The sequence below is a fragment of the Echeneis naucrates genome, chromosome 10 (genome assembly GCF_900963305.1).
Source record: "Echeneis naucrates chromosome 10, fEcheNa1.1, whole genome shotgun sequence".
NCBI lineage: Eukaryota > Metazoa > Chordata > Actinopteri > Carangiformes > Echeneidae > Echeneis > Echeneis naucrates.
Window position 1 is genome coordinate 3,192,190 of NC_042520.1, and position 72,089 is coordinate 3,264,278.

The 72,089-nt window shown below is 43.0% G+C and overlaps 1 protein-coding gene across 1 annotated transcript; it reads left to right on the forward strand.

The window, feature by feature from the left end:
• Window positions 1–15,330: 15,330 nt before the first annotated feature.
• Window positions 15,331–48,005, forward strand: ankrd50 (ankyrin repeat domain 50). Its single transcript, XM_029512154.1, has 5 exons — window positions 15,331–15,366; window positions 16,819–18,015; window positions 29,609–29,841; window positions 43,094–46,629; window positions 46,959–48,005. Exons 2-4 carry the CDS (start codon window positions 17,510–17,512, stop codon window positions 46,624–46,626), a joined length of 4,272 nt encoding a protein of 1,423 aa, XP_029368014.1. The 5' UTR covers window positions 15,331–15,366; window positions 16,819–17,509; the 3' UTR covers window positions 46,627–46,629; window positions 46,959–48,005.
• The last annotated feature ends 24,084 nt before the right edge of the window (window positions 48,006–72,089 follow it).

A 72,089-nucleotide genomic window follows, 5' to 3' on the forward strand; every position in this document is an offset into this window, starting at 1 on the left:
GAATTAGTGAGCTAGAGTCGCGGCTCCGCACATTAGCTAGCTCAGCTGATGCTATAAAGCTAAGTCTGTTTGACCTTAGCTTGGCTCGTTGACGCTGGTAACCATGGTAACTAGCGGTCCAGGCTGAACACGTTCAAACATCACAACACAGGACTTTTAGGAGTTTCATCACACTGACTATACAGCTTACAGCGTCTACACGCCATTCACCGGAGAGAGGGACAAACACGCAACACAACATGCTACGTGCTGACTACGTCACACATTACCCACAAGGCCACCCCCTCAAAGGGGAACGCTCAGGCCAGATAATATTCAAGTAAAGTATATATCCTCAAAAACGGTGCTTACGTAAATTTACTTCGTTACTGTCGGCGTCTGTGTTTCTTCAGGAATTCAGTGCCTGTTGTCTTGCTGCTGCGCTTCGAGGTAAACAGTTTGTAATTTTTCTTGTTACAGGAGCGCAGAAAGTTTGGGAGGGATTGAATCAATTTGTCTGACGGGCGTCACAACGGCGCCACCAGGCTGCTCCGTTTCACCTTCTCCCACAAAGGCTTGAGGTTTTTGTGGGAAAGAGGTGATCTAGCAACGCACCGCAGGAGCAAAAATCCTCTGCAGACCAGACTGTCTCATTTACAGTGGCGGCGAAAGGCCACGCCTTTGACGACCATTTCCTGTGACAGCTCTGTCCCATAAACCTGTTCACCAACTGGATTCGTGTGGCACGTTGGTGCTGTCTACGCAGCCCGGTGTTGTGACCGTGTGTGGGAGGAAAAAGGAAATGATTTTGGAAATAAAATGGTGTTCAAAAAATATAACGACATGGTGTGAAAACTGTGAAGACAAAAAAAGATGTTATTAAAGTTGCAATTTTCACTTATGCTGGGAATATGATGGAAAAAAAACCAAACAAACATTGCTGAAAGCATAAAAAAAAAGAAAAGAAAATAGGACAGGAGGGAGTGAAATATGTTAGTGTTGGTTTTGATAAACGTTTTACAATTTTGAGTTTGGATTTTGAAAGAGAACTGCCTCTAAACGCGAGCTTTCAGCGTGCAGTGATGTAGCATTCAAAGTTCAAGCCTCTTCTGTATGATATTAGCACATATTGATAGTTTATTTCATAACGCAGGGTGACTAAAGATCTTGAAAAGCTGATTTTTTTCTTCTTCTTCTTGGTAACCTTTCAAAAACTTCATGGCTGACCTGGAACAACATTTTCTAATTTTAGCTACAAGTTCAGGCCTTTGAATGGAATGGAAAGGGATTAATCTCACTTTTCCAGCTGTCTGTGTTGCATATTTGCTTCAGATTGGTCGGCTCATTATGTAAATGGGGTAAAATGGTTTAGTTCCCTCTTTCTGCGCTCATTTCCATGTATTTACATTTGCAGTCAAAGCATTAAGATGATCCTCTTAAGTTATTTACGATGTGTGGAACAGTATGGCCTTAAAACACCGAGATTACCACAATTCCAGCCAACGACCTGTGAAACGTGTGGCCCATAACAATAAGAGAGATGTTACGACACACGGCAGTGACTCAGAATAATTTCATATGTTTCAAATTAGAGACTTGGGGGACAGAAAGCGCATCTGTGATTAGTTTTCATCCACCTTCATTCTCACACTCTGTGGCCGAGGTGGAAAGAAACATATTTTGAATTTCACACATTTAGACTCAGATTTTGACCAAAGAGTTCATTCTTTAATCCGACTTCTTTTTACTGCAGCAGATCTCGACGATGCTCCTCCTACAGTTAAATTTGTATAATAAGGCATTTTACTGCATCTGACTTCGGCTGCCCCTCCCAAAGCTTTACGCAAGTCGACACCTCCTGCGAGGCGGCGGCCATTAAGTCAACAAATTAATCCAAGTGGAAAAGAGAGGAGAAAAGTTAGAGAGCGCAGCGACCTCTGAACTTCTGGGCCAGTGAACACTTGAGTGAGTGTGTGTGTGTGACTGTGTGTGACAGTGAGGGGTTAACCAAAGAATGCATGAAGTCTGGTGGTACCTCGGGATAATTGAGCCATTTGTTGCAAGGTCACTGCAGAGCGAACCCCCCCCCCCCCCCAAAAAAAAAACCCTGCTATCAGCAGACTTGACCAGTGTTGTCGTCTATGACAGAGAGCTTTGGTGCAGCCACGGACATAAAAAACACATCAGCAATGTGCAAAAGTTTTTAAATTAATCAGCAGACCAAATATTTCCTTGTGGAAAAAACAAGTGGGGTTATTGATTTACTTAGCATTTTAAATTTAATTATTCCTTTTAGAATGAGGTGATTTATATAGCATGCACCTAATCTCACTGTTTCTGCTTTATTTTCTCTTTTCGACTTCATGAGAGTGGAAAGGTGCATTTAATTTCCAATATTCAGTTAACTCCTACGCTGATCGTAGCGAAATGGTTAAAATAACGATTGTGCTATATTTCTCTTCGGTTCAAAGCTCAGTTCAGACGGCTTCTTCACGTCCAAAGAGGAAGTACAGCCAACAGGAGCGCCTGGTCAACCGTCGCTCTAATTGACTTTACGGCCGCCGCAAACACAAATTGCAGCCTCAGTTGAGTGTGTGTCCTTTAAACGACCGGTATCACGGTCGTAAAATCAAGCAACGGAGCAAAGCGCAGCAGGAAATGCTGAGCGGAGGTCAACAAACATTTAGAAACTGGCACCAAAAGAAAAGTTTTATTTGTTTCATTGCACAGAGTCCCTTTTAATTAAAAGATTTCTGCCCACAAAGTTTGGCATTATCGTATTTTAGAGCAGAGCAGCGGCTTTCATAGCAATTCGGTATCTGTTTGCAATTACACAAAGCAACCAGTTCTGGTACACTGCTCGCAATTTTTGCTTTTTATTTGATGGAAAGCAAAACAATTGAATAGTTAAAGAACACCACTACATTTAACTCATATGTTTGGGTAATTAGTTGTTGGAGTATTTTTTCCAACTGTATATTTTTGGTGTATCTAAAGTTATGCGGCAGCAGCTGGTCACTGCATGGCTCTTTATTTCATATCTGACAGTATGTGTATCCCACCTTTGACCTTTTCTTTCTGAAATGTATGTTGAATTTACGAGCACAAGTGCTCAACTTTTCATCTCGTCAATCACTTTAAAGAGCTTTCGTTGTCGTTGTCAATATACGGCTGATTAATTGAATCTGTCCACAGCTTAAACGTAAATCTAATACTGACATGTTCTTGGTTCTGTTTTCTTCTTTACTAAATCCTTGAGCTGCTGTGAATGTTGGACCACATTCACACCGACTGTGTGCAGGTCAGGTCAGTGCACTGCCGTCGACCTTCAGGACTGTTTAACCATTCATGGACAATTGATTTTTTCATCCGTCATTCTCGCTGAATGCAACCTGTTAAAGTTGATGCGCAGTGGGTTTGTAAGCAGGAAGGGACAGACGAGCTGCCCCAAAGCAGAGTCTAGATGGAAGAATTTCCAATTTGCAAAATAATATCACAGTCGTTAAAGGAATAACATCATGAACGCATTGGTTCACGCTCGGCTTGTCTCCAAACTTTGATCAGACCTTCCACATCCACCGCCAGAGGTGAGATTTTAAAAAAGTCCTGCTGCCCACATACAAAGAGCCATTTCCATTTCCCAGAGGGCTTAGAGGGTCAAACATTTGGGCCACAGACTGAAAAGCATTTTGGAATTTGGAAAAAAACGGCTGTAACCTGCTCTGTGGCGGTTACGTAACAGGAACACAACAGGCTGGTATTTTTAAAAGTCAGCCGTGCTGACAGGTGGAGGAACAAACATCGCACGCCTTCTCCTTCGGCAGATTTCTCATTAAAGATGCACCGAACTCCGTGAACTGTTTTACAGTGATCCTGTCGCCTTGTCCTAGATTTCTGGAGATGGCGTGCCGCTGTAAGACGCCTTTCACTGTTGTTTTAGAATCAATTATTCAGAGGAGCTATGAATTTACAATGAATGCTTTCGGTTGAGTTTGAAAACAGGAAGCTGGAGTGATACCGTAACCTCACAGCTTCTGAGCCGCTTGTCTTAATTTTTGTTCGTTGATGAAGATGACCGACTAACACTTTAAATTAATTCATTCCTTAATTTATTGAATTAATTGTAGCATTTTGAAGTAGTTTACACGCAGATAACCGTCATAAATGAACCTGTATTGTCCGATAATGCCGTTATGATGATGTTAAGAAGGAAAGTTGGAAACTGTCGCACTTCTTCTTTGGTTGGTTACGATCTGGCTGATTGTTTGACTGCTGGAGTTTCTTTCTGAATTTTAATTTGTTGTTTGTTGTTGTTTTTTTTTAAGTGCAAAAACATGATTGAAGTTGTAATAATTTAGAATTACCCCAAAACTTCAACCCATGAGAACTAAGAGTCAGTATCTAAGAGCTCTTAAAGGTCCCATATTGTAGAAAGTGAGGGATCCAAGTCTTTCAGTTCAGTAAATGGAGGTGTTGAATAAATACTGAGAAATTATCAAAATGTTCAATCCAATGTCAGGGCTTCTGTGACTTTGTGACATCACACACACAAAAAAAAACAAACAGCATGGCCCATCCTAATTTGCTAAATTTCATTTTTCGTATTCACTTGTCTCCCTTCTGATTGGCTGACCTCCCTGTTGTAGCCAGAACGCCACAGAGACACCAGACATATGAGAAAACTACGCTGAGATAATATTTGGGACTAAAAGTGAGAAATACGTCAAACTTAAAGTAAAACACCAGAAAAGAGTAACGTCTTGCACCTTGAAAACGATAAATCTGAGGAAATCCCATCTTTTATTTCCTGGAATCTGGATTAACAGGACAAACTGAGAAATTAAGGGATGTGGAGGTATCGCTGACGGTGACGGAGCCTCTGCGTTAATGCAGTGAACACTATAGTTTGGATGTCAAGCTGTGCCATGACTCCACACACAGACACACACATTCTCTCCAGGGACATAAATATTTCATTGTTGTCGTTAGTTCCAGTCTGCTGAGCCGGACAAACCCACAGCAAAGGAGCAAATACCAGTTTCTAGAAAAAGAGGGATGTGAGTTCATGACCTATATACACAATTTAAAGTCCATAAAAGCAAAGGGGATCTAAAGGGAAGTCTTCTGTGGTCAAATCCAAATTTAGGAAATTAATTAAAAGCTCACTAGTCTCAGCTACGTCAGCCTAATTCCGTTATTTAAATGTGTTTGTCCCTGAAGGAGTTAATATTTACACTGTTGGATTCAAAACAAAGTCAGATAAATAAATAAATAAATAAATAAATAAAGCTGATTTAATCTTCCGATTTAATTTATCATCTTACAACATGTATCTACACCACAGCGCAGATACGAGTCCCCTGAAGTCAGAGATGTTACAGCTCTGATTTATGGTTTATGGAGTTCAGTGTTTCTACTTTTCCCAGTGCAATTTTATTTGATTTATACAAATTTTCACAATAAAGCAACAAACCCAGCTCTTTCATTCCGAATATATACAGCTGCAGCACGAAGCCAGGACCAAATGTACTGTATCAACACCAGAGAGTGGGTGGAGACCAAAACAGAGCTTATATTAGAGTCATATTAATGTTGTGTTGACAGCAGCCAAAAATTAGCTACCACAGCCTTAGGTTTAATAAACTACAACTGCTAAACTCAAAATGTGTGAGCATGTTTGAATTTTGCTAACAATAGCAAAGTATTGTACTACCGGCTTATCTGCTTAAAGGCACCATTATGTTTGTGAGGAAGTGAGAGAGACTGATTCATATCTGAGCTGGGATGTGCTATTAGTCTGAAACTCTCATTTAGCTTAATAAAGGAACAAGATAGCTTGTACGTATGTGCAGTTAACAATAGTTGCCCACTAAGAGGTGGAAAGCGATGCCATTGTTAAGTTCTTGAGTTAGCATGCTAACCTGCTAGCCCTGGCCCTAAACTGCCCCTTTGATGAAGGTTGATTTCTTTTGGTTGAGAGGTGTTTGAAGACATGAGAGCGACAGTCAGAAGGAGCCAAACAAAATGCTTTGTACACCCGAACGTGCCACGCCGACCTCCTCTGCCCTCCAGTAACCCCAGATCTGCTGAGTGAGTGACCTCTGACCTCCATCTAAACAACCGACCTCTTTGTCCTCACGAAGATGCTGGATTTTCAAAACGGCTCAAAAATGCAACTCCTCTCCAAAATATCCCGCGCCCATCCCTGAAAGTGTGAGATCTCAGAACATCCAAAAACCTTATTGTTCCAATTTTCTCAGGCTGGTAAATACGTTTGATTTATCTGCCTTAAATCATTAAAGTGCTGAAAGAGCTCTTATTCATTCCATAGAATCCAGTTTTGGCAGGCACAATCCAAAATAACATCCTGCTATTCATTATCAGTTAAGTGCATCTAGGATATATGAGAGTATGTCACATATATTAACTAAAATATGAGAAAAAATGAAGCACGTGATTGATGAATGCAATTTGTTAAAGTATCATAAGCTAATTGAAAAGGATTCAAACCGCCCTTTAAAAAGGCACGACGGTTTAATTTAGCTCTTTTTTTTTTTTTATGAGTGGACATATCCCGTTTCCCGTTTAAAGTAAATACCAAAATATACTGCTGATGTATTTATCAGCAGGTCCGTCTCTCTCTCCCATCGGTGGGAGGCTTTTCTGAGAAACACAACATAATTTTCTGCTTCCAAACGCTGTGCAGCTCAGCAGCCTTGAAACTGCCAAGCTTGCTCCCTCGTGTTGCGAGGGGTCAATCGTCTGAATCATGCAGTTTTGCCCGTCAACTGCCTGTGTATGATCCTGGGAGGACTTGTCTGATCTGACGGGAAAGCAAATAAAATCTTTATTTACTCCAAAGGGCCCTGGGCTCGCAAGCCGTCAGGGGGCAAGCAGCATTTTCTGAAAACTGATGTGAAACTAAAGCAGGAGAAGATATATTTAAAAAATATATAAACGTTTGTTGTCGAAACACCACGGGTATACTTATAATGTTCATAATTATTATTATACTTAATTGTTATAATTCTGATAATGAGAGAAGTGAAATAACCTCAAATTTCACTTTGTATTCACAGAGATAAATACTAAAAGAAAAAAAAAAAAATGTAATTCTGCATTAAATGACTATCCATGTTTAAACTACACATTATTACTTTTGCATAATTTGCAGAGAATTGAGTCGAGAATCTCCAGTTATGGTTGGTACCTTTAAATCTTTACTCCCTTTTAAGGTAAACACCACTGTTGGCATGCAAATGTCAACTTTACTGTCAATTTCTGCTGTATACAGCAGACACACACACTTTCGTGGACCAAGCAGTCCAAGCACAAGGACGCTGGGTTAAAGTTGAGAAAAACTTTGAGGAGAAAGGTGTTGATAGAGTCAAGAAATGAAGATAATCAAATGAATAGACTTAAACAGCTCGACCAAACGGACCTCTGCAGAAAAATAACAACAATACAAAACGTGAACATCCTGAAATGAGGCATGAGAGGAACTTATATGCTAAAGGAGTGAACCAACAAACATACGCAGGAGGTAAGACTTAAAAAAACACTATGACTCAACACAAACTAGCCAGGCTCAGGCTCCACCCCCCCCCCCTCCAATTCTTGGCCAAACTCAAGACAACGAAAGAGGAATTAGTAACTTAATCAAACCGAAATGGAATATGCCAACAAGGGAGTGTCGAAGTGATATTAAAGTAAATTCCAGATCAAACTCGTTCTGTTGGTTGTATTGAAGCAATAGCACATTCAAGTGTGTGTGTCTAACATCACACGCAGGGAAAAGCCCACAGTGCAGACAAAATACGAAGAAGTGTAAATACACTCAAGTCTAAAACACAAAAACACAATGCCATTGTGACGGTGGTGCTAGCAAGCTAGCAGCAAGCAGGCCCAGCGTGCTGTTAACGTCTCATCTGATTTATTTTTGCACTTCTGCACACACACACACACACACACACACATTGTCGTATATAATGCACAACGCTGGCAGTAGAGTTGCCCCCCTCCTGTGATTGTAAATAGGCGTTTACAGGCCTGCAGCTTCAGGTTCTCTGATTGCCAATTACATTTTACTCAGAGGGAGAGAGAGTGATGTGCCGCAGCTTCAGTTATCATGGTCAGCATCCTCATTGTTTATTATTACCACGTTATCATTCCGGGTGGTGAAATATTGATTTTTCTTGTCATTGTGTAGAAGTCGCTCCTGTCCTCTGTGACTATGACACCGTGTTTGTTCTGCAGGGACGTGCGCCGACATTTTGAGAACCTCACTTCATTGTCGGCGTCGGCATGCTACGACTGGAGAAGCACACACTCGTCTCATTTGTATGCACTTGCACACTTGCACACACACATGCACTGACCTTGTGTAACCCTTGATGTTGAACAGCAAACATTTTTGGCTTGTTGGAGCAACGAACACGCAGGTGTCGTTATACTTTTATTTATTAAGAGCGTTAATTGCAACTGCATTGCACATGTGGATGAGCTAATTCCAGGTCTGCTGGAAAAATAAATAGAGCTGTTAAATTTGCTAAAACTGTTTCCCTTCCGCATTTCTTAGTAACAGTCTGTGATGTTTCCAGTGTTGTGAGTTCTTCTCCTTAACGCTCCAAAGTTCGAGATAGCACTTACTACTTTTTGGTATATTTGATCTACTCGGATTTATGAAATAAATGTAATAATTATTTGCCAACCTAAAGCTTTAGTGTTTTATCTCGCTTGAAAGCTGCTTTTGGGGGTTAAAAAGCGTATGAATGAATAAATAGAAACATCAATATAAGTCTATTTGCGGGAGAATTTTTAGGTTAATTTGATCAATTTAAACAAATACACTATATACTGTTTATATATTTATGGATTTCCTTTGTAACTTGTTTTGATTTATAAGACAATTATTTGTTGTCTCGAGCATGGTCGGTGTGCTTTGTCTTTTTTTTTTTCTAAAAGCATATTTATAACTCATTTTACTTCAAGTAAAACATCAAATATTTTGATAAAACAGCAGTGTCTTCATGGCGTCATCTCAAACTTTTCTTTAATTGTCCCTGTCAATGTTTCCATTGTGAACAATAAAACAAAAAAGACCCAATATGAACCTTTATTTATTTATTAGTCATATCTAACTAGCTAATTAGCTTTTTGTCGAAAGCGAATATGAGCTCCAAGATATGATATAATATTACATGGTTTCCATGGGCACAGATTCTGCTGCAGGACTAATATGAGGATAATGACATTTCCTAAATCCGAGGGAACATTACAAAGCTTCATTGCATTTCAAAAACAGCAACCACAAAACTGAAAACGAATTTCACCTCTCCAGTCTCCTTAAAGCTAAACAGCTGATTAATGTGAACCAATTAACTAAAATCCCCCTTAGTTTGTGCCTCAGTTTCAGTCAAATATGCAAGAACAGCCACAGAAACTGCCATCCTCGCTTATTACGCCGCTTCGGAGCGGCAGCCAAACTCAGAAAGAAGAAGAGACACAGAACAGGGGATAGATGGACCGATCCAACTGAATTTTCTAAAGCAAAGCCGGTGTTCTCAAGCCAAACCCCAATCACCCAAAAGTGCGTCATCACACTCATAATAACACGGTGGAGAATATTTCTGAATATTCACAAAAGGGGGAATAATCACGACGAGTCATACTGGTCCAGCCTCCCGAGGACTGTAGCTTGGACCGGTTGGTATTTAGTCGGCAGGAAAACAAAAGAAATGGCTGTAATTATGTGATTACGGCAGATTGGTGAGCACGGATGAGAAAAAATATACACATTAAGCTCAGTGTGAAAAAAAAAAAAAAAAAAGGAATTAACAGCAACATGAGTTTTTCTTTGGGGACAAGGAAACTTGTAACTTGGCTCCCGCCGATCCTGGAACGGCAGGAAAATTGGAAAGTCCTCCTCGTTTCTTAGCTGCGCGCTCTCCAAAAACTGGCCGCATAACATGTATTTGTCCGTGTTTGGTGTGGTCAAAAAATGTGTCTGTACTACTGTAGGAAGGATTTATTCCTATTTAAGAAACAAAAGTCCAGATCAAAGTGACACATCTGCCAAACTGCCACCACGTCTAAACATTATAATCGTGTCAGCATGATGTCATTTTCGTCCAAAAAATACATTGGTAAAGATAAAACTCGCAACTGTCGCACAATCTTATGCTCACAGCTAAATGAATGTGGCCCATAACTGTCCCACATACTTATTTTACTTTGGCCCAGCACACACGCTGGGTACCACAGCCTGAATGTGGCCTTTTGTGCATTGTGATTATCAGATTTTACTTCCACTTCTGAACCCTTTCTGGAGCACGTGCGAGCACAATGTTATGGCTTTCTGCCAGTAACCAAAGAAGAAGAGCCAATATCTGCCCAGATGTAGCAGCAGATGGACCAAACCTCGAGCCAAGTTTGTCACACGTTGGTCGAGAAGTTTCATCCGGCTCAAAAGCCTGAAACAAATTCCTCTCCAAACCGTTTGTCCTTCCCCTCGACGGAAAACGTGACTAGGTCAAGGAATGATGTGCAGGTAGAAATCAACCGCACGTCGTGTTCTACAAACTCACTAATATCTGACACGATGAGAGCTAATGCTAATGATTCAGCCACTTAGCATCACATTAAAAACGCTGTCAGGCAAAATGGAAACCTGATGTTGTTCTGACTGAAGAAAACATACTTTCTAAATGCTCTCTAATAGTGAATATGTGGTTAATAATTACATCGACACAGTTTTTACTCCTCCTGGAGTTTGTGCTATTTGTCGCTTAAAATCAGAGTTTGCTCACATTAAATAGGTGGGTCATGTTGTAGACTCCAACACTGGCAGCTCTGAAGGTCGAGAAACTTTAAAGGAAATAACTTATAATGATTTGGCCTCTTATTTGACCAAATGGTGTGTGTTTATGCCTCTTTTTAAAATGTTTACCGTTTGTGCGGTGTTCACCGGACATCCATGGAAACTGTGGTTGGAGGGAGAACGGCACGTCAGAGGTTGTGTTTCTTGGTCAGAAAGAGGAAATTCTGATGCGTGTAACCGCACGCTCTGTCCCAAACAACAACGTTTGGATCTAACATCTCCACAGGAGGTTTAATGACGTCTAGAAAATAACAATCAGACATGAGTGAATGCGAACAACAAACGCACAAGCTGAACCTGCACATATGTATTAATGCCCCCCCCTTTGTACTGATTTAGTCTTCAAGTATTTTTTCATGACTCTGTAACTGAATACTTTTGAATTTTGGACTGTTATTTGGTAAAACAAACTATTTATACCTGGTACTTAAAGAGAAAAATGGAGAGGATAATTATTTACCCGGAGCATCAAAGCTCCTGTCTTTATTCTGTTTATTTGTTGGGGAGCACACATTAGCAGATGAAGTTTCATTTAAGGTCAAATCAGCGTTTTGGGATCAGCCCGGAGAGCAAAAAGAGATGTATGGCTTTGTTTATCTCGCCTCTGCTTCCACATGGAGCACCTCCAGCCCCCCCAAACCTCCCACACACACTCAGATGGATCCAACACAGATCAACAAAAAAATGAACAAACAGGTGACCTCTGCGTGTTTACAGTTGGGAAAACACTCGAAGTGTCTGAGAAAAATGGCCCTGAGAGCACAGTAGGCAGATGTGAAAGCGAAGAGTCTGAAAAGGGAACACAAAACTCCAACAAGGTACAGAGTACAAAATCTACAGGCTACACAGCAAAGATCCAAAATGTTGATCCAAACAGGCAGCTAAAGACAATGTGTGGATTCAGGAATACAGTACGTGGTGAGGAGCGGAGGAGGGAAAGACGGCAGAGTTAGAACGAGCACGCACACAAAAGACGAACAAGCCTGAAACCAGAAACCACGAAAACGAAGCTCATTAAAACGAGTCCCCGATGTAATCTGCAGGTTTGTTACAGAGCTGATGGTGGATGGCTGGTAAGTTTTGAGCAAAATGTTTTGTTTCCTCTCAATTCCACATTTTTAGTATCTCAATGGAGGGCTGGTTTTGCTCTTTGATAAATAAAAAAAAAGAAAGCCACCATATTCCAACAGGGACTTCCAGGTTATTCGCTGAGCTCATGACTCACACTGCGTTTATGGGACCTCCCTTATAGAGCTTCCCATATCAGATTTTAAGATGGCATTTTTATTGAAACTATGATGTACATCTGTGGACTGTATCTCACAGCCAGATTAATATTTAAGCCCCACAGGAGGAAAAAAAAAAAAAAACATTGGCTCTAAGAAATAAATATCATGCGAAAATTAAGAAGCAATAATTAACAAGCCTGCCTGTCGTGAGTAGAACTAAGATGTTTTTTCACTGAAACATTTTAGATATGGGCAACATGCATTTCTTAAGAAGCGTTTCATACCTCAGCTAGTTTAAAAAACTCTCATTAACTTTCAAATTCCATCCTCTTATATAAAAATTGACAATAAGTACATTTATGTGCAACAAATTGATGAATAGCCCCTCGTTGTTTGAAAATCCACTATTAGTCACGATGAATAGCTGTTATTGGATTCTGAATAATTGTTTTTGTGACACTAGGACTGAAATGGCGCTGCGTTTCTTCGTGTTCCCCTTCTGCAGATGCACCCTGACCTGCTCGTGTAAGCCATCGTCATATTTCCCACCGAGTCACTCTGCTTCATCCATCATTGTCATCAGACCTCTCAGTTAGAAAATGCTCTTGCCCTGTAAGTGAAGGTGTCGTTGAATAATCATCCACCTCTCAGAATCTCAATCTGTGTCCTTGAACAGCCTCCATCTCTCGTCTGAGGTTGCTGATCTTGTCCTCTGTCTGTTGTTTTTTTCTGCTTCCACACCGATTACATTTCCCCCCTCGCTTTGACTTGAAGCACACCAAAGCTCCAACAATGACCTCTGCGATATCTTAACTATAACCTGACGTTCACCTCAGATAAGCCCTCTCCCCAAACACGAGAGTTCAGTTTTAAAACGGAAACCGACTTCAGCACAAGACTGAATTATTCTCATGTGTGCACAGACGGCATCGGCAAGCGAGACACTTTCAGCTGCTACAAACCTGCTGCAGCTTCACCTCAAAGATGGAGTCCCTCAAGTGATTCTCCAGGGAGTGATAAATGCGTTGTAAGATCAGCAGCCTCCAGTTGGATCAAAAGACATCAACCCAAGATACCCGAGTTGCATCTCTGCTGGAGGGAAGAGAGAAAACAAACTTTTCGGAAATCTCCACGTTTCTGCTGTTTCGTTTTCAAAAGAGTCTGATGTAATTAAATTAGTTTCTTTCCCCAGCTCTGAGCGAGTTCAGCCATCTCAGAATTCGTGATTCAATCTTAAAATCCGATGTTGCAGGGCGCAGGGGTTTGTGATGCAATTTGCATTGCTGTGACACAATTGGGGGGCGATGGGAATAGAGGACATGACATGGGAGAGCATCTCAAAACACAGAGCATGTTTTATTTACGAATTATCAGCCTTCATCTTCGGGCAGCGAGGCAGTCGAACGCCTCCTCAAATTATAGTTAAAAGTAAGATCTGAATCCAAATCACACAACTGCCTGCTGTTACAGTGACAACATCTGGTGTGACAGCTGTGAAGTTTAAAAACACATCACAGTTAGCGGTTTGAAAATGGAAGCCCCCTCCCCCCAAGTCGTTTTTAATTTCGTATTATTCATTATGTATTACATTGAATTATGTTCAATTATTTTCTGATGGATTCACTAAAGTTAGCTTAGATTATCTAACTGTGAAAGTACTGAGTGGCTCGAGTTCCCATAAAGGCCTTTGCAGTATGACGAAGATGATTCTGCATTTTTGCTAAAAAAAAACAAACCCTAAAATAACAGAAAAAGTGGTGAAAGCTTCATCACAGCTGAAGTGGTAACTTTACAGACACAAGAAATCACTGATTAAGAGCAGGTTCACGCTCAGCTGTCCTGTGTTGTACTGTCAATCTGCTGGACATTAAAGCTGTCAGTGCTTCCTAAAAGGAAAAACCGAAGAGGGAGCGAGTTGTTGCATGTCATGCCAGCTCCAACACATGCTCCATCCAACCCAACAAAGTCCACACGTTCGCACAGATTTGAGGCGCAAGCGACAAATTCAACTTTTGGTTTAGTGCCTTTCTTTTCAGACTTCAGCGTCAGCGGCCACGTTTTGTTGTAGGTTTTGACAAACTGGTGGCAGGGAAATCTTTTCCATTCAAATGTTTATTTCCATGGCTGGATTTTAGAGTAGTCGTTGAGACCGTGGAGGTACAAGGTCAAGGAGGAGAGAGAGGAGCCCGATGAGACCAACAACATTTTAATCAATTCACTTTACCAAGATAACCAAGTTTGATGCACAAGTGCTAAAAAAAAAAAGACAAAAAAACAAAAAAAACAAAAAACAAATGTCTTTTTTTTTTTTTTCAGAAATGTCTGAAAAAAACGTTTTTCTTTGAAACCCAAAAGTCTATGTTAAACCTACCAATCCTATCATATCATATCTCTTATGTTGGAACATGTCAGGACATATTTTATATGATTTTGCATCATGTTCATGCATCTTCTTGAACCATACATCATGCAATATATCATATCATATATTTTATGTTACAAAACATATCATGTTTCATATAATTGTGTCATGTCTGCTCATCATATTACACCATGTATCATGTAAAATAATATATCATATCATATATTGTGTAATGTAATAAATCATATTCAAACCGAAGAAACTTAAAACACCAAGTAAAAAAAGCTGTGTATCAAATAAAGGTTAGGATGATAAATATGAAATTATTAGACTTTAAAACAAAGATAAAATATTTAGTTTTCTTCAGCTGTGGCTGATAAAGGTGGGCTTTAAAAGTAACGCTGTTAAACAAAGTGGAGTTCTACATATATATATATATATATATATATATATATATATATATATATATATTATAATGGCGACAACAGAGATAAAACTCCAAGTCCCACAAGGCCTTGCGCCGCTAGGTCACCGGCGTGCGCGTGTGTGCGCCCCGCATGCAGTCTGGAGAGAAATGCGGAGCGTTTGGAGGCGGAGAGTCAGTCGGCTTCACCGTGGAGCGGCGTCGGGCAGCAGGAGGAGCCGCCGCCGGCAGAGAGGACCGATCCGGGGAGGAGACATGACCGTCGACCCGACGCGCAAAATCCGCGCTTCGAACCGCACCGGAGGAAGAACCGGCCGCCCGGTCCGCCGCCCTCCGCCCGGCTTTTAAAACGCGGACCGAGAAGAGGAGGGTGTTGACTACGGACACACCAACAACAACCCCCCCCCCCTTTCATTACCAACACCAGCTCTCCAAAAAAAAAAAAAAAAAAAAAAAAAAAAAAAAAAAAAACAGCAAGAGGAATCAGAAAGAGGTGAGAGGAAAAGAAAGCCCGGGTCCTTCTTCTTCTTCTTCTTCTTCTTCTTCTTCTTCTTTATCAGAATATATTATCATTAGGAGAGGCGGCTCGCAGAAATCCGGTTCGGAGAGACGCTCCACAATTCGGTTTTTAATTGAAGTTTAAAGGAGACAGTTTTTGTTTTAAGCGCAACAACCGGTCGACGTTTGACGCGTATTTATTTCTGCTGAAAGCACCAAACTGTCGGCTCGTCCGGTCTGCTGTGTGTGTGTGTGTGTGTGTGTGTGTGTGTGTGTGTGGGGGGGGGTCTTTTCTTTAACAACAACAACAATAACAACAACAAAAAAAGCCTCCGTGGGTGTAAATTGTATCCCGGCTGACATGGGTGAGGTTTGTCTGCTCATACAAAAGACTTACGCCGCCTCTTCAGTCAGCCGGAGTGACTCCGTAGTCGTTTGGCTCCGGCTCTGGATTATTTGTCGCCTTCCTGCCTCGAAACACAACTGACCCCCTTTTTCTCTCTCTGTGTGTCTGTCTCCTCTTTAAAAAAAAAAAAAGAAAAAAGAAATGTGTGTGACATGTGATTCGCAGAGCTTTGTGTTGCAGGCAGGTAGCGCCCCAGAAAGGCTCAGGAAGGTGGAGATGGCAAAAAAAAAAAAAAAAAAAGAAAGACATGTTATTTGGCAACGTTACAAACTATCCAGCAAGATTGTGTGTATCTTGTGTGTTTGCATGTGATGTGTGTGTTTTGCTGGCTTGAGAGGCTGCGGAGTGTTTGCATTAGCTCTGGAATGGGGAAATAATTCTGCCAAAAAAGCCAGAGAAGCTCACATGTTGTGTCTTTTCCATCATCTCCGGATCAAACTCTGCAACCCTTTAAATAAATAAATAAATGACATGACAAATTTGCTGTAGTTTGGGGGGGGGGGGGGGGCTCCTCCACTTCCACCCATGTACCCGACTCCTTGTGAGAGCAGGAAAAGAGGGTCCTCTTATTTTGGACTTTTTCCTCCCTCCCACCCCCCCAACAGTCCAGGACGGATGTGGACTGTTTGGGATTTAAAGCCACATAGGAAGGAAAGGGGGGGGGGGGGGGGGGGGGTCAGTGGAGAGACTAGAGAAACTGGACGAACTCCTGCCAAGAATTTAGTTGCAGGGCAGGCAGGCGGGCCGGTCGTGATTGTAAGGGGGGGGGGGTGTGGAGGATGAAAGCACTGAAAATCAGCTTGCCCACCTCCTGTAGCTGCAGGAGAAGAGTTAAATATCTGATAGACTGACCTGCACAATAAGTGCCGTCACACTGTTGCGTCTCCGCCTTCACCTCTGCTCCCCCGGCCGCAAATTTTTGCATTAACAAACCCTCCTTTTAAGTAATTAAGATGCATAATTGTGCGTTAGCAGAAAGCGTGGCCTTGTGTTTGAGTTCGTGTCCTAATTTGGCCTTTGTTTCTGTCTCTTGTTTTCCAGGGAAGGAGCCAGACGTAGCATGTTATTGGAGAAACTGACTCTGCGCTGGCAGTCTCTTTCATGCTAATGTAATGGAAACGGGCTTTGGTCACCCCCGGTAGCATCTGAAATGCATCAGCGGAAATATATCAGCAGCTCCCATGGCTAATTGTATCAAGCGGTGGCGGCTCGAGTTTGCCAGTGGATGCACTCAAGAGCCGGGTGCCCTGCCATGCCCCGCGCCATGCTAAGGCAACACGTCCATAATAACAAGGAGCACTCGGTTCAACCAGTGGGAAAGCTCTGGAAAAAGTTGGTGGAAAATCTATGGTTTGAGTCTTTTCTTTCTTTCTTTCTTTCTTTCTTTTTCTTTTTTTTTTTATTTTGACCTAGATATTCTGTAGTTGCACCAAAGCTCGGCTGCTTTTTCCTGCCAGGCTTCTTCTTCCAAGTTGCATTCATCCTGGCTTCTTCTTAACGTCGATACCGAGGACAGTTGATTGCAGTCTCCATTCCAAAAGGAAAGCTTTTGCGTTTGTTTGTTTGTTTGGCTTTTCTTTTTTCTTTTTTTTTTTTTTTTGGGAAGAGGGGCCCGGCAAAATGGATTTCCGAATTTACAGCTGGCCTTTGTTGGACTTGAAAATGTGAGGGGCAGGGATGAAGGGACCCCAATGAAGAGGAGGAATAGGTGGAACAGCAGCACAAGATCAAAATGGCCCAAACCAGTTTGCTGCAGGGGAAACGCTTTTACTGCCGGGAGTGGGTCTTCCATAAGATCCAGCATTGCCTCCAGGAGAAAACCAACAACCTCAGTGGAGTGACCAGCACTCCCAGCAAGCAGCCGCCTCCGGTGTCCGGCGGGGGTGCGTCCAACCCAGGTAGCCTGACGGCGGGATCCACAAAGTCAGGTGCCTCCTGGGGGGTGCTGCTGGTGGGAGGGCCAGGGAGTGGGAAGACGGCGCTGTGCACGGAGCTGCTGTGGCCCACATCTGCGCAGGGAACCCACCGGGGTCTGCACCAACAAAGCCTGGCTTTCCACTTCTGCCGGGCGGACGACTCGGACACGCTGTGTGTCGGCGGGTTCATCCGCGGTCTGGTGGGTCAGATCTGCCGCAGCGGGCTGGTGCCGGGTTACGAGGAGAAGGTGCGTGACCCGGCTGTGCAGAGCACTTTGCAGCCTGGAGAGTGTGAGCGGAACCCCACTGAGGCTTTCAAGAGGTAAGCGCACACACACAAATACACTTCAGCTGTTCTTAAGCTTCCTATTCCAGCCGGTGGGTTTCGCGGATCCACCCACCTTCAGACAAACAGAAGGTGTGATCCTCGTTGTTGTTGTTGATGCTCATCAGTCATAATGAAACCAAACGAGGATTCGCAGCTTTTCTCAGCTGTGCATCAATTGAATGTGTCAAAAATTTGGACCGAAGGTTGGACAAAATAAAGACATCTGCAGATGTTACTTTTTAATCTTTCACTATTCTCTAACATTTCACAGAGATATATTTGGAGGGGGGGCTAACGGAGGTGGATGAGTGTTGCAGCACTAAATGAAATCTCCTATAAAAACAAGAGCTGCTTCATTTTCACTTCCAGGAGACACGTCTGTTTTCAAACACTCGTCTGTGACATCTTTCCTAGAAACATGCAACAGCTCTGGTGTTTCCAGGTGCCGTTGGAAATCTAGGAATTTGGTTTGGCTGGAAATGTAAAATGCAAAGCAAACCCTTCCCCCTCCCTCCCTTGCTCGCCACCTCCTGACCCTGATGCACCCCTCCCCCTGTTTTTTTTTTTTTTTTTTTTTTTCCCCCCCTTCTTCCTCCCCCCTCCTCTTTACTGCTGCTCACACTCATCACATAGCTCTGCCTCGGCAGCCCTTTCCACTTATTTGATATCGTGGTTTTGTTGGTTTTCCCCCCTGGTGAGGCATGTTGGGTGGGACTGCCCCCGCTCGGCTTCTGATTCGAGAGAGGTCAGATATTTTTAAGTGGCTGCCGAGCTCAGGTGGCCCGAAACCCGTGAGGAAGGAGCTTTGAACTGCGACTGACTCACTTGCTGATTGACTTTCTGGCTTGCTTGCTGACCTGAGTCACCGAGCTGCAGAAAGATGAGGTAAAAACTCGAAGTACAGTAGGGTTGCGGACTTCCAGCGCCTTGCCCGGGCATGTAACATGATCAACACGGACTGTTATTGTAGACACAGGCTTTAGACGGAGCTGCGCGTGAGCTTGTGTCTATGTGGGTTAGTTGCACGACTTGTCTTCGCAGCCCAGGTCAGGCAGTCTCTGCAACACCGGCTGGAATGCAGCACTGAACACACACACACACACACACACACACACACACACAGTCACGTTTCTCGTCTGGCCATCTGGTGATGCTTATTGCACCATCGCAACATCACACACGGGAGGGGGCGGGATAAGTAGGTCAAACGTTCAGCAAGGTAAATCATTTTTTAAATGTAGACAACAGTCAACAGCTCAGCCCTCACCTTTCTTTTTTTGGGGGGGCATACTACTTTCCAGAGGAAGAGAGCGCTCTGCTCTCCTTGTCATCCGATCGTAATCCTGCGGCCTCTGCAGATGACTCTGACTTCAGTTTGACCCTCTCAGATAAAATGCAGGTTACTGTAGGAGGACATAAACAGAGACTGAGCCCAGCGGGGACGGACTTCTCACTTCAGCTCTGCTCTGTGTCACACTGGGTGTCGGCCTTTTATGCGGACGGTCACATTTAGCTCAATCCGGCCTCGTGAAGCAAATATTCAGTCACACTTAAGACCCCAGGCTCTGCGTTTGCAAGACAACAGGGTGCTTATCGTTGATTGCCTGTTTCATTTGTGAGACAAGTAGGCACTTCTTTGAAAGCCTTATCACCATCTCAGGTGCAAAAACGTCCCGGGCACCGTTGTACGTAAATAACTTTAACGGCTCCCCTGCTGGTGTAGATGCTATCTGCTGTCATAGAAGCCAAGATTGTCGGTTGTGTCTGGCACTAACATGGGAAAAAGAGAAACCAGAGCAAGAAATGGAAGCGTGTAAAAGTTTATTATTATCCCAACATTATAACCACTAATTCACATCAGGGATAAAGAGTCACGGAGGGGGGGCGCATACCTCTTTTTGATTGAACAGATTGAGACCTGTACTTTACTCAATAAAAGTTATACGAGTCTGAACCAACCTCTCGCCCTTAACCCCACTTGTAGCTATGATTTTAAACGTCAGCTTGTGACTTAATGCATGAGGCCCTGCCAAATTCTTTAGCTTAGTCAAAGGCAAACAGCTCTGTTTGTTGATAGTAATCACCAGTCGTGTGTTAATACATTGAAACTGGTTCAGACATGGGTTTACGTGCACTCTGTGCAACCTGATCGTAGCTTTTCCCATCTGTGCATCTGCAGCTGGAGCCAGCCAGACTTTGGAAGTTTTTAAAGTCCAGTTTTTGGATTTTCTACTGACAGATCCCCTCGCAGCGTACACACATGTTCCCACGTTTTACTGTTGCATTTTTACGACCTTAAGTCTGTGTTTTATGGCTGTTTTTGAGAGTCAAACTATATGAAGTAAAACTTGGTGGCATGTTGAACTTATACTTAAATTAAAGACAAATATATATATATATATATATATATATATTAACTATATGCAAAAAGTTCTTGAATTCAACATATCATTGATCTAAAAGTGGCCAATAGAGGAAAGTGCTCATTTGAAAAAAAAAAAAAAAAAAGGTGATGTAATTGATTCTGAAGCTGACCAAAGTTCATTTCAGTTTAAAGAGACATTAACATGAATTATTTTAGCACCATACAAACAGTTTGGACCCAGAGCAACAGGATACTTCCCCTCTCATCCAAGAGATTGAGAACTAAAGAAGTTCAGTTAACTTCATAGAACTGAAGGAGCCTATAATTGTCTCTGTTTTTTTTTTTTTTTTTAAACCAAATTTAGTTTTTTTAAAAATGCACCCAGCAGATCTTGAGAAACTCAGCTTGCAAATGAGCCGTTAGGATGTCTGTAGCTTTGTGATGTCACAACAAAGCAGTCATGGCCCTCAGCCGTTCCACAAGCCCAGTCCACCTGGATCCAGTATCACAAATCCACTATAATTTAGTTTGATAAGCGGCTCAGATCCTCTGACCTGATGTTACGATGAAATAATTTTTATTTATGAAAACCCCAAACAGATCCTCTTATAGATATGACTTCAAATAAAACCATTTTAGTAACAATTTATTCACATTTTTATTCACAACTCATCCACATGCAGTTTTATTTCAGCAGCAACATGGACGCCTGCTGTTGCAGGTCAAGCGCTGCAGTTCTCCACATATAAGACGCCTCTCAGCGGGCGTCTGCTCCGAGTCCCCCAGCATGAGCTGATGTCTGGTTCAGGCCGACTCACTCGACTGCTTCGGTGGGTCACATTCATTGCCATGGCTGCTATCTGAAGACCTTGGCAGTGGGATTGTAGTTTGTCACCAAGGATTTCGTTCCTAGACAAAACCAAAGCACATTCTTCCGTCTCATTAGTCTTATCAAGGGCCGCTGCCGTGTTTTGACTGGAGTTTGGACGAATTTATGAGGTTTAAACAACCAGTCAGCCTCCTGTCATCCAAACATCTTTTACTTTCTCCGCTTCAGGACAAAAGAAGTGGTTTCAAATAGGTGGAATTAACCTTGTCATGTGGGTCAAGCTAAAAGCAACACCTTTTTTTTTGCTGATTTTAGCTTTTGGCCAGACAAAGCTGTCCTTTAGTCCTCGGTGTGACTTTACATGGATCTGCTGTCAGCCTGTTCAGCACTGAGCATGACTTTAAGTTTATATTCCAGCTAAATCAGTTTCTATTTCTTCGCAAAGGGCACAGACTTCAGAGATGATGAATGATGGTGGCTTAAAGATGTAAAGTTTCTTGGCGTTGGTGTTTCATTCCCTCGGCATGTCTGCGGAAGAAACTGATGGTTTATCTTGGATGATTTTTTTTTTTTTTCTTCTTCTACCAAATGGTTAAAAATAGAGATTTTTCTGGCAGCCATGTCAAGCATTTTGTTGCAAACGCTTGCCTGGTGCTTTGCTTCAAACAACTGATAATTCAGATATGTAATCATAGCAGAAGTATGATTACATCCAGTTTTGTAGTGTCTTTAAAGTTATCATTTTACAGGACAGCGTAACATTACTGCCTTACAGCGAACCCTTTTTTTTTTAAGTTATTGGCTCTTGCAATACAGGAAATTGTAAGGTGCAAAGCCAGAGATATAAATAAATATGAAGACGTCAGCAAAGATGACGTGACATCCTGAGATCTAATGGTTTCCTAAATGAGAGACACCCTCTAATAATGTGACATTAGTGGAAAGCAGTCCTTTCACCGATCAGCCTCCTTTTGTCTCGACACGGTTCAAGTCGGGGCACATTTAAATCTCAAGTAACGACAATTTTTATAAGTTGGTGAAGGAGATTTGTGGCTCCCCTTTGTGTTGAATTTTGCACGACGGACGGCCGTTCTTATTGAGGTTAAGAGATGTAAAATAAAAGCCCCCCCCCCCCTGCCCCCAGCCCGCCTCTGGACTTTTCATGTGGTGCATGGCTGTGGAAAACTTGCTGCTGCAGATCAGGGCCACATTTAACAAAAAAAAAAAAAAGACTCTCTGTGTGATGCATCAACTTCAATTGAGCAGATGAGGAGAAACAGCAGCGCTGGTGCGACTGCAACGATGACTCAGCAATCTGAGGCCAGCCTCTGTCTCCATACCACCGGTGCTGTGTGTGTGTGTGTGGGTTTATTTGTGTCGATGTGGATGTGCCTACGTCCTTGTGTAGGCATACGCAACTCATTCATGTTATTGTCATCCCACTCAAAAAGTACACTGAGAAATCAGAGTGCTGAAACTTGTGAATCAGATTCATTCATGAGGGTGAAGGAAGGCTGTACTTTCCAAACAAGCATTTGGTCTACGGATGTTATAAAACAGGGGAAAATGTGCATTATTTGTACTCACGGCCTTTGTATAAGTCTTCACATTGATTTTGTCCAACCAGCAGTCCGCCTCCAAAAGACATTTTACTCTCAAAGAGGGTAAAAAAGCAGCAAATATTTTATCTACAAGCAGTGAACCATTTGGTGTTTTCACTTCAGTCTTTATCTAAATGGTTAAATTTGCGAAAATGTGGTTTGGATTTCACATTTTTCACATCTATATTAAATATTCATGAAAAATAATATGAAAAAAACAGCTTTAAAGTCAAACTCAACAATGCCAATATTCTTAGCACAGCGTTGGCTTGATCACATCTGTGAAACAAGTGTCAAGAACAAAAGCGAAATCCTTCTGAGCCTTGATTGGAGGCTGCAGATGTGAGGCGTGCCCACTTCAAGAGCAAAACAAACAAACTCAAATTTAATTTACTTCAAATTTTGCCGAAATATTTATTTATTCGCTTCCTCTCAGTTGATTTGGGGCTAAAAAAATGACTAAGTGGTCTGTATTCAATATAAAGGGTGTCTCATTGATGATGTGTGGTTGCCTCAGAGCTACATTGTTCATCTTTCCTGTTCCAGAGCTCACACTGCTGCCCTTTGTTACAGGAGTTGAGGTAAAGCTGTGCACAGAATCCCGTCTTTGCTGGCAGGTTTTATCAGCCGAGGTTGAAGATCTGGGCGAAAAGTGCACATTTGTATGAGGCAGTATGGACAGCTGTGCGTCTGTGTATACAGCTGGAGGGGAGCAGAGAGTGTTTTTGGAGGCAAACTCAGCCAGGAGGTGTCGGCAGGGAGGAGAGAGAGCGAGTTTTTTTTGGGGGGGGGTGAAAAGGATGAAATTTCAGATTCCTTTGACAGTATTGGATAGCCAGCCAGGAATGCACACCTCGTCTGGGTTGGGAAGAGCTTCGGGGATTTGGAATAGTTATCTGAGGTATGTGTGCTGTCCAGAAGAGAAGTGTGCCCGTTTACAAATTTGCAAATCATTAATGGGATTCACTGTAGAAGTTATAATCTTGATGACTGGATGAGCCACGTTTGAGCATTTTAATCAAGTTCATTTAAAATAATTGGAATTTTAACAACCCATTAACAAGGTAAATACGTTGACTGGAAAGGGCAAGTCTCGAGGGAAATGTACTGTTTAACAGCAACAGCTTGGTGTGATGTAGTTGAAGGAAATGGTGTGATTTCAGATGCAGCCCCCACCCACATAAAAACAATGTGGTCACTGTCTGTAATTAGTCCCAAGACGATGTTTGGAATCAGGAACATCAGTTGAGGTTTGTCAGATCGGTCAGTTAATGGCTGATTTTGAGAAAACAATTTGGGCTGGTGTTGGAAAGTTGAACAGTTGTTTTTGTGTGAGCGAAGTCGCCCAGATTTGGCTCCATCACATTTCACCCCCCCCCCCTTTCCTGACCAGGCGGTCTCCAGGACAGACAGCTGGAGACATTTGTCTGCTGAGGAATCCAGCAAGGAATTGATTGTGCAGATCTATTAAAGCTGAGATCAAATTCTCACATCGTCCAGCACGTTTTAAAGAACAGCAGCGAGAAGCAGTTTTTAACTGGCTACAGGACTGTTCAAAGTGTAACCGGTTTCTTTAGTTTTTTTTTTTTTTTTTTTTTTCAACGTCTCGTGTCATTTCGTGAGATAACCTGCTTTTGGCAGCTTGCAGCAAACACCTGCTTTGGCATGACTGACTGAGGTGTGGCTCAAAACTCAGAAGTTCCAGCTTTCACGTTTTCACATATTGAGTCTGAAAATCCTTTGAAAACAAAACTGGTGCCAGTAAAATTGTGAAAAACTGAACGCTCGTACGAAACGATTTTACTTGTTAACCAAAATAAGGACGACCAGTCGGTATTTTATCAACACAGGCACTCACGGAAGAACTTAAATACAGTTTTAGTGCTCAAGAAGTATCAAGGTTTGAAACAACTTTTTGTTTCAAACCTTGATGGATTTAAAAAAAAAAAAAAAAAATCATAATAAATGAAAGCTTTTCTAATTCGATGGCGTGTTTTCTGTTTAGCTAGTGAAGGTTTCATTATAGTTCAGGATTAGGTTCCATATTAATGCTGTGGAAGTATCAAAGGTCAATCAGTCCACAGAGAAACAGGACTTCTGTAACTTTGTGAAGTCGTAAAAAAGGATCCGGTTTCTTGCCTGAAATCTGCTGTACTTTCACTTGACCATTCACAAATATGTCTTCTTATAGGTGTCGACACACAAGAAGTGCGAAATGTGGGACATGCCAGGTTTAATCTCTTTTGCATGTTTGCGTGCCAACATTTGCTAATTAGCGGTGAACGCAAAGTGCACCCGAGGCTCATTGGGAGTGTTACCGCTGGATTTTAGCAATAAACTAAAGGTCTGGATAGATTTCACAGCACTCCACCCAGCAGTTATTAAGTCTGGGCCAAAGTGATGGAATGACCGGCCGACAGACCAGAGGACGTGATATTACCATCCCTGCAGCCGTGCTGGCAGAGACGGAGAGCCAAAGATTCATCAAATTGGACATTAGCGAACTGCAGCTGAATCTCTAAACCACGAGAGGACTGTCTGAGATACGAAGCTTCACATCAGGGGAGATGTTGATAAACTGCATTTTTAATCTGAATAATGCCGTCTTGGTTTTAAGCTCATTTGTGCTTCGACATGATGCAGTTGTTCAAGCGTAACAAGGATTTATTTAAAATGCTGCCCGATTCTCCACTCAGTTGTTTTGAACAAATGATTATAATGGCCGTTTCTGTAGTTGTGAAAAGTAAGTAATTTACAGCTTCAAGGTCCACATCCTCTGAGGGGTTATCTGTCTGATGAAAGGCCCTCAGCACAAATTAATGTAAATATGTCTGTCTGCAGCTTACGTAATTGCAGCATTCTGCCCTTGTGTAACCGCCCCGAGTCGAGCTTTTGATTTGTAAAATAAAAGATGAATAAATAAGCTCAATTAAATGCATATACACATTGAGGGAAAAACTGCGAGGAAGGCTTGGATTTGGAGTTGATGGAGCTGGAGAGAGATGATAACAGATTGTGGAGCACGCAGGAGCATATGGAGGATATAACAGGAAGAATACGGTTAAACCGACGGAGCCTGGCTGTTGATAACATTTGCTCTCCAGCACCAGTCACTCCTGTTGTCCTCATCAGCGTGATTACTTTGAACAAAATGATTGCTGGAGCGTTATGCGTAATGTAAGAGTCCTATAAGAAACATGCCAGGATAGAAAATCTGCAAGGTTGTCTCTTTCACTTTGGACGAGCCGGCCTGTGAGTCAGCTGTTGTCGCTCCGTTCTGTGGCACTAAGCTCTCCTGATTTCCTCAAAGATGCTGAGTAGGTTTCCTCCAAATTGGCCCAATGCAAAATGAAGAGATGCTGGTGGAGGGGTTGATAGCAGGGGGGGGTTCTTATAATGAAAAGACCTCTGGTTTTTAACTGATAATGGTGGACAGCTTTGTCAGTTTTGCTCTTTGAAGTGATTTGTCTGAAGTGGAGAGCTGCACTCAGCCGCCGGCCGTCCTTCCATTAACGGAGCAGTTTTCGAGGCCAGACGGGCATTGTGTGTTTCATCCTGTGCATTCTTGAGCCTGTGCTTGAATCCTGTCTGGTCAGTGTTGATGTGTGTGAGTGTTTGGTGGCGGCGGCGGCGGTTGGGTATGTGACATGGATTTTAAGGCTCTGCGCCCGCTCCATAAAATGAACTGTGTAAATTTGTAAGGCTCTGGCTCGGTGCCCAGCACTGCCCCGTCGGCCCAGACATCTTCACTAAGCGTCACACTGAAAGCTTCACTTTGCACATTGTGGAGGGTGCAATGGCCGCCGCCGTTACGAGCGTAGCACGACAGATGGCGGGTGCATTAGATACATTTCACATCCCCATTCTTCCCCACATCATTTTTATTTATGAATTTTTTTTTTCTTGTCTTGGCATCAACTTGGGCATATGTTGACGACTTGAGCGAGAACCAAAATAGTTGGCACAAATGTCCAAGACCACCATGTGTGGCTGAAATACTTTTAATTTTCTGGCTCAGGTATGCCGCCGGTTTGTATGGCAGACTAAATCAGCTTTTCCTGAGCTTATTTTCTCTCCATCTCCAGTGTCCCGTGGAGTTTTCTTTGTCCGCAGTCCTCCTCTTTTGACTCTTTGACAGCCCAAAAGTAGCTGAATTGTAATAGAAGAAAGGCTCTTTGTTTTGCCCACTTGCTGTCACCGTGGATTTGATTGTCTCAGTAGGCAGCGTGGCCCCCAAACACAACCATTCACACACATTGACACACAAGTCACCCCTGCGGATGGACAATCCTTTTGGCAAAGCTCCCAGATGGCACTGCAGGTCTCTCCGTGGGCTGCGGCCATCAGAAGGCGTGATTGACTGCGTTTCTGAAAGGCTGAGCAACATCACGACAGAGCGTGAAGGTTGGACAGCTTTGGCTTAGCCTTTCTGTCCCGCTGAGAGTTCAAGCTGTTGGGCAGGGTGGAGATGTGTCGGAGGGGGGGAGTGCTGAATACAAGCTGAAGATTGTGGAGAGAAAAAAAAAAGATTTAACTGCCCATTGTGTGGCTGAGGAGGAAGCTTGTGTACATTTTGAAGGGTTTTGTTGAAGTTGATTATGCATTCAGAAAATTCCAGCTTCTGAAAAAAAAAAAAAAAAAGGCAGAAATATGGAGATGTCGTCGTGGACACGCATTTCAGCAACTTGTTGTCACTCTACGCTGAAATCAAAAAGCTTCACTGACAGTCTGATCAACAAAATCTTATCTCACGACGAGTACATTACGTTGTCTGCTGGAATCATATCTTTATCAGTGATCCTCGAGTGGAGCAGTCGGCGGTTTAGTGTCGCCTCACACTATGACGGTCGTGGGTTTGGGTTTGGAACCCCAGGCCAGCGTGGGTTCCCTCCCACAGTGCGAGGACAAGCAAATGTAGTTAATTGGTGACTGTAAAATCCCTGTAGGCCTGATTAGCGGTTAGTGTCTCCGTGTCAGCTCTGTGGACTCCACGCTCACCTAATGTCAGCCTGGCTGAGAATGGATTTCAGGACAGCTCAGAAGGAGTCCCAGACTTTTAAATCACACTTGTGCAGCAGTTTCTTTTGGAGATGGAAAAAAATAAAAGTGTGTCTGTGGTGGGGGGGGTTGAACGTCAAATTAATTGACCTTGCGTGTCGCGCTCACATTTCAGTGATGGTGTGAACAGGATATTCTGCACAGCCCTACTTTGCCCCGACCATTTCTGCTCCCATGTGCTTGAGGATAATGAAGTTGGGGTGAGATGTGAGCTCAAAGTGGTAGCTCTTTGGAGGAAAAAAAAAAAGGGAATTGGAAACACGGGGTTAGTGACAGGCTGTTGAGCATCCAGTGGAAGGCTCACTAAAACAGTATTTCCCTGTTTTATGACTTCGCTTACAAGCAGTGCCAGTTCAATTAAGGATGACTGGTAGTCAAACAGACCGTCCCATCATCCGGAAGGTGACCGATTTTTATCTGCGCAACAGCTACCCGTGAAAAGCCTCGCATGCCCCGAGGCCGCCTCTACTCTCCAGTCTAGTTTTTCATGTCGATTAATTGATTTGTTCAACCCTCTTTAAATGTTTAATTAACCTACACCCACATTAAAATGGCTCTAATATGAAGTCCTCAGATCCTTTATCTCGACCAGTTGAGCTGGAAGTAATTTTATGAGTCTCGGGAAATGACATTCTGCCAAACGCACCTTTTATGACTTCAAAACTATTGGTGCCCCTGACAGTGGAACAGATGTCTTGGTAGCATAAACATCATTTCACACTCCAAAATATGCATTTTGTAAGCTGTCTTGCTTCAGCGCGTGTGTGAAGTTACACATTAGCACTGGAGCAAGTAGATTCTCTGCGTGGTTTGCAGTTTTTTTGCACTGATATGAGGTTAATGTAGCATTTAAACCGTGTCCCGGGGCTGAGTTTAATGGCCGTTCTTATTCAGAGGAGATTTGTTTAGATTTGACTTGGATAAAAATCTTTTTGTGTCTAGTTGTGTTGATAGCTGATATTGAATTTTTTTTTTCTTTTACATCCTTGAAATTCGTGCTGAGGCTGAACATTTAGCTCAAAGTTTTTGGGCTGCTCTGGATGTTTGTGTGAGCTCAAATCATCTGCGGCGGGCCTGTTAATGGCTGCAGTTTGGGTGGGAAGCACAATGGAGATGTTACATTATTAACATTATAATAGCAGAGCTGGATAGAATAACCTGCTTTGGCTCAGTGGAATAACAGTAGGCCAGCTTAGAACAGATCATATTTATAAATGCTCTTTTAAGTTCAATTTGGCCACGTTAGTTTGTCAGAAAGGGAGTTGGCTAAGGAGCATAAATGCTGATTTTGCGGGCAATTAGCCATCTTTATTTTAAGATTGTTTTTATTTTAAGGCTGTTTTCTGAGCTCAATGTCCACATCAGCCAAAATGACTTCCTGGTTTTGATCATCAGATGACCAGCGGTAAGGCTAAATAACGGCCTGTCGTGAGGATTCACAGTGGCACATCTTTGTAGATTGACCATTAATTTACAGAATACCTCAGGAGAGTCTGATATTGTCATTTTTCTGATACAATAGACATGCAGATTAAATCCTTATTGAGGAAAATAGCCATTTAATAGTTCAAAAGAATGATTAAGAGTTTTTTGCTTTTGGACTTATCTGAGTGCATTACCTCGACCAACAACAGTATTCTCTCATATGTTTCTATCACAGAAAGCTTAATCTGTCTGGTAAATCTAATCAGTGAGCTGAAAACGTGACGTTTCTGCCCGTCTTTGTTTCCTCAGATGCGTCCTTTTGCCCCTCCTGAGCGTGAAGCCTCCTCAGCAGTCTCTCTTCCTCCTCGTGGACTCCATCGATGAAGGCTGTCAGTCGAGTGAGGGGGAGCAGAGGTCGACGCCCGGCTCCCCCAGGACCATCGCTGAGCTTCTGGCCAGCCATCACGAGTTCCTGCCGCCTTGGCTGCTGCTCATCTGCTCGGCGCGGCGACAGAACAAGGCCATCACCAAACTCTTCACAGGTAAATATTTAACGATGAGGGCCTAATGATATCAAGCTTAAAATGTGTTGTGTCCTACATTTGAGGGGTTAATGACAGCTCAACTGATCTGGTGCGCCGACACAGTTTGATATACGAGGCTGTATCGGAACTTGTCATGCTTCTTGCGGCCACGTTTTGTTTTTTGTTTTTTTTCTTTTCTGGTTTGTTATGATACACTTCACCTGAATTTGCGGTTAAAAGCAAAGCCTGCGTCGTTTTTCCCTTTTTCCTCACATTGTGTCCAAAGAGATTCAGGTCACCGCTGCACAGCAACTTCGCAGCACTTCCTTGACTTCGTATGACACCGTGCCGTACCAGCTGCTATTATTTCCTCGTCAGCCTGGCAGCCCACTCTGCGGTGATGAGCTGGCATAACATTTCATCAAGAACCTCGCTGTGTGGGAGGAAGCCTCCTCCGCAAGCTCGCACTGCCGCATCCCCCATCTTACCTTTCCAAAACCGCTGAATGTGGGAGCTTCTCATGCCCTCGCAAACCATTACGTAATATCCCAGCAGCCTCGGCAGCAGTTCCTGTGCTGCTCCCCGCTCAGGAGATGCGTGAAGTCAGGTTCAAAGCTGAATGGGCTACATGGGTTCTTCTTTTTATTCACTGGATAGGATGGATTAGATGATGATGATGAAGAACAGAATCTGCCTTTCTATCTTTTTCCTGGTGTTGCTTATAGACGGACACAGTCGGTTGGTAATCACCCAGATTACCGTGTTCCCATTCTGGCCTGTGTTTAGTAGATTGCAGCAATATTTTGATGGTGAGATGCAAATTTTCTAATAGCTGGGAAAACAGTGCATATTGTGTACATATCCATTTCATGCATAACTGTCATAACGCAGTTTGCAGCCTGGCGTCACCGTCATCGCAGTTCACGTTAGACTCAGTGTCACGTGTAGTTGGAAAGTTGGCTTCAACGTTTGGGATTGAGTGAAAGTGGAGGTGTCAGACCGGTGTAGATCTGAGCGGCAGTAACGGAGGGAGAGGGCAAGTTTTAATTTTAGGACACCAGAACTCTCCTTGAGTCTTTTTGGGGGGAGCTGTACGTCTCATTCAGCAAAACTGACTGTGAAGCAAGCTGCCCGTTTTGTAATTGCAAAGACACACCCACCCACGCGTTTCCTCTAACATCAAAGTGTCGATGTAGGTGCCTGTGCTAGATTAGATTCTGGATCGGTATCAGACTGTAATATGTTTTCCAAAAACTTTCCAGCTCATAGACTAGAACTTTTTTTTTTTTTTTTATTTTGCTTGATTTCCTTTCAGCAGCAATTTGTATTCACTCATATTTTCCCGGTTTATCCTGTTGGTGCGTGCTGTCTGCTGTGTCTGGCCCAAACCTCAGTTTTAAATCGTTAGATTTTATCGGGAGTGTGTATAAAGTTGACAGTGTGTCAGCAGGAGAATATATGGCCATATATGCCACTAATGTAAATGCTAATGGGGATTTTTGTAACTGGGGATCTGTAACTTATTTCTGAGATTTTGTTGGTGATTGCCAATTTCTTTTTCTGCACTCGTGTTTGTAGCTGATGAGCTGTCTGTTCTTTTTATTTTTGATGTGATTTGAAGGGAATTTAATCTTGGAACAATCTGATAAACAGCAGTTATCTTATTTAGTTTGTTTATTTATTCATTCAATGATTTTTTTTTTTATAATTTTTTTATTTTCTTTCTTTCTTTTTTGGACCGAGGCTCAATACTCCGTCTTTGGCGATGGCTGAGTTTACGCCAGTTTTCCGGCTTTTGCTTTCTTTACTCTTTATTTTTTGGAGGGGCATAAACATGCTGCTCCAGATTTTAAACTGCAGTTTTGCGTTGGATCTCATTGAGTTTGTGCATTGATATGCCCCTACAGACGAATGAGCCTTGGCCTTTCTCCTCCCTGATGCAGCATCTTTGCTTTGTCTAGATTCAGTCTTCCGCTTTAAGTTCAGTACTGGAATTTCTTCTGCAAGACTGGCTTTCTTTCTTTTTTTTTTTTTGTGTTCCCCTTCTCACACATACACAGATGTAGACTTAGACACAAAAACACACTCACCCACTTACTGTGTCCTCCATTAGCTCGTATGCCTTATTATGAACACGGGAGCCTGAATGCTCCTTATTCATGCGGCACTGAGCCCAAAATAGACCAAAAGACTTCAGGGTATCAAATTGAGTCCAAGTGTCCCCTAAAAATACTCAACACATTGTTTACAAGTCAGACATGGCAGTGACCTGCCAAAAGCCTCCACTTTCATACTCAGCAAAGAGCCAACTCCTTTTTTTTATAAGAGCGGCCTTTTTCGTCTGGGGTGGAGGTTGTGTGGGTTTCCCAGTATACTCTGGTCTGTGGTGATGGGAACTCTGCGGCTCGTGTGAGTATAGTGTCGATAAAGTTTGAGCACCGACCTTTAACCACAAGGTCACTCTGCAACAAAAGTCGGCCACGATGCCTCTGAGATCACAAAAAGGATTTAAGACAGATCTCTGAATTCCTCATCCCCCCTTCTCTCGACTGTTATTCTTCGCATCTGTCCCAGAGTGGAATGTGCTTTGGGACGTTTTCAACACCTCTGAGACCGAGCAGGAAGAAGAAGGCATTCTGACTTCTGCGGCCAAATGCCTTGCTCGCATCCGCTCGGCTAATGCCCCCACAAACAAAGAGCGTTCTGTCTGCGAGAAGCAGAACAAGAATTTTGGACCATATCCCTCCAGCTGACTCAAATGAAATGATCGCTCGCTTTTGATTAAGTCCCAGTTTTCATGTAGTACCTTGTTTTTTTTTTTCATGCCCTATAAATAGTCTGGAGATGTAAATAAGCAAAGAGTCATACTAAAAACTGGAATGTGCCCCAAAATGTGAGCAGAGCTGCCTCTTTCTGTCCCAAGTGACAGCAGACTTATGGAGAGAAGCTCTTTTCTGTCCCAACCCCCCCCACGCCCCGCTCCTCTGTGTGCTGTGCTACTGTAAGACCATGAGAGGGGCAGCAGAGTGGAAACACTTAGGCAGCGATTTTGGTTTGGAGCCGGGTAGAATCTGTGCCAATTTAACAAGGCCTCCGGCAGAAGGGAGAGCAAGGGAAAGGCGGGAGAGGAGGCGGGGTGGAGGTGGAGGTGGGACACAGTGGCGGTGGGCATTTGAATAGAAGCAGCCTCTCAGTTCTTTGTTTTTTTTTGTTTGTTTTTTGAAACCTATTTTAACCTTCATCTCATAATCTCATAATTTCCATACTCATACACGACTGATAATGTTGACAATGTGTCAAAATTGGACACCTTAAATTGAATATTGGATATTTATAATAAATTAAACTAGAGCAGATATTTTGTGATTTTTGTGTTGTTTTTTTTTTTGGAGGACTCCACTGTTTGTAATTATTTTTATTTGACCCTGGATAAAGTAAAAACGCTAAAAAGAAGAGAAGAAACTGTTTCATTTCAATCATAGCTCCCGTCACAGTTTTTGACCCGGCCTGGTTTGTGATCTTTTTATTGCATGGAGGCATCACTGCACTCTAATGGCTCCCATGCATGCTTGTCAAAGTCCCTGCTTCCCAAGCGGGCGACTCTCAGCGCTCTCGTAGCATTCTCGGGGAGCTAACATGCCTTGAGAATATCTGATTAGAACGTGCTCATAAATAATGAGGCATGACTCTCATTAAATCGCAGGAAATGCATCATATGGTGGGAAGGTTGAACCGTCAGGCTGCTCGAGAAGTCCACACACTGAGTGCCACTCTGTTATTGGTCTGGCATTGGTATTTATTCATAGATGTTTATCTGTCTGTCCCTGGTGCTTCATATTTGCATATAAATCTTTTATCTTCACATTTTAGTTCTTTAACTGAGGTCCATATCAGTGGTAATATGATGCAGAGTGGGCTGTCAGTTGATATAATTGATTTATGTAGCACTTACTAAAGCAGCAGTTACAACGAGAACAAAGATGAAAAAAAAAAAAAAGTTGCTAAATCCCGAATCAGGTCTTTCACGGATGATGTCAACGTGTGGCTGAGTGTTGTGGCTAACAAAACAGAAGAGAAGCGACAGTGCAAAGAAACATACAATACATTAACAGCATGAAATCGAAAATGACCGATTTCATTAATTTGTCTTTGACAAGTTAGCCTTCAGGATTTCAAAGTAAAAGTTTTTTTTAAATGGCATGATACTTTCAGTTTTGGTTAAACCTCCTAAGTCTTCTCTTGTCGCTCTCCCTCGTTTTGTATACAGAAGTGAGAATGATAATGATCTGCTCATCTAACTCCCACCAAGAAAGTAAACAAGCATATTTCTCCAAAGGATGTTCCTCAAAGAAAGAAAATGGCCTAGATTTAACTAACATTCAAGGAACAGAAATGTAGAGCATGCAGGTAGCTCAAAGAATGGCATCAACAGAAAACAGATAAGATTCTTTATCTTATCAAGTCTGCCTGTTTTTACTGGAAGCAAATAATGGATCCAAATAGAACCAGCTATCCGAACAGCCATTTAAAAAAAAAAAAAACAAAAAAAAAACAAGATCTGAGATAGTCTGAGCGAGGGGACTACTGAGTGTCTCCTGTGTGGAAGCATCTCGTGGGCAATCCACGACTACAGGAGGAGGCAGATGACAATGATACAGCCCAGTTTAAAGGAAACACTAAACAAAACCCCGTGCAGGCTGTACTTAGGATTTTGAGAGAAAAGCCAACATGAGCGAGGGATGAGGAAGGATGGAGAAGTCCTGGATTTGTGAAGTGCAGTGCCAGTAGTTATAATAATATAGTATCAGTGTGCTACTGGAGCCGTGAAAGATAATAGCTCCCCTCAAACAACCACATTCCAGCTCTGCAGCGTTAAAGTGACTTCAATTAGATTGATTTCCACTATCATAAAATACATTATCATTTTCATTCTTTTTCCCAATTTCCTGCTCCTTACTTCTTCTAGTCGGGCACAAGGGGCACTTGGCTGGAGTTGGGGATTTGTGCCAGCCAAAAAACTTGGAGAAGGGCCACGGCAGGGCAAAAAAAAAAAAAAAGCCCACACACACAAAAGCCCCTCTTAGTTATGAATCACAGCTGTAATTAAGACGGTTAGATTCCTGGCTCAGTCTGAGGAATGTCTCAGGAGCGTGTGGCCACTTTCAGAGGACATTCATCCTGTGAGGCATTTTGATGTGGGGGGGGGGAGTTTACTCATTTCCTCCCTAAGATGACACATCAGGTTCTTCCCCAAAACTAATGTGCAGCTCTGCTTGCATACCCCGTTTTGTATAGATAAATTACCGCAAATCCCACCTTCAGGAAAGTTGTGCGACTCTGAGGCTGGGGTTCTGGGATTTTTGGTTCCCGGATCTGCGTCCACCCCTTGCGAGGGCCCTGAACCGCAGCTTCCACTTTTTGCGCCCTGCCTGCCGTGAATGGAGCTTTCTTCGCCCGCCGCGCCGAGAGACAGAACTGATTTACCACCAGTGATCACAAATGAAAAGAGCAGCCCCTGTTTTAAAAGTGTGCGGCCTCCAGCACCTCTCTGAGCAGCCCTTTGTCCCCAGGCATGCGGGTGAATCTGACACAGAGCAAGGCCGACCACTCAGCAAAAAAGGTCAACAAAACTCTTTAACATCTCCCCGGTTGGGGGGGAGGGGGGGCGTTTTGTGTGTGTGTGTGAGTATACTGTCTTTCCGCTTGAATGTGAGACCTCACTGGAGAGACCGCGAGATCTTCTGGCCGGCTGACAACACAAACAGAGTCGTAAAGCAGAGAGGACAGTTTATTTCTTCTGCGCTGCGGAATGCTCCTTGAAGGGAGACGAAGATGGCTCTGCTCACCGACTCCTCGGCGAACGACATTTGTGTTGTCGCGAACGCGTCGAGATAAAATTGGAAACTTTAACGACGGAGTAGAACTGGAACTTCTGTGAAGAACAATTTCTTGAGGAGGAGGAGTCTTTCAGCAGAAAATTAAAGAAACCATTATTATATAGTTTAAACAACTTTAAAACCGTTTCCAGCAGATTTTGGCTACGCTGCGTCCTTCTCCATGGAGCCTAACACCACACTAAACCAAACAGAACATTCAACAAATGGCTCCTGCAGGCAAAATCTAATAAAAGCCTGTTCGGTCCAGAGTTTTCTGTATTGATTGTCTCAAGGCCTCGGATCCTGGGGAGTGAGAGCAAAGACGACATATTTAATGAGCTCACCCTCCCTCACCCCCTTCTTTTTTTTTTTCTTGAAATTGGCTTACACAGACAAGCTGATTTATGTCCATATTCATGTATGACTTGTCGTCTGTGAGGCTGCATGTTGAGCCTCACTTTGGATGAGCTGAAGACCATAATCCTCGCTGAATACTGTAATTTACCACCACGCAGTCTGACAGCCGGGCAAATTACAGGTCTACCGTGTCTGTATCTATAACACCTTGGGTGCTGCGCTGCAGTAACATGATTCTGAACATGGCGGACGAACTGGCTGGCCTCTTTTCTCCTGAGGTGATGCCCTTTGGTATGTGGCATGCCCCTGCCAAATTTTTATAGGCCAGATTTTCTGTTTTCTTTTCTTTTTTCTCTCCCAGGCTGCTGCACAGAGCTCAACTTGTTAGTTTTTGCTTTAATTGAAGGGTGTTTTAATTAAGTCTTAATTCTACTTTAGTTGGAGTAAATGCAGCAGAATTCTTGGCACATTTCGGGCTCGTTTTGCTGCAGGGGGTGACAGCTACAAAGTAAAGACAGGTTCTTTCTTTTTCTTTTTTTCTTTTTTTTTAATACCACGCTGCCTCTTGACCTGCATGCCAAGGATGACTTTGCAAGTACCTCTGCAAGATTTCACAGCACGCTACCGCAGCTCTCCTTCTGCTGAATCCGTTTACCAGACGTTTCCCTGTGAAAGGTTTCCAAAATGGTTGCAGGCTCTCCTGGCCCTGCGTGGCGAAAGCAGATAATGGCTTGTTTGACTCGGCGGCTAATAAAACACGACTGACATGCTAGACCTGAGGAGTCTCTCGTGCAGGTTACTGGAAACATGTGGCAGTGGGGGCTAAATGAGGTCAGCGGGAGGTCAGCCAGTGTAATGATGAACAAAAACATGGGCAGAAATTGAGGAAATTTGACACCGAGTCAGGGCCGGGAGCTCTCAGCACTACAACAGCTTACCGCCACCATGAAGAAACTGACATACTGACAAAAGTGACACGGTTGGTTAGAAATTGGTTCTGTGATTCTTTTGGATTGTAGAAACTATTTTTGCACATTAAAATATAACTTTTTTTGACCAAAAGGCAAAAAATGAAAAGGATTAGGTGGGATGAAAATAAGGATTACCAGCTCAACTCCCACCCCCGCCTCCCCCTCACCCCTCCTCCAATTTGCAAAAATCAGTAAATGCACATTTTGAATGAAGTTAAAGCCGTTTATATACCGCTGGTCCTGTTTTATCTGCGCATTTCTGTTCTAACACTCACACTTTTTTTTCCCACTTGGATTAAATTTCCAGGCATCTGTGCAGCTGCAAGAAGCTCTGTGATATATAGTGACAGCTAGAGTGGATATCCATTATGGGATTGAGTGAAAGAAGGCACATGTAAAGTGACCAGGTGCACTGTCTTATGGCTCAGTCTCTTGTAACCATCTTAATGAGCTGCTGTCATTCAAAGACATCAGTGCCGTGCCTTTTTTTTTTTTTTTTTTAACTGGAGTTTTCCGCAAAGTTTATTATGTGATGGATGTATTAGTCCCCACGCAGGTGTTTTGGATGGCTTCATCTAAAATATGTCTCTCAAAGTGAGCCATGTGTTAAGTGAACCCCCCCCCCCCATCCCCCCATCCCCCCGTGCTCCTCCTCCTCCTCCCACCAAATCATCAGCCCTGTTCAGTTGCACCACAACAGGTTTGACTGGAAAACCCTTTCCCATCCTGTTTGAAATTAGGCGAGAGGCGTGTCCGGGCAGGCGCTCTGCCTCCAGCATTACCTAAATTAATTGTTAAAGCACGATCATTTCAGCGTCTCACCTGGTGGTCGTTCGGTGCGGCAGGAAATTTACAGACATAAACATAGCATAACATAGACATAAAATGGAGTCGCTAATCTGAAATGATTTTTTTTTTTTTTTTCTTCCCTGAAACAGTTATCTTTGCATGGCTCAATTAAAGCCTTATCAAAGCTTCTCAGTACTTTGCTTTGTCTTCTCTCACTTGTGAATAAGCCACATTTATCCCAGATAAAATAGAAAGTCTTATCTTTGTTCGTCTGCTGGAGTAGAAATTAAAGAGCGTACACAATGAAACAAGGAGCTCAACAGTTATTTTTCAAAGCTTAAATGGCAGCACACTTTTCAAAGGACTGTTGTTTGCAGACTGTTGGAGCTGACTCTCATCCACATACTTGTGTTTAGGAGGTTGGCGCTCTGGTGTTTTTTGGAGCCAAGGAAACTCTGCAGCTGTCGAACAGACGTTTGTCGAGCGCGGGTTTACTGGAGAGCCTGAGGAGAGGGGCAGCGGGGCTTGGGTTTCTGTTTTCTTTATGGATCCGATGACTTAAGATGGTGTCTCTCGCAGAGGTCGTGCCAAATCTCGGCGCGCTGCCGTTCAGAAACCCCGGGTTTGATGAGCCCGAACCTCGAGTTACTCGACGCACACGCACGTGCGCGCGAGTGCACCGCCTCATTTGTCATCTGAAAAATTAATCTAGAAGGCAAACAGTCCCTCTTTTGTACGTGGGGTTCTGTCTGTGGTGGCCGGTATCCAGTTCTGTAACGAGCAGCAGCTGGCTCAGAGGCCTGTACTCAGGAGCTGCATCCCTCACCCTGATGAATGTGTCATTTGTTGCTTGTTTAGCAGTCGCCTTTGTTCAAACTCTGAACCCTCCTCTCACACACATATAAATAGCCTGAACGCACACGGCTACAGTTTGTGTAGTGCTCTTCCAATTGTGCAAAAATCCAGACCTCATCATGACTGCTGTACTCTTTTTTTTTTTTGGGGGGGGGGGGGGAGTAGGTCTTGGAAAGCATTTGAACTTTTATAGCCAATGAGCATTCTTGCATTCTTCTGTAGTACTTAGTTCCTGTTACACCACAGTCATCAAATACAGGTTGGATGACTTTCCTCCTGTGGTTGTGTTCAGTGTTTTTATCTGCAGAACGAGGCCTGTAACAATGTCATGACTTCACAGTCGTCCTTATAAAGTGATGCCTGCTGATGAAGTGGAAAGTGTCGGCCCTCCTCCACCAATAAGCACTAAGTGAAAGGAAAGATTCTGTCTGCTTGTTTTTAGAGGTTGATTCCAATAAAGCGCTCTTTCTTCATATTTCTTTCCTTTATTTCCAAGCATTGCTTTATTTCATGGTGGCTGCAGTCAAATTTCCGTCTCCTCCTCCTTCCTCCAGCTTTCCGAGTCACTGTATCTTCGTAATTGGTGTGTCAGCGACCGTGGAATGTAGGAGAAGCTGTTTATCATAAACTACAGCACGGCAGCATTTTTCTTTTGTCCCCCCTCGAGAAAGTATTCATGATAAAGTGTCATCTCCAGAATCGGTCTGTAATGCACACTCAATGTTTTCCTTAGACACCCCCCCCCCACCACCAGTTCATAGCAGAAATCTGACATCAAGACTAAATATTATATGTCATACTTGTCTGAAGTTACTGGCTAAGTGATTTTTTTTTTCTTTCTTTTTTTTCTTAGTAGTCCATGTTTTCCCCCCAGTATTGGCCTCTTCCCTCTTCTCAGCTAGTGGGTTTCCTGTCCCAGCTGGAACAACCCCAGAATGTCCAAAGAAGGATCTGGTCCAGAAGGAGCAGTGGGGTCCAATCAGTGACGCTCGAAATTCTCACACACACACGCACGCACAGCTGGGAATCGCTCCACACCAGGCCTACGCACAACACGACTGGCAAAATGTGATACTATATCCTTAAGTTGATGGAGTTTAAAAACACAAAGCTAAGGAGAAGGGGAGATTGTATCCTAAACAAACAAACAAACAAAAAAAAGCATCACTAGCTGGAGATAGTAAAACAAAAGGCCGGGGTAAAGAGGGAGAGGGAAAAATCCTCTGATAGCACAAAAGGCTGAAATTTGATCTTTAATGCTTTAAGTCTGAGCCAGAAGAGAAGCGAGAACACAGAGAGCAGGAATGCACATTAGGATCGTTTGGTACCTCCAAGTGTTTCAGTATTTCTTTTTCTTTTTTCTTTTTTGACATAAACCTGAAAGTACACGCACACACATGCATAACGAGCCATTACAGTTCTTCTCAGGATTCTGTCAAAATGAGTTACAAGCTAAGAGCAAAGGTTTGAAATGTACACAAGCTTTAATGGTTTTTAGTACTTATAGGTGAAGGTGCTGGAGTGTTTTCACTTTACCTAAAGCTACTTTGTCTGCAGGAATGCCAGTGACTCCTGCAGGACTGCAGGATGGGAGCTGGTGAGGGGGGGGGGGGTGAAGAGAGAGCGGAGCGAAGGGTGGAAAATGCACTCGGCCTCTGAAAACAATGACAGACGGAAAGTGGGTTAGGGTCATTGAGTTTCTGTTATTATGGGGCAATTATATTGTATACTGCTGGAGAGTTATACAACATAAAACTTAATTAATTTAGACTGTTTGCACAGCTGCTGTTTTGTTAAACATTAAACTGCATACATGAATATTCAGGATAGACAAAAATGTCAATACATATTTCCTTTTAATCAGGGGGATTTTGATTATATATATATAGATTGATATTCATCAGGTTGGTCTGGTTTGGATCGTAGAACTCATTAATCCTAAAAAGCTTACCCCCTACTCCTCTGGGGCAAGAAACTCAATGCCATAAAATATTTTATGACAGCTAATGGGTACCTATCACGGAGTCCAACTTTGGTGTTTTGTAAGAATGAATCTGTTTGTTCTTGTTTTCCTCCTGTCAAGAGACAATTGCATTTAGTAATGAGCACAGGCGTGAATGCCTACATTTACACTGCTTTATCACAGCTTGAATTGTAGCGAAGGGCCCAAGGACAAAGTAAGAAGAGATTATAGTGAAGTGTTGTTAGTGGGTGTGAGCTTATCTTGAGCAAACCCAGAAGCAGGTGATAAAGAAAACCCATCGCTCCAGTGTTTACCAGGATGCGCTGTCCAAACTGTCAGTACCTGCTTTGGGAACTCTTGTTAAACTCACTGGGTTCGTTATCTGGCGTCCAGGTGCGGTTACCGCCGGCAGAGCGCCGAGTTCGTTTTCTACAGCGCCTTTTCTGCCCACACATTCAGAAGAGCACAACACCGCTTCAGGCCCGGTGACAGTCTGATTCATACTGTGTACAGGGAAAAGTTGTGTTATGTAATCAAAGCAGTCACATTTCACCGGTGAGGCTGAAAGCGTTGGTGCTGAATTTCTTTTTACCAGAAGAAAAAAAAAAAAAAAGCTTTTAGAGTTTCTTGTGAGAGCAGGAGACACTCAGTCAATACCAAGTGGCCTAAAATTGAAACCATGATTACCTAATCTGTGGTGCGACTGCAACAGCGGGGGCCGGCCGTGTAAACGTGACTATCGCTGACTTCACTGACTGATCAGGTTACAAAATTTGTCAGCTAAATGCCATGTGACTGTGCTGACGTTGGGCCTCTTTCAAAATTGAATTGGTAAGAGCAGATTCTATTATACCATGTGGGGGACCGAACAGATTTAATCTCTTTGCAGGCATTTGCAGGTACAAATCTAGTGGCTCTTTGGACAACGAGAATAGCCGGTGCCAGACATGCCTCCCTCTGTTTATGCAGCAGTATGTTACCCAGACAAATGCCGTCTCTCTGAGCACTTACTCCACAAGTGTGTTAATGCATTGGGCGGTTTTTGTGAGATGGCAGTGCAGTGATAGGATTGTAGCTGCAGCTTGTAAGTCACTGCTGCTTAACGTTCCATACTTGTCCCGTCATCTGGCTACCAAAACAGTTAAAAACGTGGATGATTTGGGGAATTCGGCTTCATTAAAATACCGTGTATGTGAGCAGGAGAGCAGCAAATGCAGAGAGAGCATCTGGTGATGTTTTTTTTTTTTTTTTCCTTTCTTTCTCAGCAATCTCAGAGAACCATGGGAACTGTAAATAAAAGCATGCAAAAATGTTCTCCTTGCCCTCAGGTTGCGGGCTGCGAGGACCGCGAGCTGATTGTTTTAACATGGAGGAAAGTTCACTTTATGCCCATTAGCAGAGGCCATTATGGAACTATTTTTCTCACATCTCGAAGAGGAACTCCTATTAAAGATTATTCATTAAGGCCCACTGTGATCATGTCCTTTTTATTCCCAGCAGGATTTAGAGAAGGTCTGTGCTGGGAGCATGTAGCACAATAATAAGTGTGGCACGGGAGGGATGTTTTTCAGGCCATTGATGTGCTACAGGCATGGAAATGATGTCTCTCTCGCCCTCCCCCATTTTGATTATTGTACATCTCCCGCAGATTTGCTCCTGCTGATTAACCACTAATAACATCTACAGTCGGCGGATGGGTTGAATGACCAATCAATCTCCATTGTTGAAAGGAATTAGTATTTAATATAAAGTATTTTTGCAGTTATCCAAACCACTGTGTTTTTTTTTTTTTCCTCTGTTAAAATGTGCTCCTTTTCTCTCGGATTTTTAACGATTATTTCTCCATTCGGGTGTAACGTTACATGGATACAAAACAGCACAAGCATCTTTTAATGTAATATATTCAATATATAATATGGCCGTTTTTATGCTGAAATTATTGCTGTTTTTATCATCACACAGGCGCACTCTAAATTATTACGTCTGAAATTGCTTCTGCACCCGACATAACATAGAGCACTAATTGGCATGAATTTGTTTTCCTCGGTGCTTTATGGGCTAAACTGATGGCGAACTCCCGCTGATCGTGTCTGCTTCCTTCTGACAGAGGGGTTACGCTCCCAATTCCTCTGAAAGGGTTTTCTATAGCAACATGGCTTTACTGTTAATTATCCCAGGCCTTAGGAAATTAAAGGTTGGCTTAGCCTAATTATCCAAAGGTACAAGATCAGCGGATAAATACTGGATTTGATCTCAAGGTCAGACTTAAGCTAATGATTCAAGGAGCACTGCGGGGAAAGTAGGACCAATCACCAGTCATCATCAACTATAATTTTTTTTTTTTTTTTTTAAATTGTTCTCACCCTTTTACATTTTGATGAGCTCTTTTTTTACTTTTCACAACCAAGTATTAAGCATTTGCCGTCAGGGTTGTCTAACATCCGTGTCTTCTCTCTCAGGTTTCCGCAAAATCAGCCTCGATGATCTGCGTAAGGCCTACATCGTCAAGGACGTGCAGCAGTACATCCTCCACAGGCTGGACCAAGAGGAGGCCCTACGGCAGCACCTGACCAAGGAGACGGCCGAGATGCTCAACCAACTCCACATCAAGAGCAGCGGCTGCTTCCTCTACCTGGAGCGAGTGCTCGACGGCGTGGTGGAGAACTTCATCATGCTCCGTGAGATCCGCGACATCCCCGGCACTCTCAACGGCCTCTACCTGTGGCTCTGCCAGAGACTATTTGTCAGAAAACAGTTTGCCAAAGTCCAACCCATCCTCAATGTAATCCTGGCAACTTGCAGGCCACTAACAGTCAAAGAACTGTACCATGCAGTCTGGACCAAAAACATGACACTGACTATGGAGGAGTTTCAGAAAAAGATGGACATTCTCTCCAAGTTGTTGGTCGATGGCCTTGGGAGTACTAAAATCCTTTTCCACTACAGTTTTGCAGAGTGGCTACTGGATGTAAAGCATTGCACCCAGAAGTACTTGTGCAATGCAGCAGAGGGCCACAGGATGTTGGCGATGAGCTACACCTGCCGGGCGAAGCAGCTCAAACCACTCGAAGTGCAGGAATTTGCACTACACCTCGTCAATTCCAATCTGCAGATCGAGCCGTTTAATCTGGCTCTTTGGATGGTCTGGAACGGAACTCCTGCTAAAGACTCTCTAACCACTTCGATACCCAGAGAACAGGAGGTTCTGCAGCTTCTGGTCAAAGCCGGAGCTCATGTTAACAATGAGGACGATCACGCCTCGTGTATTGTACAACAAGCCCTGGAAAGAGAGGACTCGATACGGACATTACTTGACAACGGGGCATCTGTGAACCAGTCGGACTCCAGCGGGAGAACTCTGCTGGCCAACGCCGCATACAGCGGAAACCTGGATGTGGTTAATTTGCTCATATCTAGAGGGGCGAATATGGAGCTGGAAGACAACCATGGACAAACAGCACTTACTCTTGCTGCGAGGCAGGGCCATACCAAAGTGGTCAACTGCCTGATTGGCTGCGAGGCCAACATAAACCACACGGACCACGATGGGTGGACGGCCCTCCGCTCAGCGGCTTGGGGTGGACACTCAGAGGTGGTATCGGCTCTGCTCTATGCCGGGGCCAAAGTGGACTGCGCCGACGCTGACGGCAGAACTGCTTTGAGGGCTGCGGCCTGGGGAGGCCATGAAGACATAGTGTTGAACCTGCTCCAGCACGGGGCGGAGGTCAACAAAGCAGACAATGAAGGAAGAACGGCTCTCATTGCTGCAGCGTACATGGGCCACAGAGAGATTGTTGAACACCTCTTGGACCACGGGGCTGAAGTTAATCATGAAGACGTAGATGGGAGGACCGCCCTCTCAGTCGCCGCTCTCTGCGTTCCCGCAAGTAAAGGCCACGCGTCTGTCGTGAGCCTGCTGATCGACAGGGGCGCAGAGGTCGACCACTGTGACAAAGACTGCATGACCCCCCTCCTCGTGGCTGGCTATGAAGGACACGTCGATGTAGTCGATCTGCTTTTGGAAGGCGGAGCCGACGTGGATCATACAGACAACAACGGCCGCACGCCGCTTCTCGCTGCCGCGTCTATGGGCCACGCCTCCGTCGTCAACACATTGCTTTTCTGGGGGGCTGCTGTCGATAGCATCGACAGCGAGGGGAGGACTGTGCTGAGCATTGCGTCCGCTCAGGGTAACGTGGAAGTGGTCAGAACTCTGCTGGACAGAGGTCTGGATGAAAATCACCGGGATGATGCAGGCTGGACCCCATTACACATGGCCTCGTTTGAGGGCCACCGCCAAGTGTGCGACGCCCTCATCGAGCAAGGTGCTCGTTGCACAGAGGTCGATAATGACGGTAGAATACCTCTGATATTAGCTGCACAAGAGGGACATTATGACTGTGTGCAAATCCTTCTGGAAAACAAGTCATGCATTGACCAGAGGGGTTACGATGGGAGGAACGCTCTGAGGGTGGCTGCACTAGAAGGTCACAGGGACATTGTTGAGCTGCTGCTGAGCCACGGTGCCGATATAGATCACAAAGATGCAGATGGACGCCCGACGCTCTACATATTGGCACTTGAAAATCAGCTGGCCATGACGGAGTATTTCCTTGAAAATGGAGCAAATGTGGAAGCGTGTGACACCGAGGGTAGGACGGCCCTCCACGTGTCCTGCTGGCAAGGGCATGTTGAAATGGTGAGGCTGCTGATTAACTATCATGCTGATGTGAACGCCTGTGACAATGAGAAGCGATCTGCCCTCCAGTCTGCCGCGTGGCAAGGCCACACTAAAGTCGTACAGTTTTTGATAGAGAACGGCACACATGTGGATCATACATGCAACCAGGGAGCAACAGCACTGGGGATAGCTGCACAGGAGGGTCACATTGATGTCGTGCAAATACTTCTTGAAAATGGCGCTGACCCCAATCACGCTGACCAGTTTGGACGCACAGCGATGAGAGTGGCAGCGAAGGGTGGCCATGCGATGATCATAAAACTTCTGGAAAAGTATGGGGCCACAACTCTAAATGGCTGCAATCCTTCCCCAGTACACACCATGGAACAAAAAACCCCACTGGCTGTGACGGGTAAAATGCAGTCCCTCACCATTAAGTCAAGTAGTTCTGGCAGCACCGGGGCAGGAGATATGCAGTCGTCTGGGCGCGGTTTACCCAACGGCCCCGTCCACGCTTTCAGTTCACCATCAGAATCTCCCGATTCCACTGTAGACAGGCAGAAATCCTCCCTGTCAAATAATTCCCTCAAGAGCTCAAAGAACTCCTCCCTGAGAACCACATCGTCGACAGCCACAGCACAGACGGTGCCGATCGACAGCTTTCATGGACTGACGTTTACAGAACAAATCCAGCAGCACTCGCTGCCTCGCAGCCGAAGCAGGCAGTCTATCGTGTCCCCATCCTCCACCACAAAGTCTATTGGTCAGCAGCCGTCGTCTCCATCCAATGACTTCGACTGGTCTCAGTTAAAACCTGGCCTCAAATCCACAAAGGGAAGTAAGACTGGAAATGGGACTTCCAATGGTAAAGCAGACAAGAAAAAAGCCAAGAACAGCGGTTCAATGCAAGGTCAGGTTTTGGAGTACGAGATGACGCAGTTCGACAAGAGGATCGCCCTCAACAAATCAGTAGCGAATATTTCAGTGAAGGATCCCCACTGTAAGATCATGATAGGTGGTTCGATCCAGCAGGAACGGGGACAGGGCCAAGACCAGTTCTTTATCCAGCAGCAGAGCTGTTCTGAGAAGAGGAGGAACGGCATCATGACCAACCCCAACTATCATCTACAGGGTAATCAGGTTTTCCTGAGTAGGGTATCAGTTCCTCGGACTGTGCAGAACAGAGGCCACCAGGATGTTCTAGAGAACTATCCCATAGGGGAAACCGAGTTAAGCCTTAAACAAGCCCTGAAACTGCAGATTGAAGGATCAGACCCTGGGTTTAACTACAAAAAGGAGACTCCATTATAGCTGGTAAGAGTTGCTTTTTCAAAAATAATGCATCTCCTGTATGTGCTTGTTCAATCGCAGCAAGCGTTTTGTCTCAGAGTTGATGTTCAGGTCAGGGAGACTTCACACAGGTGACGCTTTGTCTGTTCATTCACGGCGGCTAATGTAGAGACTGATAACAGACTTTTAGTTAATGGTTACTTGCACTCAACAGAGCCGTCATTAGTTGTTAGGCTTTGTGATTTAACCAGACTTGCATGAACAATGCCTCAAACTGGATTAAGCAGACTCCCCCCCCCCCCCCCCCCCCCCAAACAAAACATTAACCCAAAACCATTCCTGTACCGTTTCAGATGTCTTGAATGCCATTCATCATGCAAACCATTGGAGGGAATGTGCCAAAGCAACTGTTTTCATCTGCATTAAAAAAAAAAAATCAGTGGGAGACCTCAAAATAATACCTAGGGAAGAGTGTTGATTGGCTGCCTAAGGCTTCTTGGAACTGATACTTCGATGTGCCTACATCTGTTACAGCCTTCTTCATCTATTCATGCAAACTATCATTTTAATTTAATGTAATGCTATTTAATAAACAGTGTATGCACTTTTAAAAGAGTAAAATGACAGACATGCATTTGTTCTATTCACTATGTATCCCATCCATGTTTTATCAACAGAAGTGTTTGATAGAAACATACCAATGAATATTTTTTTTTAATTATCATTTTATATTTGTTCTGTTTTTTTTGTTGTTGTTGTTGTTGTTGTTTTTTTTTTCACACTGACAGCAATGTAACACTGAATACATTGTCGCAAACCAGAGGACATAACAGTAACTGATGCCATGGTATGAACTTAACGCATTGATAGTCTGCCTTTCTAGAGACCCCAAATAATCTGTGTAACCTTGATCAGTGTGCTAAGCCTATGTTGTGTGTAATATGTTAATAGCTATGGCAATTTACTTCACGAGTATATACAAGCATATTTATTTTTGGAAAAAAAGCCACTTTTTGCTGCGTTTTTGTGTTGCATTACGCTCTACCATGGTGCTGTGTCTCAGAAGTTGCCTGCAGTTATTTTGGACTCCCAGTTTTGTTGGCTTTGTGCATCTGTGTATTAGTACAAATATCTAAGGAAGACAGCGGTTCATCAAAAATGTAAAAAAAAAAAGAAAAGAAAAGCAAAAAAAAAAAAAAAAAAAAAAGAAATCATTTTGTCCCTATGGGATTTTTGAGTTGTTTGTGTGTTTATCTTTTTGTGTGCGTTTAAGAAAAAAAAAAAACTATTTAAATGATCCATTGTGTATCGTCAACAAAAGTTTGGTGCTAAAACGCAGCAATTTGAAATGAAAGCCGTGATTTAAAAAAAAAAAAAAAAAAAGGCATATGTCTGCAGAGTTACATGTATAACCTACTGCATTGCAAGAAACAAATCCCAAGCTTTGTTTCCGTATTGTCATGTGGTTCATTTTCAGCAGTTTTGTTTTTTTGTTTTTTTTAAAGGGGCATGACACAAACGGCTCAAACCTTTGGGGGGGGGTCAGCCATTCACACGACTTGTAGCCGTGCTGTGCTAGTGATATTGTTTGAAATGCAGAGTTGTGAAGCCAAAGTTTGAAACAACATGCTCTGCTCTGCCCCCCCGCCCTCTCCCATCCCTCCCCACCCCTGAGAACAGGACTTAACCCTGCGGGAGGAGCTTGGGAGGACGAACCGAAACATCTGTTTCTCATGAGCGATGTGGAGCCGCGTTAGCGTTTACGGGCTGTGTCATATTTTTTGCAGGCTTTTCATAATGTTAACAGTGAGCTATTTTTCGAAAAGGAACTGGGAGCGGGGGGGTGGGGACAAAGGGGGTTTTGTGGGGGTCGGGGCGGGAATGGGGGGTAGAAACCTATCGCATGCACAAATGTTTAAAAGCCCTACTGAGAGCTCTCAGCTCTTCAGTACAACAGTAGCTCAGAAGTTTGCCATGAAGGGTCAATAGAAGGATTCAAGGCAGGATCGGGTCTAGAAACAGTGTTGGAGAACATACTGTATAGTCTTATTAAGCAGTTATCTTGTTTGTCTTGACTGTGTTTTGTCTGCCATCTTTGATTTGACTGTCAGTGATTGGATTGTAAATAGCTTCCCATGTACATTCAACTTTCAGTTAAAAAGAATTCCTGTATTATATGAAGTGGAATTTTCTGATGTATATTAAAGTGCTTAATAAACATATTTGCTTTACTGCTGAAAAATCTTTTTCCAACTTTCATTCAGATATAAAAGCTGCTTCATATATGTATATTTTCAATAGTTTCAATTACATCAAACTGTTTTCCTACAGTTCATGCAGTCAAAGTGTGTGCTGCAGGGCTGTGAAACGAAGGCAATGGCCTGGCTACTGTGTGATTGACAGCCTACCGCACACGCCAAACTGCCTGATCCTCAGGGAGTGCGGAGCAGGTCAGATCCAGCCCTCTGTCCTCCTCAGCTCCACCTCCTCCTCCAAATATTGTCCCTGTTGGTAAAAACAAAAAAAAAACAAGATGGCTGACGGCCAAGGTACAAATTCAAAGCTTCAGAACAGCAGCTCACAATTCAACAGGTGATGTCAAAATACCAAATCCCACTAAAATTCGAAGCCGATTCCAAATGATTGGTATGTCTTGGACAAAACTGCTTGTGTCAGCACTGGCGTTCCGTTCACTCTAAATATATCTTTTTTTTTTGTTGTTTTTTTTACCCTCTAAAGAAAAAGATGGATAGTAAAATAGACGGCAGTTCAAAAGTTCAAAGAGAGGAATTGTGGCTACCAGAAACTGACAAATCTGCACTGACAGTGATTCTTTCTCTCAGATGTCTATTCCTGTAACAGTTAGCGTTTGTTTTCTTTAAATCCAATGAAGCTTTTATTCACTCAAGTGTTTTTTTTCTCTCCCTCTTTGTGTATTGAGGCTTCAAAAACCGCAGACTGTGCTGTTAATACCTATTTCACTGTTGGTCATTTGATGGTGGAGGGCCAAACCAGGACACTGCAGGCATTACAACACATGGATCAAGCTGAAGTGGAACAGGCAAGCGTGCCAAGTCCTATCGTTACCACCAAGCCCCCATTTCCCTCCAGTTCATTCAGTTCATCTCAGTTCAACAGGAGCAGCAGCAGCAAGAGACCGAGCAGAGAGACGGTCAAATGATTCGGCTACTTTTACCGTAAATCGTACAAAATTAGACTTTATACAATGACAAAGGCCGGAGTTGGATGAAACATTAAGATTCATCCTTACGACTCATTCTAAAATTGAGTTTGATGAATGGCAGCGGAGAGCTTGAGAGCTTTGTTCAAAACTGATTTAGCTGAATGAGCAGCATTTTTGGCTCAAAGCGAGATGATTGGACGGCGATGTTAAGCCGACTAATTAGGCCTAATTGCCATCGTCCAACATTTCATGACATATTGTGCCGCGGAGAAGCCGGAGAGGGGTTCAGGCATTTGGACTCCCAGCACAGCCCTTTTCTGTGTTGGTCCGAGAGGGTGGGCGTTAATGAGAAAACCATCTGGTACTGATGTCATGTAGCAAAGCGCCGTCCAAGCTTGGGAGATTCTCCTTGAGAGCCATCTGCCAGTGGCCACATCTGGTTCCTCTCCACCCATGCCCTTGTTTTGGATACAGCGCTAACAAGCTCCCACGCAATACACAAAACATGATGACTGTACCGGGCAACTCGTCCCAGAAGCAACTCGGTGGCCTCCGTTCTGGGTGCCTTTTTTTTTTTTTTTTTTTCTCCTTTGACATTCCAGAAACAAAAACCTCACCAGATGACACTCTGATTAGAGAAATCGTAGCGTTGAAGAGAAAAGAAACCACTGAGTGAAATCAGCTGTTGTGTAGTTTTATTGTGTCGAAAGCTGCCTGAAGGTAATCGTCGAATCAAATCAAATCAAATAGAAGAAAATGCTGGTGATTCTTGCGTCCTTGTGTGGGGCATTTTTTCCCAGCTTGTCTTGGGAACGAGGAATTTGAAAACACATCAGACTTTTTAGCAGCTTTGGCAGGGCTGGCTTCCAGATAACTCTCTGTGTGATCGCACGCTGCGCTGCAGTATAGCTGATCACAGGACAGATGTGACAGCGATACATTTGTCTTTTTGACATGCCCTGGAGCACGACTGTAGTGCGAAAGGATGGTTTTCAAAACTGTCAAAAAGAGGCTGTCAGAAAGTTTTTTCTTTTTTTTTGGTGAAGCTGGTGGACAATGCAAGCTCAGTTGGCTGAAAGATGAAAAGAAAAGCAAAACATCACACATGGCATGTGCTGCAAAAACGCACAGACGCTTATAGAGCGGAACCGTCACTGCAGGGTGGTGATCAATTCCCTCAGACAATCTGTCAGGCTGTTCTTTAAGACAGAACCTTCATCTCTGGGTAAGATGTCAGAGCAGACATTAGCAAAATTGAACCAACTTCCTCCAGTGAGACTGTTTTAGAGAACAATGTGTCAGACCATTTTTTTTATTCTCCAAATTTTAATTGCTGTTCTGGGAAACTGGCATCCGAACAGTCATAAATAGTCAGCTTCTGCGGATCAATGCCAGTAGTGATTTAGTGGAGACGGCAGCCAAGTGGCAGACAAAGGGGTATTTAAATCTGTCCATCCATTTTTTATTTTGATTTTATTTTATTATTTTTTTTAAATAACGGCACAAGTGCAGCCATGCGGAGCCCTTCATCATACCGGGCTTCACATTGGATTGACTGGAGTTTGCCGGTGTAGCTGCACTGCTCAAACAGTGAGATGAAAAAAAAAAAAAAAAACAGAAGAAAGAGGTGATTTTTTTTTTTCCAAGCTCACAGCAATTACCCGACAATTCAGAAGAGGAAACGACCGCACTTAAAGTGCTTTGAATGGAAATTCATGTTGTGGTTGGAGGTCCGATGGCTTTGAGAGAGGCTTTAAACGCATTCTGCTGCTGCATTTAATAAGTGTTGTGTTGTTTTTATGTGATTTTGAAGTTTGGGCCAATTACAGTCTAGTCACTGTTTCCCCCTTCATTAAAAACGCTCTTTCTGACATTAATGTATCCGGGGAAGACCGACGTTGACCACACCTGTCCTCAGAGAAGTCCTGCATCACAGTGTGGGTGAGGGTCAGAGTGCTGTGAGCAGCAGACTCAGATCAGAGAAGCAGCCAGTACACAAAAACACTCTTCAGCCACTTACAAGCTAATATCAGTTTAAGTTGATGCAATATTTTGAATACTTGAAGAGCTTTATCTCGCTGCCAAACAGCCATTTCCTCTGGAGATCAGCTGTGAGTCAGGCAGATAGCTGACTCGTGTCATATAGCAGTTAATCAGAAAGTTTTTTTTGCTTTTTTCCCAAACTGGCAGCGCACTGATCTGAATGTGCTGCAGGTAATCCACCAGCTATTGATCAGTCCTCACACAATCCAATGTCAAATAACCCAAATAATCACGTTCAAGTCAGGCTAAGTAACTACAGAGGGAAGAAAAAGCCCTTTCATTCTCAGCAGTGGAAAAACCTTCCTGAAACTAAATCACCACGTTATATTCAGAGTTTTCATCCACTTCGCACATTCTTCCTAATCTTTACTTTGTTCACCAACGACTTGCAACATCTCCAGTTTCCATGTTTGTCTGAACTGCAGTGAATTATTTTACTTTGTGACTAGTGTTTTACTTTTTCGCCTTCATGGATGACATGAATCATGAGCTAACTTTCTTTTTTTGCCCCGGTAAGAAAACCTAGATGCAGATACCTGGACGTACATCGTCCCACTGCTGCGGCTTATTCAAGAAACCGTCAGGGAAAAAATAAAAGCAGAGAACTAGAGGGAAAGTGGAAACCACCTAATTATTTTTGGCTAGCCCAGACTGCTAAATAAGCCTCATATTATCTTACATTTGCACAGCGTAAAGTCTCAGTGGCAGGTGTGAAGGATCAAAAAAATACCTTGCTAAGGAGAAAACAAAGAAAACTGCACTCTGTCCATCATTTGTACTCAGTCTTTATATTGCTAATAAAGTAAGGCAGGATTCCTTTAGTTCCTCCCTTCAAATGAACTCTAAAATACTTTATTCCAAAGAGTAAAGACTGTGGAGTTTGTTCCCCAATTCTTTTCATTCTCCCCCTTTTTTTGTTGCCCTTTTATCTTTGCAAGACAGAAGATGGACAAACAGTAAACAAAGACAGACAAGCGGAGGAGTCTGTGACATGTAACAGTTGGGACTTTACATTAGCAGTCACTTGGTGAGCCTTTTAACGATTTGGCAGCCAGGACAGTCCAGTTGTTTCACATTTCTTACAGCATGCTTTCTACATGACGCTATCACTTCACAGCGAGTGCAGAACGACGGAGAAACTCTCTCAGCTTATGTAAAGTGTGAGTTTTGTATGAAGACAGACCTCGCTGCATCTTGTGTTAACCTTCTGAACCTTTCTCCTTTTCTCCTATAAACAATCAATGGCGATCTCGACATCAGCCATAATTTACAGTAACTTCATAGTTCACCGTGACATCTGTGGCTTAGGTTTCAGCTCCAACAACCTCCAAAGTGAGTTTCAAAGCCAGGAATCTCTGATCCCTCTGAAGTAGTTATTTGTATTGATCTGAAAGCCCATCATTCCCCCCGCAGATACATTATGATCGCTTGGTGCTAAAGGGCGGTATAAATCTCAGTTATTGCTCCTATAAACTTTTTGGACTCTCACAATGCCAACGAGCAGTAATCACAAAGTTGGTTTCAGACGTTGTTGTGACAGCCAGCCCGCACAATTTTATACTCTTCACTGGCAACAGTTCAAACACGGAGCGTTCAAGTTGAACAAGGCCGTTCTAGTCCGGTTTTGTGTCAGTGCGGCGGCGTGCAGCAGGTGGGGGCGGCGGAAGGGGGGAGGGGGCTTATTCATCGGCCTTTCAGGAGCTGAGCTTTTAAAACGTGGCTTAACGGACATGTTTGTGCACATCTGTTTTCACATACAGCTCTCAGATCTATCAAAAGGACTGAAAGCACTGTACAAATTCTACAAAAGGGAGACTTTCAAAGACTTTGTATAGATATATATATCTGTATAATAATATATAATTTGACTCTACTATCTGTTGCAGGGTGGCTGCAGTAACTCAAAAGTTGAAATAAAAAAATTTGGGGGGGTGAAAAAAAAACAGGCAGCTTCGAAAGCAGCCTCCGCTCAACAACAATACAACTCACAGCCAACAAAGCTGGAGAATGAGAGATTATACAAACTGTATTCCTCTTTGTTGCCCGTTTACATAATCCCTACAGTCTCTCATCAAGGAGCACGGATGAAAAGCTTTCATCAGCTCTCTGTGGAAAACCTGTTTTCTTCTTTGAAGCGCAACAGCGTGGCCCCATACTCACACAGGTGCACCACTTTCACCGCACGCTGAATAGAATCATTAATGCACCTGAATGGGAAATCTAAAGTCAAAAATGGTCGTTGCCAGGCAGACAACGCGCAGAAGCTCCGACCTTCTGAGTCATAAATCATTACGGCTGAAGGCGGGGACGATCGCTGATCCGCAGTTCAGCGCCATGAAAGGCCTGCAGCTCCACAGGCCGAGATATTCTGGTGCTAAACGTAAGCAGCTGCGTGTTAAGTCAAGGAGCTCAGTATTTCTTAGCTCCATTATTTCTTCCATTTTCAGAAGCAAACATTCTATCTCTAAAATGTCAGTCACAAAGACGAAAAACTGCTTTGTTTACACGCTGAAGACAAGCAAGCTTTGACAGCAAGAAGTCAGGGAATCCTTGCAACCCCTAATTCATTCCTGTCGGAGTTACAAGGTTTGCCCCTGACTGAGACGACATGTGGGACAAGCAGCTGGGAATTAAATGTTTTAAATATATACTGCGAAAACTCACAGAGAGCAAAGTTCTCTTTAGAAAAGTTTCCTCTATACGTTTGTACAGAATAATAACCACTAAAAGAAAAGTGCAAATTATTTATTCCTCAAAATATGAATGGTGAAGATTTAAAGTTCGTCTGAGGCAGAAAACGAAAGATTGCACCAGACATATTCAGTTTATGGAAATGTTTCAGAAGAATTCGTTCATTCATCTTCTACCGCTCATCCGTTTCCCAGCTCACGCTGGGTGAGGGCGAGGTCACACAGGCAGACCGAGACCAACAACCACTCACACTCAGACCTACGGACAACTTAGAGTCAGCAGCGATGAGGAGAACATGCAAACTCCACACAGAAAGGCCCCAAGCCGGGAACCGAACTCACGACCTTCTTGTTTCAGGGCAACAGCACTTACCACTAGGCCTGAAAACCATTGAAAAAAATTCAGTTTTAGAATTTTAGCACTGAGCTAACAACATGCTATGAGATGACGACATCACAATTTAGACTTTTCACTAAGAAACATCAACACCAGCGTCAAAGCTCTCAGCTGCACCGCTGTGACTTTATAACCAAATGTTAGCATGCTAACATGCTCTAAACTAAACGGGCATTTGCATTCAGCATTTAGCTCACAAATGGGTAAAACCAACACAGTTTAACAATTCAAAAGAAGAATAGGACCAAGGATTTAGCCTTGAAGAACTCCACTGTTTAGAGCACACACAAATTAGACACCACGCTCTGAAATGTGTTTGAAAAAGGGAACTCTATGTTACCGAGGCCAGTTTCTCCAAAGCATTGTTTTCATCTTTCTCAGATGCCGAGACAGATCAATAAATGCTCCATTTTCAGCTGCGCTCCAGGGATCGTTGGCAGACTTCCTTCCTGCTTTTGCTTTACCTGAGCATGGTGAACGCTGCACAAACAGAAGCAGAGGAGAAGCAGATTCTGCTTGAAACACAGATTTTGCCCATCAAGCTGAGAAAAGTCAGCACCACCTGGGTGTTTTATTGGTACTGAGCTGCTAAATCGGCTTATTATGCAGAGCTATTATCGCTGGGAGTTGAGGAAATTTCACAGACTTGGCAAATGTTCTCGCTGTCTCTCGCTCCCTGGCTCTGTCTCTCTCTCTCTGACGTGCTCTCAGTCCATGCTTTTCGCCTGCCGTTCTCTTTCTTCCTGTTCACTTTCTTAGATTTTTATTTTCAAGCCTCTTTGTTTTCCCCGAGCTGTCAGTTCGTTCGGATTTATCTGTCTTCCTTCTGGTTTTTTGTTGTTGTTGTTTGTTTTGATTTGTTTTTGCGTTTCCATTACTCCCCTTCCTCTTTGTCTCTCTGCTCCTTGCTTTTTCTGACCCTGTCTGTTTTCTTCTTTCACTTTTCACTCTCTCTTGTTGTTTTCCTCACGCGCTGCTTCTTTATGGCTCATTATCACTTCTCATGTCACTCACTCACACTGTTTATTGTCTGTTTTTTCCCCTCTTACTTTTTTTTGTCATGTACGCCTTCTCGGTCGCTTCACTCTCTTTGTCTGTTTTCTTTGCCCTCCCCTGCTTCTTGCCATCCCTCCCTCTGTCAGCCACGAGCAGAGTTCACCTCAGGACAAAACCTCGGCTGCTGCTGCACACACACCGTTCGTCGACCGAATGAAAGCCCTGGGTGTAACGGTGCCGTGGGGACAGATGGAGAACTGTGAGGATGAAACAAAGACATTGTCTGAGTTCCACTGATGCACAGAGTAAGGGGGGAGAATACCAAAGGACGAGAAGCAGAAAACCACACAATATCACAAATAAATGCTGTTCAGTTGCATTTTGCACATTAATGTGCATTAAAAAGAAAACTGGCACCGACTCTGCCCTCTTGGCTTCAATTTTGCAGTCTGTTTGCTCCGTCTTGATTGTGCCAGTATTTAAATTTGTTTTGTCAGGAGTGTTTAACAGATTTGACCTGATTTGACTTTGGTAGCAGATGTTTATCAGCGATCTCCAAACTCTACCAGATATCAGTTTTCACAGTGTATACGCTACAACGCACATTTGGAAACCGAAGAATGAGATTCCAGATGGAACTTTTAGGACAAATGCACCAATTTTACGAATCTAAAACTAAAATGATGCAGTTAGATAAAAATCACTCCGTGGAGAGAAATCATCAGCCGTGCCAGAAAGACTTTTTATGTGGCTCTAAATGCAGAAATTGAACTCAACCAGTGAGATTAGGTGAGATTAGCCACATTAGCTGCATTTATCTGGGGGCAACTAATCCTGCCAAGTCAGTCAAAACTTAAGTGGGAAATATTGAAGGAAATTGCTACATATATTCATAGTCATCAGAGGATGATGCCTTATTTCTTCAGGGCAGACATGACGCTATAGAAGCTGTTTAGCATGCTAACTTAACGAGAAGAAAAGAAACTAATGCTTCTCCGATGTAAACAGGAAATTTCCAGTAAAGCAAATTTTTTCTTCCTCCAAGCCATCAAAGAAAAATCTATTAATGCACATTTAATTTAAAAAAAAAAAATGAATCGACTCCTTCACTGTTGTTAACATCTGATAGCTGTTTGACAAATGTTGACATGCCCGCATTTTACATGCAGCTCAGCTCTAAGTTTAGTGTTATTAGCAGATGTTAGCATGCTAGCATTGGTCGCAAACAATGCCTTTGTAGGCATTTAGCTCAGTGCTAACAGCATCACTTCTTTATTCTGTGTTTGGTTTTTATTAATTCATTCACTCATTCATTCATCTTCTACCTCTCATCTGTTTCTCTTTGTGCACTGAGTATTTCAGTGATGCTAGCGATGCTAGTTAGGCCTTGAGTCTTCTTTTGCACAACTGAAACTGAAACGTTGCCACACCGTGGCTACAGTATCAGTAATGGTTGGTGGCAGGAGTGTCTGTTCCTGCCACAGACGTTCACTTAGCGCCGTTCAAATCACCGGCCAAGCTTTTGTGTTTGACACCAAACCTTGAAAACAGCTGCTATTCAGCACAACCAGTGCATGACACTCCAAATCTGGACTCTCCTAAATGCAAATTAGGCCTGACCTGGCAACCCTGAACTTCCTCACAGGAAGTCTCTCTGCTACTTCTCTCTCCTCATTAGCACTAATTTTTTCTAGGTCAAGGGGGAACCCCCCTGACCGGCCTCCATAAACACTCATATTGTTTTACACAGTTTCTGTCGCCCAAAGCCTGAAGCAAGCTCGCTCTAACTTTCAGTGAGCCTCTCTTTGTCTTGATTGCTCTATCCATGTGTCTCCAACACACATGCACATAACGACACATATTTTGCTGATCAGGGAAGCCGAGCAGGAGTTGGGCCTCATTAGGAGCCGTGACAGTCAGCCAGGGGAGAGGCCATCGATGAATGACCGAGAGGAGCTGTTCAGGGAGTGGGAGAGACCGATCTGAGAGTTTCTCCCCGCTGTGGCGAAGCTACAGCGCTTTCATGCACGGTTTAGACCGCTTTTATCCAATTGCCCGTAAAGCATGGGGGCGGACTATCAGACAGAAGTTTTCTCTGAGATTTTATTAAATCGCAATAATGCATCTCAGCACTAATCCCTGGGAAGCATTGTGCATCGTCTAAAGGATGAGTGGATATGTTCCTCTCTCCGTTTGGTTGGTACAATGCTTTGGTTCACCCTGAAACATTTCACCAACTATTTGGTCTGGCTTTGGAACATAAACTCATGCTCCACAGAGGATAAATCCTGCCGACTTTGGTGAACCCCAGACTTTTCCCCTAGCGCCACTTTACGCTTCACGCTAGCGGTTTTGAGTGAAACGTCTCAACAGCTATTTGATGGATGGAAGAAATTCAGCTCAGACGTTCAAATCCCCCGTCAGAATGGAAGTGTAACCACCGTGGTGATCCCGAAACCTCTGATCTTCCCATCACCAGTGTTACCACAGAATAGCAAAAATAATGACAGACCCATCGGTCTGCATTGTATGCGTTGTGTTTCATGCTAAGGTTTTCAAACGTTGGCATGTTAACATTGCTAAACAAAGATGCTACCATTTAGCACGTCTCTGTCTAACTTCAGCCTCATACAGCTGCTAGCTCGGTGAATGCTTTTGGGTTGTTGTATTCTAACCTTGTATTTTGATGTGTAGCTGTCAGAGAATATGAAGATAATGAATTAAGGGGAGAGATCAGCCCTTAAAAACAGTAAAAACTGCCACTGCTGTGGCACAGAATATACTGAAAAAACTATAAAGAAGAATAAAAAGCTAATGACATTTAAAGATATTGATAGAGTGACATTTAAAGTGCCGACATTTAGTGTTGAGTGGTGGATTATTATACCGTGCAGGCGGTTAGACAATAGAGCGCTTAGCGATTAAATCTTTTGAAAATATGGAGAATGTTTAAAGGAAGCAGCACAATTTAAAGCCGTTTCCTCCCCTTCCCTCTGACATCGGCTTCCATTCATTATGGCGTTCAGCTGACATGTCTTTGCGTTTGTGGCTGGTGAAACATTTCTTGTTTCCTCCTCTCCTCCCCCACATTTGCCATTTACAATTTTCAAGTTGCTGCACGGTACGAAAGTCGAGTCAGTCATACAGAGGCGCGTTCCCACTTTGTCTTCTGGATTTATGACAGAAGCTAACCTCAGCCGTGCCGCTCTTCTATATTCAACAGATATTTTACAGGTACTCCTCGAAGTAAATGGAACAGTTATGGAGTCTGGAGGGCCAACATGCTCACAAATGATAGATTACCTCTGCACGACAAAAACGTATGGGCTCGCTGCTGCCGTCAGGATATGTCCGGCAGAATGCATTACCAAACCTTATGCTGAAATCACTCAAATCCCAACCAAGGCCCACAGACAGATTAACATATAAATGAAACTACAGGCAAGATCCTGCCCTTCATTTCCTATCTGTTTAGGCCAATGATGTAAAGTCTTAGAGGTTTGGAGGAGGAGGCATTCAGGTGTCTCCTGGAATGGATGTCAAACTTTAGGTTTTACGATAACGATTCCTACTATCAATAATCCCAAAGTCTCCCAATGAATATCCTGAAAAAGTCCTTCTGAGCAAGCTGCAATACTTCAGAATAATGCAAATTGCTGTTTCTTATTTTCCCAACCCAAGAAACGCATGTAAGCCGATGTTACTGAGTTACTAAAAATACCTTGTAACCTGTAAAGAATGCACCGTGTGGCTTTTTGTCTGCTTGCTGGACGATTAATTCCTCAATAAACTCTGCAAGCTCATATTGTTGCCCGTGTTCATTTCATTAAACTGAGTTTTGGCATCCACAGCATTATGCAAGAGAAATGAAAACACACCACCTCAAAAAAAAAAAAAAATGTGCAAAGTAATTTAATCATGTATTAAATATTAAAACTGTCGCCTCTTAAAAAAAAAGTGTCTTCTTTCCCAATGGATTTTTCTTTGGGCAAAGAGAAATGATTTCACCTTACAGGTACATATTACAATGGAGTATTAATAAAACACTTATTTTAAAAATGGATGAAATGAGCAGACTTTAGTGAAAATCAAGCCGAGTTATTTTGTCTGAGCAGCAGCTTTTTAACTCAAAACTTTTGTTCCTGAAGCGAAGACGACTCCTTAACTGTTGCTCTGCAAAGCCTTGTTAAACCCGATGTTTGTTGTAGCCTTCAAACATGCAGCGCAGTAAACAACAAGCATATCCATCAAAATCACTGCATAATTACACGGCGCACCAAAATAGCTGTTGCTATTTTCATCAGCACACTCGTGTAAGTAAACAATGTTTAACAGATCTATATGTAGAAGAACAGTGTCATTTCATGTTACCTTAAACATGGGGCTTTTCACTCATCGTAATCTGTTCGACAATGAGCAACACCTCATGTGCTGAACATAATAAATACGTGTTGGTCTAGGTTGCCCCGCTTCAGACAGAGATCAGCATATGATATTATAAAGCAGTCAGTTCTAGTAGAAGTCGCAGCAACAAGTGGGAGCATTTGACAGCGAAACACACGTAATGCAGACATAACGGCAAATCTCGAATGGAAGTATAAAAACTGCAGGTGCAAACGTGCAAAAGTTGACCTGAAAGTGCAGAAGCAGCTGAAAACATGTTGACGCCACAGGCCAGCCCACCGTGACCTCACCAACTGGTTCGGTGAATTGCTGTTTGGAAGCATCCAAACTGGCCGTTTTGTCAAACCAATAGAAGCCATATTTTGGAGGAGGAGTGAGGGTTGAATCTGACCCGGTCTAAAACCATGAAACCACAAATCAAGTGAGTGGTAGGGCCAATTTTCCCATAGATTTCAATACAGACCGACATCTTTTTGCAACCGGTGGAGCTCCCCCCTGGTGGTCATTGTAGAGGTTGCACGTTTAAAGCTTCAATGTTCATGTTCATAAACAGTGTATATATATTAGTCCGATTTGATGTTGAATTGCTAAAATAAAAGGACTCACAGTACGACTAAAGCGTCTGAAGGTTATGTCAGCACAAACGTTAGCTGATGTGTCAGCCACAAAAGCAGTTGGTATGAAGCATCAACCTGAAACATCAGTTTGTTTTGATGACGTTGCTGCTCTGGGTTAGAGACAGAAGCCCAGAGACTGTGAGACTTTGAAATAGTGAAGAGAAGTCTCGAGGAGAAATGTGAACGGGTTCTACAAACGTGTCACTTAGACACTGAAAAACCACAATTTATGCCCCGTCTCCTCCCAGCAGCCAACATGAATTTTATTTCTAACCACTAAGGTTTGACTACCCTCAACCACGACCACTGTCATTACCTAACTGTACTGGTTGGATTCTGTGTTTTTCTTTCTGTCACAAATTAATAAGACATTAATCCACAGCTGGAAGGCGTCCCAAACAAATGAACAACTTTCCCCTGTTTGAGTTAAAGCCTTGATTAAATAAGTAATTTTTTAAAAAATGGAATACTTCACACAGAAGAGAAGTTGGTCCGTACTAATATCAGACAACTGTGGGTTTTGTTTTTTTTTTTTTTTCTGACAGTAAGAAATGTAGACTCGGGCTGGACTTAGAAAAACGCTTTCTGAGTTCTCCTTTGGAGCTTGAGGACGCTGAAAATAATCTTGAGAAGATGTTGCCGTCCTGCCAGTTCAATCTTCCTGAGTTCTTTTGGCTGCAAGAGCTTTCCTACTCAACAGAATAAATAAGCGCTGGCAACACAAGTCTAGTCAGGAAAATACAAATATATTACTCAGGATATGATAAGACAAAAAGAAACGCTGATGGCCTTCTGGTTTCAGGTTGCACCAGGCCTACTTCCACTAAAAGTACAAGAAAATAAGAAAATAAGCTAAGATAGGATTTTGGCAATTTTGCAACATGTTTGAAGACCATGAAAAAAGCAGCAAAGACGGGGGTGACTAATCTGAAGCGAGTGAGTCATTACAGCAAGGTAAGGGGCTGCAGAAGGCCCTCAGAGAGCAGACCACCCACTCATGTCCCCCATTAAGACAGCCGGCTCTTCTTGCACATCAACGCCCCGGCAGCAATTTACTGCTCAGCTTGCGTGGAGAGCAAATGAATGGTGAACGACAGAGCATTAATGAGACATGGGTCAATGAAATGTCAAAACTGGACAATGAACAGAGAGAGAGAAAAGAAAAGAAAGGCAGTAACGGCAACTGAAATTCCATTCTTTGCACCTTCGCAGGGAAAATGTGGGCTAAATTAGTTTGCCTACGCATTTTATTTTTTTGTTCTGTTGGTTAAAACTTAGACTCCAATCTGCATATAGATTTAAGTACCTGCAGAGGCGTTTAATTTTATTTGGATTCAGAGGATATCTTGGCCTCAACCGTAGCATTTTATTTAGATTTCTGATTGAATAGAAATTGCAGTGATGCCCTTTTTTTTTTTTTTTTATTCCAAAAACTGAAGTAACCAGGGAAAAATAAAATAAAGCATCTCTCTCCCACAGCCGGTCATTTATACCCCGTCCACGCTTGCGCTTGTCTGTTCACAGAAAAACCCACCGGACCGCCTCATTTATTCAACTCAGTGACCTGTGTGAGGGGCTTCAGGCCCGTCACACAATCCTTGTCCTTGTTTGATTCATTGCACCTTCACCTCTTGTGTCACCTCCCGCCACGAGGGAACTTGACAGTAGCGGAGCGGAAAAGAATATAGGTCGCACTGTACGGCCAGATCAGGACGTGGTATAGAGTCCTGTGAGACAACGGCAGCATTCATTCGGCCTGTCCTGCCACAGGAAGTCATCAACCCCCTTGCCTGTTTGTGTATGCACCACATTGTCGCTTTGTGTTGTGTGACTATAGACAAAAGGAAATACAATTGCGGCTCAGATAATGAGTGCTGAGATTAAAGAGGAAAAATAGAAGAAACGATGGCCATGAAACTCCAAACGTAGTGAATCTGTTGACCGTCTCCATTCTTAGTCGTGTCATCACGACAAAATTAAATTAAAATGAATTCACAGCGCTCGGTTGCTCGGTTGCCATTTTTTCGTACGCAGGTAGATTCACACATTTAAATCTTTAAAAATTCATGCCGCAGCTTGAAGCTTTTTGGAATCACACAACTTCAACACAAATTGACAAACGAAGAGAGGATTTAACATCAATCAAAGACTTAATAGCGATTTCATGCAGTTTCATTTCCTGCCACAACTTGGTTCAGACTAAAGGTGCCATAAATGACACGAGGCACAAGCAACACTCGCTTTCAGATGACGTTTGTAGCAGCAGCCCCTGCTGGCTCACTTCGACATTGTTACATCCTCCATCTTGTCAGAAGGAGTTGATGATGAATGTAGTAAGCTACAAGCAAACACAGAGGAGGGAACTTTGTGTCAACCGCCATCTTCTGTTATATGTTTAAATTTGCCTTTCAGGATTTATGTTAGAGGTAACTGACCTGTTATTTACAGCCTGTGATGCTGTGATACCAGCATTTTGACTTGTTATGCAAATATCGCTGACCTTTCATCCCACCAAGTCATTGTTTCTGTTGCTATTAGCAACCAGATGGGGCAGGTTAACATATTGTACCTTTAACATCTGTGTTTTCTAATACGGTATCAATGCACTACATAAACCTGCGTTGGTGAATCTCTCTCGGACTGATCTCTAATAACTTCACATTTGTCATCAGTCACGATTTAGCCGCAAGCATCAAACTTTAAATAAGTTTTATTTCACGGTTGAGGACTTGAAATGAGAGGAATGGATGCGCTCGGCAATGGCTTTTAATCTCCTGAAGACTAAAAGACAAACAAACAAACCACATAAAAAAAAAAAAAAAAAAAAAAAACATGAAGCCTGTAATCAGTTTGCAATCAGACGGGACTATGAAGTGTGCAGCGACATCTGAGAGCCTCACTCAGAAAAATCTGAGGATTGCTTTTGCTCACTACAAAACCAACTGTCACAGAACAGGCGGTTCAGCGTGGAGACGGAGTCACAACTTGGTGCAACATATTGATTGATGCTGTAATTGACTCATCGGTTAGGAAATCGAATGGCACAAAGATGTCTCTCTGTAACAAATCTTCAGACAACCACAGCTGGCACTGTCGTCTGAGAGCATCGGGGTGCTCATCGGGCACCAGGGGTGAAAAGGTTTCAATAAGTCTTCCGTACAAGCCCTTGAATTAATAAGCTGTGCTCAGAAATAAATCCTGTTTTTAATTAACACTTCCTGCTCATAATTCATCAGAACAAGAAACAATACGCAACCACGTAAAGTTTACTTACTATACGTTGTTAAAAGGCGAAATTCAGATCATCAAATTATTAAAACTGCACACGACCATTTTAACTTGAAGCCGGCTGGTGAACAATGGGACCTGAAACAATGTCCAAAACCTAATTAAATGAGAACCAAAGTGAATGAATGGAATTGTTGTTATTAATAACATTAATATTAATCTGATGGAATTAATACAGTTTTTTTTTTTTTTTTTTTGTGGGGGAGGGGGGCATCCCTTAAACCTGGCTGCCAACACTTGCAGCCTTAACTTGAAGAGAATTACCTTTTTCTCTTTCCTGAATTTCCATTTATTCAATATGTCGGCTTCAGGTGGGCTTAAAACGAGAAATCGGTCAACCAAATGTGCTGCTGCTCTTTCCTGCCAACGGAGAACCGGAAAACTAGGCTTGCTTTTTTCAGTTATATTTTTAAAATTCTAGTAATATGAACATTTGGAATAGAAAAAATAAGATTGTAAATTAAAAATAAAAATGTTTTCATCAGATTATTCATATAACAACGGGGATAAATCCAGACTGAAAGGAGCCCCCGACATTTTTTGGCCCCAGACAGAAACCAGAGTTGGCGCAGGAAATCTGTGGACGCGATTCATCATGTTAATAGTTGCCCTTAAGAAATTTACTGTAAGAGAATAACCTTTTGAATACACAAATGTGTCCCAAAGTAAATCTAAAGATATACAGAGGCTTCAGCTGGAAGACAAATGAAATGGGTGTCTGCCAAACTTACATTGATTTCTGAGAGGGGCATTTCCCTTTTTTGGGTTCTCACGGGTAAGGACAAAATGAAACAACAACAACAACAAATAAAAAAAACATGAACAAGACATCATGCTGCATGAAGTTGCATGTCATGAGAATCAAGTCAAAAATGCATCCATGTCAACGACACGGTCAACTTTAATAACCAGGACAAGAAGCCGTAAAAAAAAAAAGTCTGTAATTCTTAAAGTGGATGCTGATGTTTAGATTCCACCCAGTTTGGCATCACATGAGTAATTTTTCAGGGGAAAAAAAAAAATCTTAACTTGCAACTATTTCAAATAAGCTTGACCACAGCCTTAAACCTAAACCTCTTCAGTTACATCAGCTAAGACAAGTTGAGTATGACAAATTAGGCCGAGAGAACGGCAGTTAGCGGTTAGCATGAGCATTCTGCCAGCATTTCAACAAGGCAGTGATCGTACTAACCAGCTTGTGCTGAGATATCTGAGTAAGAAAAATAACTGATTTGCTACTGTTTAATCATCACGAAGGAGGAAAACAAAAAACAAACAAACAAACAAAAAAAAGGTTTGCCCCAACTGTGACGCAGAAGTATTGGTTGTGATTGTTGTTTGCATCGGTTATTAATAAGGCACAGAGCAGTAAAATGGAGTCCAGCAGCTCCTCCAGCGACAGCCTCGTTTGACTCCTTGGGGTTTAATAATTTCTAAGCCAATCAATATCCATTCAGCAGCTGTCCAAATGTGTTGCACAGGTTTCCTTAGTTACCAGCCCCCATAGACCAGCACGCACGCACACACACACACACACACACACGCACGCACACACAAGATAACGGCTGATTTGACAAGCCACAGACAGATGCAGTGGACAGACACAAAGGATCATTAGACTGGAGTGAATTCATCCCTTGTGCCCGGTGTCCAGTGCGGACCATAATCCAGTCTCCATGATGGAAAGCTTTGGGATTTATTTGAAACCGATTCTCCCGCTGACAAAGCCAGCAGTCTCTTTGAAGACAACTTCCTGTTTTCTGCTTGTAAAATCAAAAAGGTCAAAATGGAGAACCATTTTTCCTGTTGGTGCTGAGGGCATGATTTAGAAAAATTACATCAAAGTCTGAGAACAGCTTCCTCCAGAGAACTACTTTCCGAATTTTTGTCTTCCTTTGTGACATTCAAGCAATAATATGAAATAAATTGGCTAATTTAGCAATACTTTGGTAGGAAACTGAAATCTACAACTTTCCCGATAAGACATAAAAAAAAAAAAAACTTTTATGCTCCATCCTAACGTCAACAACTCAATTTCTAAACACATTGGATTGTGAAAATCCATCATCCTATAGGAGAGACTTAAACAACGGATTTCATTCGACCAGCGGATCCCAACGACGAACTACACGTGTAGCAAAATCCAATTTCTCCTCTCTTTTATAGACTCCTTTTCTTTTCCCACACACAAAAAAATCCCATAAATGTCATACTTCTTCACAGAGTGAATGTCGCGTTACAACCATGAACACAACTTTTGTACATTTCTGTCAATCCAACACGTTCGATATTACTGCTGTAAATACTCAGTAGGGCACAAAATGTGTATGAAACCTCTGCTGGAAGCACAACAACATCTCTGTACCGACACAACATTGTGCCCACTTATTTTTGAGTGATTGAGGGTATTGATAAATATTTTTGGAATTTGAATTAGTTCACATAGGGTTAGGGTTAAAAAGTACATAACTACATCGACCAGTTGATTGCGAGTTGATTGTTGCGACCATGAAAACGAAGACCGACTAAAGTTGAGGAAAATACCAGTGTCAGCCTAAATCACCACCGTTTCCTAAACCCGACTTAGATATGGCAGTCAGATCAAAGTGGGGGGCTGGGGTGGTTGTTCAGGTTTGAGGGCTGGCTGCTTATTGAAGTCACTGGCCAGTTTTTTAAGATCAAAATTGAATCAGGAGTATTTTGGATCGCCAGCAGCTTAATCCTGTGGCGAATTAGTGCGGCTTTATTCAGACTACAGTGAAGCCAAGCGACGACAAAGTTAAAGTTAAAAGTTGAAACTTTGAATCACGCTGCTGATGAGGAACTGTGTCGTCTGGTGCCCTGCTGGAGCCCACAGTTTTGTCTGATGGGCACTATTTTCCTCTCTGGTCTCGCAAATTGAATTTCCCTCGGGACAATAACTGGTATTGCATCTTGGATCTGATGAGCAAGCATCAGAGTCATCTGATGCTGACTCTGCTCTGAAAGGAGGAACTGATGTGTGCACTCCACTGATCATTGATTTCTGTTTTGCTGAGTCTTTCCTGAGAGCCACAGGACTTAACTGTTTTGTGCAGGAAGATTGTCTCCATTTACTCAGCAGTAAAAAGAAATAATCTAAAAGTTAACATTGTAACGTCGATACTGCGTCATTATGTCACAAAATGTGCACGAGTCATCTCCTGGGCCGCGTTTCACATTAGTTTTATTTTGGCCGTCAAACTTTTTATTGCTTTATCCATTTTTTTTTTTTTTGCTACTGATGCTTTTAATCGATTTTTGTGGAACTCCCCGTTTGTTTGTTTTTTTAAACCGTCTCTAACTGTCCATCTTAACAGCCAACAGGTGCATTAGTGCCAACATGGGCTTGACCTCCAGGCTGTCACGGTGTTTACGAAGGACGTAACTCCTGGACGAAACGTGTCAGCTAACCATCGAGGTGTTTCCTCTCAGGTTAACTGAAAGGCTGTTTAACCAACAGCAACACAAGCTGAAGGAAAAGTGCGCAGCGTCACTTTCTGTGACTGTGTTGCCATGAAGGCGGCCGCACGGCCCGAGAGCTGCAACAACAATATGCTAATGACGGAAAGCCAACGGTGACAGAAAATGATGACTTTGGCTGTGACTGAGCTCCTGGGCGTGTCTCCTTCATTCATCTCCCCCCACCCCCCAGTCTCTCTGTCTGTCTGATTGTCGCAGCTCGTTAAAGATGGGGGTGGGCACGGGGGTGGGGGTTCACAGGTGCAGCCAAACTGGGATGGGCCGCAGTTAATGGTGTCCTCTGATCAATTATGGGCCCGGCTGCGGCTCGGCGTCTATACATATTTCATGACTATCAGCGGATGTGAGCCGGGCTGCCTGAACCTCCAACCCCCCCACCCCCCAGCACTCAGCGCCCTCCTCTCCCTCCGAGGGCCCAGATGAAAGAGAGGCTTGACTTGTTAGCACGCAGCGTTGGTTAACTCCGGACAGGGAAGTGGGGTGCCACAGTGGGGGGGGGGGGGGGCGTTGGCCGGCTTCACCCCGAGCTGTGGAAAGCTGCTGGTTCCTGTTTGTCTTTGTCTGCAGCACGTGCTCATTCTGCACTGGGTGTGCATACGTTAGGGAGATATAGGCCCAAAGCAATTTATGTACCCGTCCTCCCATACATCCACGGATGTGTGTTTTCATCCACCCCTCCCTGTATGTTTATTTATCTTTTCCCTCCGTCCGCAGATGCCTTTTGCAGTTTATGTTGCCATCCATCTATCTATTCATTGTTTCCATCCATCCGTGGATCTATTTTTCTTGCCATCCCTACATGTATTTTTCATTTTTCTAATTTTTTTTCCATCTATCCACAGATCTGCTGGAATGAATCATTTTAACCATCCATTCGTCCATCATATATCCAGTTTTTCCATCTATCCATCCATCTTTTGTCTACTTATTTGTTCATCCATCCATAAATGCAGGTATCAGTTATTTTAACAATTAATTTCTTTCAATCTATCTCTCTATCTTTTTCTCTCTCTCTCTTAGTAGCTCTTGTCCCTTTTCCCTTTTCTTCCTCTTGATCTTGATTACTTCCACGGATATACCGCTGAACCCTCATGAAATCAGACAGCAGCATGTGGATGGAAGCCATTCTGGTTGAAGGGTGCAAGGGCCCTGCAATTATGGCGGTGGGGGTTGGGAGATAGACGAGGCGCTGGAGGCTGTTGGCCAGGAGCCGGCTGGTGAAGCTTTGTAGTCTGTTTTCACCCTCGTCGCCTGCTGTTCCAAAGACAGACGGGACTCTATGAACTGAAGAGAAAGACAGACTCCGCAGAAAAATATTTCATGTAAAATGAGCCTTTTTTTTTGTTGTTGTTGTGGTTGTTGTGTCCAGCGTTATGACCGATGCATCCGTTCAATGAATTTGACTTTTTCTGATGCTGCTTCGGTTGGTCCAAGAAACGTCTGACATACTCAAGAAGACAGCAGTAATGTGCGCCATCCATGCAACTTCATTTTATTATTGGAAATTGGTGAATCAGATTGAGTTGCATCTAAGTTATCAAACCAGATGTTTTATGCTTCTGCGGCACAGCGTAGAAGAAAAGAATGAAATAAAATTGCATATGGCAGCACCCGATACAAGGACACACTGGATACATAAATATAAAAAGGCTGGTGCTCATGTTATTTGAGGAAACTTAAAGCATGCAGTTTCAGCGTTGCTCTTCATCTTGTACCAGATTTTAAAATGGTGTTCTCATCAAAGATTTTTTTTTTTTTTTTGGCCTTAAAATGCTAAACTCAGACTGTGTCCTGATCAAACAGATCAAAGTCTCAACTCAACCTTTAAGGAGGCTTCTTAAACCCCTCCCTAAATCCTTTTTCTGCTCTTTAAAAGAAAGTCTGAAGCATGAATTAATTAATTCTTAAACTTGAAATGTCAACCTCTGAGGATGGAGAGGAAGAACGCCTGGATAAGGGGAGAAATAAAGGAAAGAAATCATCTCTACATACTGCTGGTTTTTCGGCCAGCTAGCAGTAGCCCTGGGCTAAGGATAGCCTGGTGGTAACATTTAACACTCACATTGTTAACCCCGGACTAAGTCCAGGGCGATAAGGTCCACGCAGCACTTTCACATCGACTTTTGGCCCCATTTTAGTTTGTAAACTGGACTGAATGAGTGACTGTGGACGGGATGGACAGAAACAAAGAACATTGGAAACATTGTTGCTGACCTCTGCGGTTCCTCCCTGATTGGATCCCTTATCAGCCCCAACCACCGGCAACAGAAATCAATTATTATAGTGAATTATTTCTCACCTCAGTGTCTTTTAAAGCTACAGCTGTTGTTCTTCACAGTATTTTCTGGGACTTGATCATCTATTTCCTGTTTCCACTGACAGGAACTGGCACAGGAGTCTATATGAATAAACTTTGGTGATCACTGTGGATGACTAAACCACTAAAATGGTTGTTTTTGTTTTGAAACTCACATTATTATTATTTATTTTATTTTTTTTTTACCCAGGGCCAACCGCTCCCTCAGCCTCAGGCAAAGTGGTGCGTGTAAATCAAATTTACAAGCACAAATCGCCCACCATTTTGTCTTTTAGGCTTCAGGATTAGTTGAAGATAATGAACTTTTTTAAATAAAATTTTGATAAACTCTAATAAGACACATTTAAGCTAGCACACATTGGAAAGTTTCGGGCCCCATGACCATTGATTGATCACAATGTTGTTTACAGGAGGTTTACTGTTGGTTATAAGGGATTGGCCGTCAATGCTGACTCCGGACAGAAAGTTCACAGCACCATCAACTCCTCCTTTTACAGGATTTTACTGCCGTCGTTCCGAATGCGTCATGCAGCCTCTGATTGTTCTCATCATCGCTGTGGGATGGACTCACAAGATTTTCGGGGCATTAGTCACTACAAAACACTGACCGCACAGCATACCATTTTGTAAATGTCAAAAATTCTTCAAATATCTTCCATCGGCTGGTCAACATGAATCTGAGCAGCAGATTACTATGCTCACATATCTTTTTGCAGTAGCTCCAATGAGCTGTTTTAATGTGTCTTTCAAGAGACTGAATCGGTGAATATCTGATAATATTTAGGGCCTTCGCAGAGCTGAATAACTTTAAACTTCTTGAGAAAATCATTGAAACTGACTAATAAATTGTGCTTTTCCTCCACGACCGACGGAGGTCACGAGGAAGACATCTGATTCGAGGGTCAAGCCGCCCCGTTGTAAATTTGAATGGGTATCGGAAAACGACGAGCCGAGGCTAGCTGGTTAGCATGGTAGCATCGTTTTAAACCAGCAGCTCGCATCATCTGTTTGTTTTCCAGCGCCGGAGAAAGCTGTTGATAAATGAAAGAGTAAAGCTTAATCCTGAACATTTTCCAACGTCTCTTCGAGAAATTTACAGCCAGTGCTCACGCTGGCTTTAAAACTAATCCTTAAATGTAAAGATGAGTGCAGCGTGAAGTTGTTTGTCTTTGATTTAACCTTTCTAAAGAATTTCTCAGAGGATCCTGCATTTACAGACTCCGTTTTTTTTTTTATTTCTTTTGGGATGTACATGTTCTCTTTATTCTCTGTATTATTTATATTATATTAAGCCATTTCCAGATGGTTTAAACATTTATTCCAGGTAAAAAAAAAAAAACAATACACAACTGATCTTTGAGCGTGCAGCAAAGCAAAGGAAGAACTTATTTGTGCACCATATGCTTGAACATATTGGTATTTATTTTTTAATTTTGCAGACAGCTGCAGTTGTTCTGCAAGCAGGCACATTTTGAGGTATCCATATTCAAAGCTGCACAACAACCAGAGATCGCCAGTAGATCGAAACAGCAGCAGGGAGGGAAAGTTTAGGACGTTTGCAGCTAAACAAAGCGGAGAAATGGGATTCACGTATTGTTTCTTTTTCAATAACTGCTTCTTCGCACCGAAATGTAAGCGACCCGAACAAAAACAGTATTAACAAATGTTGAGTGGTTTGACGAAACACGGCAGGTTGGACGAGAGATGTGACATTTAACGCTCAATACTTTGGCCTGAGCGTTTCTTCTTATCCTCGGGCGCCATTTTCTGAAGAGGAATTTAATCGAACGACATATCTGATTTTAAAGATAACTCCTAAGTGGAAACATACACAGACGTATACAGCTGTTGTTATTCTTTGTGTGTGTGTGTGTGTGTGTTGAACTGCTGGCAAGTCCTCGAAAACAGTTCATGGGAAAAGACTGTGCTGTTTATCCTGATTTAGACCAAAAAAAAAAGGCAAATGTGCCAACAGCTGTCACACTGGGCATCCTCCACGGACGAGTTAGCACAGATGTAGTGTGCAACAGTTTGTGCCTGTCAGTTT

What these genes read in the sequence shown, in the direction of transcription:
- ankrd50 (XM_029512154.1), top strand. Translation starts at nt 17,510, where the DNA reads ATGGCCCAAACCAGTTTGCTGCAGGGGAAACGCTTTTACTGCCGGGAG. An exon ending in CCCACTGAGGCTTTCAAGAG is followed by an intron (nt 18,016 to 29,608) that starts GTAAGCGCACAC and finishes TTGTTTCCTCAG; the next exon opens with ATGCGTCCTTTTGCCCCTCC. An exon ending in CATCACCAAACTCTTCACAG is followed by an intron (nt 29,842 to 43,093) that starts GTAAATATTTAA and finishes CTTCTCTCTCAG; the next exon opens with GTTTCCGCAAAATCAGCCTC.